This window comes from Tasmannia lanceolata, unplaced genomic scaffold, assembly GCF_043159265.1.
Source record: "Tasmannia lanceolata isolate RefF3 unplaced genomic scaffold, GAP_Taslan_0.1 ptg000024l, whole genome shotgun sequence".
Lineage (NCBI taxonomy): Eukaryota > Viridiplantae > Streptophyta > Magnoliopsida > Canellales > Winteraceae > Tasmannia > Tasmannia lanceolata.
The window spans coordinates 11,566,171-11,638,259 of NW_027518701.1; the positions used below are offsets into that span (position 1 = coordinate 11,566,171).

The 72,089-nt window shown below is 39.5% G+C and overlaps 1 protein-coding gene and 1 long non-coding RNA gene across 9 annotated transcripts; one reads left to right on the forward strand and one right to left on the reverse strand.

The window, feature by feature from the left end:
- Window positions 1–781: 781 nt before the first annotated feature.
- LOC143857322 (SKP1-like protein 21) lies at window positions 782–39,400 on the reverse strand. 8 transcript variants are annotated; one of them, XR_013238618.1, is made up of 11 exons: window positions 39,071–39,400; window positions 22,568–22,939; window positions 21,616–21,840; window positions 20,717–20,908; window positions 20,380–20,490; window positions 20,135–20,210; window positions 15,758–15,861; window positions 15,518–15,672; window positions 4,096–4,229; window positions 1,475–1,591; window positions 782–1,257 (listed from the first exon to the last, which is right to left on the reverse strand). XR_013238618.1 is itself a non-coding variant. In XM_077367742.1 (11 exons), the coding sequence occupies exons 3-11, from the start codon at window positions 22,601–22,603 to the stop codon at window positions 1,575–1,577; spliced, it is 1,050 nt and encodes a 349-aa protein (XP_077223857.1). In that variant the 5' UTR covers window positions 22,604–22,939; window positions 26,677–26,903; window positions 39,071–39,400; the 3' UTR covers window positions 782–1,574. The 8 variants fall into 8 exon arrangements, 5 of the variants coding, with proteins under 5 accessions (XP_077223857.1, XP_077223859.1, XP_077223858.1 ...); XR_013238615.1 differs by having other exon boundaries at window positions 1,393–1,591; XR_013238616.1 differs by having other exon boundaries at window positions 1,344–1,591.
- Window positions 39,401–49,843: 10,443 nt separating this feature from the next.
- Window positions 49,844–55,177, forward strand: LOC143857460 (uncharacterized). The gene is made up of 4 exons (XR_013238659.1): window positions 49,844–50,189; window positions 53,961–54,009; window positions 54,486–54,646; window positions 54,727–55,177. It is a non-coding gene; the product is annotated as an uncharacterized LOC143857460 (long non-coding RNA).
- Window positions 55,178–72,089: the final 16,912 nt, after the last annotated feature.

Consider the following 72,089-nt stretch of genomic DNA (forward strand, 5'->3'; position numbering starts at 1 on the left):
ATCGAATCCCAAGGAATCATTCAAGTCACCAAACGACTCGGATAAGTCTTCAACAGAGGCAAGTCACCCATGCGACTCACCTAAAAAACCCAGTGACTCGACTCGACTCGGGAGTTGACTTGTATGACTTGTAAGAGTTTGACAGTTTGCGAGTCACCCATGCGACTTGCCTCGAAAGTCTAGCGCTTGCCTTGACTCAAGAATTGACTCGTACGACTCGTAAGAATTTGACAGTCTACAAGTCACCCATGCGACTAGCCTCAAAAGCCCAACGCCCCAACTCGACTTGGGAGTTTACTCGTAAGAGCTTCACAACTAATTAGACAAAATCATCGAGTTAGTAACATGTACTTCGGCAATGGCTTATTTGCATACATTTGTGGCAGAATTCAGGCAGATTACCATCCTTCTCCTGGGTTTGTTTGGTTGCACAGTTTATGGGATTTACTAGTGTTTTGGTTGGCCTTCACAGCTCATGTCATCTACCGGTATCTACTAGTGATGTTTGCTCGCATGTTTTGATTCAAACTACAACGAGACTACTTGCCTGGTCTCTCCCTTGTCTGCCCGTGTGGCATGACTTTAAGAACTAACAATTTGTCTATCCTCTCTCTCTATTGGTAAGGACACCCCTGCCGTCCCTTTATTTTGGTAATGAAACTTCACAACACGAAACTCCTTCCGTTGACAACCAAACACTACCACCTCCAAGGTTTTAAATTTCTAAATTTCAGTCGAAATTCGGTAAAAAGTCTTGAAATGTAAGTTTTCTGGGCCAAAATTCTGTAAATCAATAAAAATATATTATTTTATTGAAATTTTAGACGAAATTTCACCAAAATTTTGTACATTTCAGAAGTTTCGGTTTCTGTACTTTTCGGTCTCAACCGATCAGCCGAAATTTAAAACCATGCCTACAACTGCTCTACCATAAGGCTACTTTACTACCATTACACTTACTGACGACTTCAATTATAATTCACCATTACTCTACAAGGCAACTACGTAGTGCCACCAGGTGTTTGATCAAGGAGCAAGTTCAGCTATCCTTGGGACTTGGGAAAGCCCATCTGAAATTATGGTCTTGCTGCCCATTGGTGTAACTGATGGGGACCTACAACAAGAAAATCATATGATACCATGTTGCTGGATCCCATTCCTTGAACCAATGGGAACAGGCGGAAGCAGATCTAGGCCCACACTCAAGCTCGAACCAGTGTCCTTTTTCTGATAAGTAACTCTTATTCATTGAGAGACCTGCAACATAGTAAAATAACTCTGGTTTCACAAAGGAAAACGATGGAGATTGCCCCTTTCAAATGGAGGTTGGAAGGAGGCAATACCCATATGATTGAAAGGCGCATTTGGCTTAAAAAGGCTTTGGATAAACACCTGAATTTCCCTTTCTCTTGATTTACAGGATTCCCCATGAATCAAAATTGCATTTTCCATTTCAGCAAGCACAAAAACTTACAAAGGATCCACGCCAATGGTGGTGGTATCTCTTCGTCTTGGTGCGGCAACAGCTGCCAAAACTAGTCATACTGCTTGTCATTCCTTCCGACTATGGGGATTCATCTCCGGTCTATCCCTGCGTGAAAAAAATCAATTTCATTAGTATAAATCATACTCAGACATCTGTGCTTAGTTTTATATATTCTCTCTAATATTCATATCTTCAGTTGAGGTAATAGAGAAGCAAAGAAACAATCGCATCAGAGCAGGCATACTCCACCCTTCCCCTCGGAAAGTTTTTGAAGCAACAATTGCTTTTCTCCGACTTAAGGAGATTTTGGAAAGAGAGAACAGTCCAAGTTTGTTGTGATCATGGTTTCAAATTTCATTTTAGGAATGCGTTCACCGAAATTTCGGCCGAAATCCGACGAAATCATATTAAAGGCTATTTTATCTTGTACAGAATTTCGACCGAAATTTCGGGATAATATTAAGTCATTATCAAAAATAGAGTTTTTTGGGTGAAATCCCTTAAATTTCGGGATAAACCAAATTTCCGAAATTTCAGCCGAAATAATCGACCATTTCGGATATTACCGATTTCGGTTTCGGTACCCAAAATTTAGGACCGAAATTTAGGATTTCGCTCGAAATTTAAAACCATGGTTGTGATCATGTCATATAGCGAAAATCATAGTTTTTTCTGTTCTTGGCCGAGTAAACATGAATTTATTCCAAGCAATAAAATACGCAACAAATGCAAGCCAACGACACATGCCCAAAGCCTTGACCATCAAATCAATGGGAAGGGCGGGTAGATTCAGTCATTGCAAAAGTAGGCCCACCAAGGCAATAAGAGTATGGAGGAGCTTAGAATTAATTCGTTGCAGTTTCAAGACGGGAGATTTTATCATTCACAATCAAACATGTGATGGATTGGGATTTACATAATCTTAACTCCAACACAACTGGGATTTGAAATGCAGAGAAACAAAATCACTGCCATAGGTAAACATTAGGTTATATGTAGGCGAATAAATGCCTGGATGGTTGTATTTACACTCTTTGACACAAATCACTAGTTCCATGCTTACTTAGCCAAAGGAATCTAAATTGAAAACATGCATATCTGGTTTTTAGAGAATACAAGTTGTGCAACTATTGAGCTTTCTTCGTCGGTGCTTGCTTCAAACTGTATAAAGCTTTCTTTAATCGACACTAATTTTGTGCCTTAATCCATTAATCCCTTCACTGTATCCCCACAACCATTTTCCCAGCAAGGCTTTGTTTCTCATTCCAATTTTTCCAGTTCTTAGTCAACCATACTTCAATTTACAAACATTTTTCCATCTCATTAGGTGTCAGTCCTTTTATTGGACTTGCCTCCTTCCCAGAGGAAATCCCTTTGCAATTTCTATACCAGATTTGCCACATTTGCCGGCACTTTATAAAGCAACATAAAGTAACCGGAAGGTTTGCGAGGGACGCCTGATCATGCCACCAAAGAAGAGGTATTTCTTCATCCAAGAAGCAAGTTTTTTCTTGATTCTCTCCACTACGCGGTCCCACAACAAAGCTTTAGGCACTCCATATCACAATGGTAGTCAGAAGCATGGTTCCAAATTTCGGTTTCGGAATGCGTTTCGGTCCTTACCGAAAATGAAATTTCAGCTGAAACCCGATGAACTCAAATAAAAGAATATTTGATCTAGTACAGAATTTCGGCCAAAATTTCAGGAAAATATTAAATAATTAACAAAAATCAAGATTTTTGGGTGAAATGTTCGAAATTTCATAAACGAACAAAATTTCAAAATGTCAGTCGAAATATTGTACCGTCTCGGGTATACCCGATTTCAGTTTCGGTCTCGACTGAAACCCGAAATTTTGGATTTCGGATTTCGGTCTAAATTTAAAACCATGGTCGGAAGTAGGTTATGGGGATGTCTCATCTTTCCATACAACACATCTTTCCACCCCATTACATAATAAATCTTTTCATACTACACATCAATGGGTTGACCTAATTTATTTGACTACATAAATTAAGCCCCTCCAACAACAAATCAATAAGCTCATTCAGTAAGTTTGCTTCTCCCATACTTTTCATAGGTGAAAATAATTGTACTGAAGTCTCCCCCCACACAATAACCAACTGTTGTTGACTAACAGCATTTCAAACTGCCCACAATCTACTCCAATATCTAGAATTGGTGGGCCAATAATTTCTACCATGACAGTAATTAGCAGCAAAAGAACCCACAACTCTAGCGCATGCTTATTGAGAGAAGGCCAATTTCAATGCCCCCAAAAAAGAAATGGAGTAAAAAAATACACATGCAAAATTATATAAATCAAAAATTTGAGTACCAGTCCCTAAAAAAAGTCGTAACAACAAGAGTAAAGAAATTGTCAAGTTAATATGCCAAAACACCCAGAAAATAAATGGTATAATAGACAGGTACGGATGAATGATCGATACATGCGCATGCATACGTGAATCTTTAGTATATGCCAGAGATATAGCAGTAAGTTTACACAGGAACATGAATTGCATTCTCTAGGGCACAAACTAAAATGTAAATCACAAAGCAAATCACAAGAGAAAAATGAACTTAATAGAAGGAAAGGAAAACATACTTGGGTATCTCTGTAAGGAACCATTGCCGTTTATAGATATTGGAACACGCCTTTTATCTTGACCTAATGAAAGAATTTCTTGCATCCTTTCAGGCCAATCTGAGTTCAATCTCCTGGCAAAATCCTCCACCTCTCTGCATTCACCCAATATCACACTAAGCATGAGTCAGGTTACTGCATTCCATTTTGCATAAAAAAAATCATTTGAGAGAGAAAAAAATTCAAAAAATGACAAACAAAATCATGACAGTCAATTAGTACTTTTATTTTCTATTTTTACTATTTAATGATTTACTAATAAAATGAGAAAAAAAAAGTAAAGCTTATACTAAGAGCAGTGATTGTCAAATACATAATCAATACCTGAATACACGTAGCTATATGCTAAACAATTCAAGTTGACAAAGTGGTTTGTCAGAACAACTGATTTGTCTTGAGTGCTTCTATGCTCTTGCAGAGATTTAAATTGCAAAATTGCCTTTTGAATGTTTGGAGGGAGACAAGACTAGATAATAAGAACACAAAGAAACCATACAGCAACTGCACCAAATATTCTAGAAAGGAGTTCAAATAAACCTTACAACTTGTTAGTACCCTTTTTCTTTTATAGAAGTTGCTTCCGGTGATAGATGGATTTAAGTCATGGTATGGTAGATGAGACGCAAGGTTATAAATTTCGGCTTCAATTTCGGTCGGAATGAAAACGTAAACGTTTCGATTTCGGTTGGAAATTTGGGTGGAAATCTTGTAAAATTACATAAAAGTATGGAAATATATGCAAATGGTGAAATTTTAAGATGGAACTTTAGGAAATGCTAGAAGAAGCACAGGTACATCCTTAGAAACCATTACAAAAGCAAAAAAGCCCACCATAATGGCTTAATGAGATTGAACCCGTAGTCACATGTGTTGTCACGCATGTTTGGAACAATAAAATGCATTTTAAACTAGAAGTCGGTGCTCAAAATCCAAAACGAAAACAGGGTGTAAGGCTTCACGGTTTCATAATCCAACTCCAGTCCAGTATTTCAAATTCTAATTTATATGTTTTTTTAATGGTAAATGGATCAAATTTCATTAAAGAAGACCGAGATAGTCCAATACAAGGAAAAAGAGCATGAATATACAACAAGACAACTAAAAGAAACAGCAAGACAACATTATGGGGGAAGAAAGTCAAAAATCTCAGGATCCTCATTCTGAGCCCTAGCCCTAGCCATCCTATCCGCATCCCCATAAGCCGATCTCCTGACATGGCGAAAAGAGATACTCGAAAAGCCAACAATATTATTTACCTCATTGAAAAAGGCTGCAAATCTCCATGGGGGAAGATGAGCTCCAGATAACCACCGAATGACGTTTAAGGAGTCCCCTTTGACCACTACTTTATTAAGATCCTCACCCACAAGGAGCTTAATCCCTTTATATACAGCGCGCACCTCCGCCTCATTAGAATCGGCGATACCAATAGGGCCTGAAAAGCCCATCTCACCACTCCTGCAGCATCCCTAAGAAACCCCCAATACCTGCCGGACTCGGATGTCAGAGGCTAGATCCGTCGAAATTGAGCTTTAAGGCGCCACCATAGTTTTAAATTTCGGCCTAAACGAAATGAAATGGCAGAAACATTTTGGTTTCGGCCACGGCCGAAATGAAATTTACATGAAGTTATTTCTTTACAAGATTTCAGCGAAATTTTCGGTTGAAATTTCGTGTTTTTAGCCTTTTTTACAAAATTTCCTATGAAATTTTAAAAAAGTCGGCAAAAATTTATGAAATTTCCACCGAAATAACCAATATTTCTACCGAAATCGTCAGAATTTACACCGAAATTTTAGACATTTTAGTTGAAATTAAAAAAACAAAATCATTATATATTTTTTACATGATTTCGGTTGAAATTTAGGCCAAAACCAAAATATTTCGGTTTCGGTGGTGGCTGAAACCGACACCGAAACCGAAATTTAAAACGGATATATCGGACGATACACTATGCTAAAATAGAGACAATCGGAGTGCTCCTTTCTATGCTAAACCAAACCTCTCGCCATCCCTGCCAAAGATGGTAGGCAGAAACAAACTAAAAGCTAGGAAGAGACAGCCCAAAAGATAGTCAGAGCTAACACCTTAGAACATAAGTAAGAAGCACTCTTAGTTCTTCCCCTAAAGATCCTGCCATTTCTCTCTTTCCACACCACCCATATAACCGCGAGGAAGGAAATATTCCACAAGATCTTGCCTTTTCTACGCCAAGGAACCAATTGCCAGCTTTCCAAAACTGTGGAGATCCTTAGGGAAAACCCAAGAAATACCGAATCTTTTCAAGAGACTGCTCCAAATCTCCCGAACCATCTTGCAATGGATGAATATATGATTCACAGATTCCCCATCTTGGATACACAAAGCACAATGATCAACAAACCCCATCTTTCGCTTCCCTAGAAAGTCTACTGTTTGGATGTGATCTCGAATGGCCACCCACCCAAACAATGTACCACGAGGAGGAGCATGCATCGACCACACCCTAGCAATATTAGGAACCACAGAAGCTACAAGATGGGAATATAAAGATTTAGCGGAGAACACCCTCAACGAATTCTAGATCCATACCCTTATATCAGAGCCATCACGCTCTAGATCAAACCTCTCCAATAATTCAAAAAGCCTGGCTACCGCTTGAAGTTCTCTATCGAAGAAATTACATCCGAAGGTCGGGATCCACACCACCCTATCCTCTCTCCTCTCAAAGCAATCTTTGACCATTGCCAACTTAGAAGAGGAAACCACATACAAATCCAGGAAGAGATCTTTCAAAGGAATGTCCGAACACCACTTATCATGCCAAAACCTCACACGGTCACCCACATGGGCGCCAAATCTAGTACCCTCACGAAACAAAGGCGAAAACACTAAGATATCTCTAAACACAGACCGGCCAGGCTTACGGAAGCGATCATCTGACTCCCAGTGACCAGCTAGAGACCCATATTTGCTATCAATAATTTTGGCCCAAAGCAACGACATTTCTTCTCCAAACCTCCACAGCCATTTACCCAAAAGCGACTGGTTGACCATTTTAATCTTTCTGATCCCTAGCCCCCCAGCCATGCACGGTTTGCAAACTTCTTCCCATCTCACTAACGGAGCCTCTCTTATTTTCAGGGCCTCCCCATAAGAATCTTCTTTGGATATGTTCGATTCTCAAAGCTACACTAGTAGGGCATTTAAATAGAGACAACCGATATATTGGTATATTCGCCAAAACCGCTTTTATTAGAGTTAATCACCCCCCCCCCCCCCCCCCCCCCCCCCCCCGTCGAAACCAAGTTTCTCTTCCACATATCTAGCCTTCTTTCGACTCTCGACTATAGGATCCCAACTTATCTTTTTTGGGCACCTGACCCAAAGGCAAACCAAGATAGGAAGAGGGAAGAGAGTCCACCTTGCACCCCATAATGCCAGCAACCCCTTGAACCAAAACATTCTCTAAGTGAATGCAAAAAAGATTGGATTTGTGGAAGTTAGACCTTTGCCCGATTACGATCATAACATCTGATAATATATTTTAGGTTCATAACCGTCATCACATCCGACGAACTGAACAAAAGAGTATCATTTGCGAATCGTGAGTGATCTCAGATTGATTTACCCAATTTTGAATCCCACAATCAAGCCACAATCTCTACTTGTATCCATCAACCTACTTAGGGTTTCAGCGACTATAACAAACAAAAAAGGAGAAAGAGGGCCCCCTTGTCTAAGATCGCGAGAGGATTAGAAGAAACCTTTGCGGGAGCCATTGTTAAGAATCGAAAACCAAGCCTACGATACACACCTCATCACTCAACCTCGCCACTTAGCCCCAAAGCCCATTCTAATCATCAAGTACTCCAAGCAGTCCCATTCTACCCTGTCATAGGCTTTCTCCATGTCAAGCTTACACACAATACCCTTTTCACCGACCTTAGAATAGTAATCCACCGCCTCATTAGCAATGAGGGAGTAATCCAGCATTTGATAGCACCTTTGCTAAAATTTTATACCAACAACCAACCAAGCTTATAAGACGAAAATCGCCAATGGAAGAAGCCCCCTTGAACTTAGGAATGACAGCAATAAAAGTAGCTCCCGTGCCCCTAATTAGCTCCAAACCATCATGAAATGCTGAAAAGATAGTTAAGATATTATCTTTCACAAACTCCCAACACTCCTAGAAGAAAGCTAAACAAAAACTGTCAGGACCCGGGGATTTATCTCACCCAAGAGAAACAGCCCCCTTTCTATTTCTTCTTCAGAAAACTGTTTTTCCAAGAAATTAACATCTCCCTCTTCCAATGCACTAAAGTCTACCCCCTGGGAACCGAACGAGGATGGATATAAGAAGAATACAACCTCTTATAGAAAGTTTGTATCTCGTTCTTAATGGTCTCCTTCACGCTGTTTCTCACCCCATTGACACCAAAGATTCTATCCAATTTCCTCTCCCTCTAGCACTGGCTATGCCATGAAAATAAGCCGTGTTTTTATCACCCTCCTTCAACCATTTTACCCTCGACTTCTGTCTCCAAGAGATCTCTTCATGTAATAACAAACTATTGTCAGAGTTAGTGCCCTAAAAGCCAGTACATTTCATATATCTTGTCACACTAATATTAATAAAGGTTATATTCCATGACATCTATTAGGTATTATCAGATACAATATATGTGATGAGCTCGTTATCTAACGCATATTCGTCCTTAGGTAGCAAAGTAGGAATACCATGCTTAAGGATTCATAGAGCCTAGGGAGCAGAAAAATATAGTATTCTGGTTCTTTGCAGACCTAAAAGGTTCCTAGTTTGGGTCGAGATTGGACATCTCCTCCTGTACACAACCAGCACCAGTCTTGCCTACATGAACGTGCCGTGGAGTGGCTTATCTCAGTCACTTGGGTAGTGGACCCTAGGCAAGAAGAGTAGGTGTGATGATGGGATCGCGCACTAAATAGGATCACACTACAATAGCCTGTGGACAGGAGTTAGGCTATTTTACCAGACAAGACCCTTTACATGTCCTTAGACCTGAGGGGTCATATTGGTCTGTGGGCCCGGCCTACATTCTTGGTCTATCTAACAGTGGTCCTTCAATGGGTCACCAGAGGGTAGTACTGGAGTCTTGGACAAACCCTTAAGGTAATAGGGATACCCAACATGGAATTCTCCACCCTAATTTTGAGAATATCATCTATAGTTTCGGTCAGAGCAGTAGGCGCCTATAAAGTAGCTTGGCCAAGCAGATTTGATAAATGGTTTAACAAATATTTTATTAAAATACTTGTATGTTTTTTAAATGATTTTGCAAATGCATTTGCGGGCCATAATTGCTTGACTGGAAGGTATACCACGGGTGGGACCAGGGGGTAGTAGCTGTCCACCCCCTGTAGGACCCCACTCAGTAGATGTGGAATGAAGAAAGGACTTGCATATATTAGATGTAATTAGGGGTATGATGATTTGACGATCATCTTCAGGATTATGTCTCAATGGAGGCTACTGATTCAGTGCGATTGTAGTTGTTAACTACAAAGCAAGATCGCAGTGGGGCCCATCATTGGGTTCTGCAGGATCGACCGTCTAATCCCACTCACAACTCGAATGACCCATTTATATCCTTTGGATAAGGGTCCGCATTTACTAGATTGCACGAACAGACTAGTTCGTTACATTTGATGCAGGGGAAAGATTTGCATAGCTCTTTTGGTGTATACACACCATAGGAAGCATTTGGAATCCCTAATTAGTTAATTGATAAGCAAGGGGTATTTTGGGAATTAGGAAAAATATGGATGGAGTTTTTATCCCATTGGATGGGAGGAGTTTAATTTATTTAATTGGAGAATTAAATGTCAAGCTTTTATTTTAACTACAAAATTAAAGAAAACATTTTGGATTTCAATTGGGGAGGGCCCCACATGCAAAAAGCATTCCCCTTAAAAGGGATGGAAGTTTTCTACTTTGCTATATATATTTAAATATAATTCAAATCTTATTTCCTACCTTAAGGGGGGAGAAAATAGGAAAAGTAAAGATTGAGAGATTGTTGGAGAGAAAGGAGGAGATTTTGTAGGAGAATTTTTAGCAAATCAAATAAACTAATATATTTCAAAATAGAAAAACGTCCACTCCATTGTTAGTTGCACGCCCAACTTGATTTTTATATAAAGTTGTTCCTTATTTTCAAAAGTAAAATAAGACTAGCTTCCTAGTTTTAAGGAAAACTTTAGGAACTTAAAAAATAGAAACACAACTGTATATATAACCAAGGGTGAACGTTTTTGGAGCAGCAAGTGGGCTGGAAAACATGCCCAATTATTCTTTGAAAAATCACCGAAAATTCTCCTTTTTCTCCTCTCTTGTTTTCTCTCTTCTACTACTTCTAGTTTCTTAAAAAACCATTAAAGCTCCATCGTGGAAATTCAAATTTCCCATCCAAGAATACTGATATGATCATTACAAATATTAGAATAAAAGTTATTCTAATTGCCTTCGCGCAATTTGAAGGAATCCATCGGTTCAACTTGCGGGTTCACGGCGATCGGATCGTTCGTAGCCATTTGCAGAGTAGATCAAGCATAGGCTGTTATTATGGACAGCCACAAAGGTATTTTAATTACTCTATGTAAGTCACAATCAGACCATCTAGACCTTGAGATCCTGGGTTAACGGGCAAAATTGACGAAATTTTTTTGTTCTATGTGATTTCTAGTTCCGCTGCGCATAGCGATTTTGCCTTGGGGTTACAATCCTTCCAACAACTATTACATTCTTCCTTTAGCATAGTGATTTCTAGTTCCGCTGCGCATAGCGATTTTACCTAGCTCCACATCCTCCGACCTCTCATTACTATCTTCCTCCCTTTCTTTTAGATCCTTAATTCTATTGATTAACTAGAACTTCCTTTTAGAAGCCTTCTTAGACTGCTCTACATCCCATTCTTTAAGTTTCTTTTTTACATATCGCAGTTTCGTTCCAATCACCAAATCTGGCGGCCCATCTGCTATACATTCTGACCACCAACCCCCCAACTTCTCTACCATTTTTGGCTCTTCAAGCCAAGCAATATTAAACCTAAATGGCGAAGGTCTTCAAGACTCTATCATGGGATCAAGAAGAAGCGGAAAATGGTCAGAAACCGTGTGATCAATCGCAAGCTGACGATCTGGGAATTTTTCCAACCAACGGGGGCAAAAAAGAAATCTATCAATCCGACTCCTACTGATACCTCTTTCCCAAGTATATTGAGCCCCCACCAAAGGAAGATCAATCAACTCCCTTTCAGCAATGAACTCAGTAAAGGCCACCATATTCTGGTTAGATCTACTACACCCAAGCCTTTCCTCAATCCAACGGATTTCATTAAAGTCCCCTCCTAGGCACCACGGGTTGCTCCATCTATTACCCACCTCTCCCAATTCCTCCCATAACTTCTCCTTTTTCTCCCTTATTACTGGACCATAAATCCCAGAAAAAGTCCATAGAGAATTATCATTCGATTCTTCAGCACCACTAATAATGAAAATTCGCCTCCCCACGATTCTACTCCCTCGTATTTATTACCATCCCAAGAAACCAAAATGCCACCTGATGTTCCCACTGCATCCAAGGTTGAAAAATCCCAGTGTGACTGAAGCCCAGCTGCTTTTAAGACTGATCTATTCATCGAAGAAAGCTTTGTTTCTTAAATACAAACAACCTCAGGTTTTAGTTTTCTTACGACCTCCTTAACGTGGGCTTTCTTTCCCAGCGAGCCCAACCCATTCACATTCCACGGGTATCGAAGTTTTCTCCTCCCCTTCCCTTTGGAAATGCTTGGAGTCCCAGGCGCTTGATCTGTCTGACCATACTTAATTCTATGAACCGCACCATCATAATTACCTCCAGACTTTAACCATGCTAATTCTATGAGCGTTTTCCTTGTTACTTCCAGACTTGAAGGATCCACTTGACCTCTCAACTGAAAATCCCTAACCTCTGCTTTCCTGAAGGCTTCTCTCAAGCTTTCTTCAGAACCTCTGAATGCCAACCCCATGACTCTTCTAGCAGAAACCTCATGGTTCACAAAAATATCGATAATATCCTCATCCGGAGGCTGCCAATCCAAGGGAACCCCTTCCGTCTCTCCCTGACCCTCCAAAGATAAGAACTGTGGATCCGAACTGATACCCAAGCTACAAGGGCTCATCGTTATAAGGGTACGGACCGAACAAATAGCAAAGGGTGCCGGAAAAAGAGGTGGAAATCTCGGAACTTGTCCTGGGACCTGCAAAAAGCTAGAGCATAGTTGACAGATATCTGAGAATCCAATAATTGAAAGCTGCGTACCTTCAAAACACGGCGACTATCCATAGATTAAGGAAGAAGAAATCCCAACTGAGAATCCAGGAGCGATTGGGCTTCCAAAGAGGATCAAGCGATTCTTACTTCATCCCTGATATGGGCAATGGCTTCAACAGGAGCTTTCTCCGAAACTTCATATTCTTTCCATGTTCCTGAATTTAATTCGAAAAGCACATGAGCAATGCGGGCCATCTTCAAAGTATGAGGCACATAACGTGAGTACAAGGCCCAACTATGGATCGAGGCCTGCATAGCCAGACTCTGCCATCTGGCCACTACCCCATACCATTTTTTCCTTCGAAATTTCTGCCAGCGTCAGATCTGCTAAGGATCGCCACCTTTGTATTTCTGCTGCTGCGAAAGTCAATCCTCGCTTGACAGGAGTAAACATACCAAGCTGAAGTTGACTACAGCTGTCTCCCATAGTCATGAAGCCCAAAATTTGATTTTCAAAATTAGCAGCCACGCGCTCCATCATTTTCTTGAATAAATCACTGCTACCTTTTTCCAAATCAACAGCTGGCACCCCCTGATTGGAACTATCTGTCACATATTCATTTCCAATAGGAGACTCCGAGGCCACGCACGATAGCAAGTCTAACTCCAATTCCTGTGCGCTGATTTGGCTATCGTTCACCGGGGGGTTTGATGTCTTCTCCAGTGAGCTGCCATGGACGAAACCAAATTCTCCATTCCACCAGGCTTTGGTTCCTGGTAAAAAAGCTTCATCTTCACCCCTTAAGAGACCCCTTCCCCTTCCCCTTCACCTTCCCCTATCAATTCGGGGTGTTTCACTTTTTTTTGCCTTAATCCAGAAGCATAACTCTTCTACAAACACCGGAATGTCTAGAAACTCCGGCGCTTCTTCCGATGATTGGATTAAAACCAAAACTCGATCATAGCCCCTTCCTGCTTGGCACGATGCAGCTGTGGTTACTACTCTCCCTAGTCTTCCTCCGATGAGCCAAAAGTTTCTATCGCACCATGCGTGAGGTGGAATTCCACTTAGTTCCCACCACGATGCTGCAGACTGATTTGGGAACTTAGCAAACCAGAATTGTAAATCCTCAAATGGGGAACCTCTTTCTTCCAACCAAATCTTCTTCAATATTTCGGAGTTCTCTTCTTCAGGGGGCACTGTCATTATTTCTTGGTGGTTTAGCTTATAAATAGGGATTCTCCCTGTTGTTTCTCCTTTCTCCTTCAACCAGGCTTCGATTCTCGGTAGATCCATCCAGTTACCCATTGATATCTTTCCCCAAATCCCACTTCTAGTGTCTGGGATTGACCACAGGGCAACTACCTCCACCCACAGAATCTTAGCATGATGCGTATCCGAGTCATTCTCTCTGCCTATCTCCTCTATATTATTAGCGCCCACTATGCCCTTTCCTTCACTTCTGATCCTCCATTGTTTATCCACTGGTTTGTCTTTTTGAGGTTTATTCCGGAAGCTTTTGATTTTTTGGTCCTTGATTGACCAAATTTTCTTTCATCTCAAACACCAAGCTCTCTTCCTGATGTTAATAAACCTGCATTTGCCGCATCTCCAATCCCCTAGGTTTTGTTCCTGCCTTGTGTTCGATGCCTTTTCTATTCTCTTTTCATTTCTGGACTTCACCATTTCCCATTCTTCATCCACACTAACTATATTCCTTTCATTTGGTCGAGATTGGTGTGACTGTGAAACTCCGAACTTTTCCACCCACCTTTGATTTCGACCAAACCTCCCATGCCATTGCAAGTTTCGATCATCCATCTTCCCTCAAGAAAGGGGGATTGATTTATTCCACTAGGTAGAAAATGAAAATGCAAAGTTTGGATAGTAATAAAAAGATCAGGTTTTGTGGAGTAGATGAAATATGAGTAGCGCTCACAGATAAGCACTACTTGGCGGCCAAAGAAAGAGAAACCACAGGCTATCTTGATAGGGAAATATAACTCAAAAACTTACTCATTGAAGATTGTCAAGTGAGCTTTAAAGAAAAGTCCAGACTTGGCCGTAGCCAGCTAGAGACGAGCCCACATGGGCTCTATAATGTTGTATTTCTGGTTGGCCGACGACTATGGCAGGAAGGATACCATCAAAGAAATGTATTTAGTCACCAACAAAAAAACAGAGAACCCCAAATTCTAATTTACAAGTTCTCCTTCGAGGAGTCATAAGTTCTGTGCATAACTTTTTTTTCTTGTTTGAAATCAAAATAAAATTCTTCAAAAGAAAAATTGCATCCCTAAGATCTAGAGAGAAACAAGCATAAAAAAACTTACAAAGAGTATACACTCCAATTATTACACACAATATCCCCAAAATAAATATAAACACATCTAAAGAATATGGAGAACCAAGCACAGTGAGCAATCATGCAAGTGACAGTTTTCAAAAGAAAATTTGCATCCCTAAGATCTAGAGAGAAACAAGCATAAAAAAACTGACAAAGAGTATACACTCCAATTATTACCCACAATATCCCCAAAATAAATATAAACACATCTAAAGAATATGGAGAAACAAGCACAGTGAGCAATCATGCAAGTGATAGTTTCTTTTAATTAAAAATTACCACTCAAAAATTAATTTTCAAAAAAAACAAGGGCAATTTTGTTGCATCCTGTAGTACAGTGTTGCCAGTAAAGTAAGACAGAAGAAACGAGTAACAGGACATGTGACAAGATCTGCATCCCACCACATGTGCAAACACTAAGATCAGCGGCCAATAGGATCACTATAAAAAATAATTCAAGATTTTTCATTAAACGGAGATGAACACATGCCACTAAAAAATCATTGAAACTTGTATTAGCAAAATATGTAACTAACTTGAGGCAAAGCTTTGTTTGAATCATTCTCGCAATATAGACACACTTTTATAACAGAGGAAATTAACACCCTAGAATTTCTCATGCACATCAACTTTAGGCACAAAAAAGTTGTGAATAAAACATCAAAATTATAATAAGTATGAGCTGCATTGGTTAAAAATGGTATAAAAGAGAAAAAAAAAGGACATCGAGATTTACATACACAGACCCAAGCCAACTCACCTGTCGAGTTCCTCCTTCATCGCAGGGTCTAGCTCATCATCAATATCAGCATCCTCAAAATCAACCTTTGGGGCAAAAGTATCTTCGGAAAGATCTAAGAATTTTGAAGTCCTACTAGGACTAGGAACAAAAACAACTTCAACAGAGTCTGACACCTAATCATTGAGTTAAAATTTCAGTAAAACAATCTGGTGAAAGAAACAAAATTTTCTGAGAAACAGAAACCGTGATATCAATAACCTTGTTATGATTTTCATTTACATTGTTTGATAATGCATCCTTTAATTGATCTTTTCTTCTTCGATTCTTCTTTTTATGCTTGGCCGTTCTAATCCCCTTAGAACCTGTGGAAGAACATAACAGAAATATGTAAAATAAAAAAGAAGAGATCCCTCAAGTGGGGTCATGTAAGAAAAGAAATTTCTAATGACAGATTTATGTTTTAGAGAAAAAAATCTCAACTAGTAAAAATATGTCATAGATGGTTGGGAACAGGTATTACAGGATTTATCATAAATAACACCACAGACTTCAGAAAGCCAAATCTGAAATACAAAGCATAGAAAATTCATCTAGGTAACAACAATCAAGCCGGCATAGTGTCAACAATCTATGGCTCAGTATTACAACATGCACAGATACCAATCATTCAACCAGGAAGTGTCCACGATTAGATTTTGTGTATCAAACCACAGGAGCATGATCCAAATGCACCTAATACATTTACATGTTTTATTTTATCCTACAATATGGAGCAAAAACCTTCTATCCAATGTCAACTACGAAACCCAAGACTTCCAGAATCTTACATATTTAAGAACAATAATAGATATAAGCTAGGGAAGAATGGTATGATATTTCCACCAAATCACAAAGAACAAATTTGTACCTACCATCAGAACAAAAACCTGGACAAGAAAATACTGACATGAAGTGATAACTCCATTATTGATAAAAGAACTAAAGAAAGATAAAGAGTCTTAAGCGTAGAAACAAATATGATATGAAGTCTCACACTTTTTTTAAAAAAAATTGACAAATATATTCATACCAGCAAAATTACAAGGGGACCAATAGTCTCACTAGATTTACATAGTATGAATTGCCCAGGAGCATTCTCCTTGGCCCAAAAGAAAAACCCATTACCCCTTACATTACCCAATAGCCACAATTGAATCGAATCCAGCAAAAAGTGCCATATTTGTGGGACCCCCCAAGTCAAGATCGTGACCTGCCACGTCACACCGATTTCTCCACTACAATATGCTGGCAAATTCGATTTTCAAAAATCCCGATAGAAAGCCAAGAGCTATTGTGCGCCCCTAACTGTGCACAATAGCCAACAACCCAACATCATCATCCAATCTCTGGCGGCCTCCACCTCAAACCACCACCAAACACTGACGGCTCCCCATTAAAAATATATCAAATCCTTCCACCATCCACTCCAAAACCTACTTCCACTAACCCAAAAATCATCCCATCCAAAAGTATACTCAAAGCCCTAACCCTAAACCGTAACCCTAAAGACTATAATACTCCTCACCTCCTTCCCCATTCAACCCTGACCCTAACAACCCTAAAACTCCCCTCCTCCTCCTCCTCCTCCTTCAAACCTTAACCCTACAAGGTTCATTGCCGCTATCCACAACCTCTCTCACCTCCTTATCCAACCTCCTCCTTTTCCCCTGAATCTGAACACCTTTTTCCTTACATCGGCCCCTTCCACAGCCTCCAACAACTCCCCCACCTACTTTCTCCATCAACCCTAACTAGATTCGGCCCTTTCACCATTAAATCCGGCCTTCTCGAGCCCAGCTCTGGCCATTCCGTCCCTCTAGCCATCCACGGCTCCAGGTTTGGCACCCCACGGTCTTTAACGGCCACCGGCAGCCTTCACGGTTTTCCCCGGCTCCAGATCCTGCATCCACAGCCCTAGATCTAGCCACCACGGAAAAGCCATGTTCCAGATCTGGCCTCCACGGATCCCGATTCAGCCTCCGCGGCTCATCTTTTGCCAACAATGGGAGAGACGGTAAAAAGAGGGTCAGCAATGGGGAAAGAGAGGGAAACGAGCGAGAGAGAGAGGGAGAACGAGCGAGAGAGAGAGAGAGAGAGAGAGGGAGAGAGGGAGATGAGAGAGAGGAAGATGTTGGAGAAAGAGGAAGACGAGAGGAGAAACCGCCTCTTCCCTAGGTCGACGCCCTAGGGAGGGAGCTTTTTTTTTATCTCCCTTCTTGGTCCCTCCTCAATGAATGTTTGGAATGAGATTTTTATGAAGTCTCTCACTTCAAAAAAGACATCACATCCACACAAGGAAAAAAAAAACATTAGATTTTTATTCATTCCATCATTTCAAAGCATAAAAGTGTCATGAGGTTACATATACAAAGAAAAAAGATAACTAGAACGTTCTAAAGCCCTAAACAAAAACCTAACACTTTTGGACTAAATTACCGACTAATGCTTTAGACATCCACCCTAAAAATCTCATAATACATGTTTAGGGCCTTGTTATTCAAAAAAAAAAAAAAACATTCGTAGGGCCTATTTAAAACGCTCATAACTCAAAGAACTTATGGGTCAGTTTGGTTCCACGTAGTTACCTCGTAGAGTAGTGGTGGACTAGAACTTTAGTCAACTGGGAGGAGATCAACCAAGTAATCTCCACGTAGTTACCTCATACAGTAGTGGTAAATAGTGTTTGGTTGTGAAGCTTATAGGGTAGTGGTAGGGGTATCGTTATGTGTGTGTGTGTGTATATATATATATAATTGAGAAAAGGGTTTCTGCGCTCGAGCGCAGATAAGCTTATCTGCACTCGAGCACAGAAACAAGGGTGGGGCGCTCCATTGAATCAGCTTAGGGTGTCCATTTGTGGGGTGGAAAAATAGGCAGATTAGTGGACAAATAGTATCTGTCCATTTTCACCCCCACAAATGGACACCCTATGGTGATCCAATGAAGCTGATTTTTGGTACACACTCCATCCATGATGGGGCCTTCCAAATGAATGCTTAGGATCACACCCCCCCCCCCCCCCCCAAATGTGGCCCCACCCCTATTTTTGGTACACACCCCATCCATGATGGGGCCTTCCAAATGAATGATTAGGATCACACCCCCCCCCCCTTGCAATGTGGCCCCACCCCTATTTCATGCACTCGAGCACAGATAAGCTATCTACACTTGAGCGCAGATAGCTTATCTACGCTCGAGTGTAGAAACCCTTCTCTCTCTCTCTCTCTCTCTCACTATATATATAGTGAGAGAGAGAGAGAGAGAGAGACGAGAAAGACACAGCAGAGAGAACGAGAGAAAGAGCATTAAATGCATAAATTCCAAGACTTTAATAGTTACTTTGTTGGTATGCCATGTGGTCAGACAAAGAGGAGACAACCCAAGTAGTCTCCTGGTAGTTTGAAACTCTACATTCAATTAAACAGAGTATTTTGTGGATGTGGCAGCCAAAAACCACACAAAACCCCTACAAAACCCGGGATATTGTGCAACCAGGTCCTTATGGGCCTGTTTGGTTGTATAACATGGAGGACTTTACTAGGAGTTTACAACTAAGTCGGATGTCTTCGGGCAATGGGTTACAAAAAAGGAGCCAAAACCCTAGAAGATTACTTCCCCACCAGTCTACCTGATGGCATTCTTTAAGTCTACTCCTATATTTTTTAATAGTACACTAGTGGGATTTATGTCTCTCTTTCTCTCTTCTCTGACTCTGCAAGGAGACTACTAACCCCGCCCATGAAAACAAAACACACCATGAGGTTCAGCACTACTCTACCACAAGACTAAAGCCCCACTACTCTATCACTTGACTACTTACCTACTACTTTACCACGCGACTACTATCCTACTACTCTACCAGTTGACTACTCAGCCACTACTTTACTATGACACCTTGGAGCATCCAAACAGACCCAAGTGATTTTGATGGGAAAAGAATCCACTACCCATCCCTCCCTCCGATGACTTAAAAAAACTTAAATAACACTACAAAAATTAAACAAAGCTCTTTTAGCATAAATGATAGGCTCCATCTTCTTGAAAAGTGACTTGAAGTAACTTGAACCAGAGTAGTTCAAGTTTAATTTTGAGGCAACATCAATCTATAATGATATCCATCTAAATAAGCCATAACTATATCATTTCCCTCTAAATCGTGGAGATGCCCGAACAGGGCTGGATAGATAGAAGGAAATAAAGTCATGGATGATTTCTTGCCGCATCAGCGAATATGATGGACTGCAAAACCTCCTTGAGAATTCAACGAGCGAAGAAGTTCAAAATAAGCCTACCATGATTCTCCATGGCATCTTGGATGGTCTCCCATCAGATTTGTAAGGACTTGTATAGCTAACAAATATAGAACTTGTTAATTTTGTTATTGATATAAATAATGTGATCATACACATAAATGTAAATCAGTAGACAGGTTGAAATGAAGGGTAAAAAATGACTTCAACTAATTAGGGAGCTCAACAAAATTGCTTGTTCTTGATCAGCTGGCACAAATTATAATTATGATACTCCAGCAAGGAGCATAAAAGAAGAGAAATTCAGGTATTATTACCATGAGAGTAAAAAGTGAATAATAGGTACCTCCATCTCCATTAATAAATGACAAGAGATCATCAACTGAGCGCTCGTCCACTCGATCCTCTTCAACTTCAACATCCTGGAACAGATGAAATGCTCATTGTATTCAGTCTCAATCACCAGCCATTGATAAACAAGTGTATGCCTAATAATAAGGAAAACAAATCTGCACGACAAGTCTAATACTGAAAAAAATAAGTATTAACAAGGTTTTTAAACTGAAACAAAATTCTAGACAATGCAGTCACCTTCAGTTTGTCTTTCTGCTTTAGTTCCTTCCTCTTCCTTGCATATAGTCGATTCAACAACCGGATCCGCATATCATCCGTTGTGTTTCTCAAAGGCTCCAACTTCTCCTCCTGAAATCAACAATAGCGGCATAATTAATAATAGAGAACATACTACTATAAGGCCCTGTTTGTTTAAGATTATGGCAACTGATTGTGAGTGCCAAACCAATTATTGGACTCATATTTAAATGTAATTTTGAGTCCAATAATAGGTTTGGCACTTACAATAGGTTGTAATAATCTTAAACGAACAGGGCCTAATAAAGTGGAAAACAGAAACTTCCAAGCAAAACACCTCCGTGAGATCATCGGGTAAATGGAATGTCTCACGTATCTCCTCAGGACTTTTCCCTTCAATCATTCGAGCAAGTGCACGGCTGGTGAGATCAACCAAGGGCTTCACTTGGAGACTATCAGCTGCAGATGTCAACTCACATAACTGTTTTGTATCTATCCGGATGAATTTCTCATCGAAAGATTTCCGCTCCTGGCACAAATGGAAAAATCTTCAAACACATAAAATCATGGTACAAAGGTTGAAAAGAAAGGAAATATGCATCTACATAAACTTCACACTTGTGTACAGAGATTAGAACACTATAGTTATGAATATATGATTGGCATATGTTGGAACTATGCTGTTCACAGCAATTATTTACCACCGAGGGGTCAAAGGTAACTAATTACATTTTTACCAGGTTCAGAAAAAATTTGTGTACGCCAAAAGAAACACTTTTCCCTATATATATATATATATATATATATATATATATATATATATATATATAGAGAGAGAGAGAGAGAGAGAGAGAGAGAGAGTGTGTGTGCCCAAAAAACCATCTCCATATGATCATCCTAACCCCTCGATTTGTGGAGGTTAAAATGGACGGGTATAAACCTCCATAAATCTGTCCATTTTAAACCTCCATAAATCAAAGGGTTAGGATGATCCTAATGAGATGATTTTTTGGGCACACCCGATCTATGTCGGGGCTCATCAGATGAATGGTTTGGCTCACCCAAACAATGTGGACCCCGACCCTATTTCGGGTTGACGGAGCAGACAACTTATCTGGTCCAACGGACCTGAAAATGTGAGCCCATATGTGTGTGTGTGTGTGTGTGTGTGTGTGTGTGAACATCAAATTATAATAGCAACCAATATGTAAAGGGAGAGTTGGGAACATGTCAAACCTTATTGGAGCGACCGGGTACTTGATGGAACCGGCAATAATCAAGTATCAAGCTCAAGTTGGCTGGATTAACTCGTTGTGGAAGTGAAATCGCAAAGTTTTTAGAAGATCCCATGCCTGTTTGAATTACTTCTTGGCATATCATGGGACAAAACATAGCAACCTCTTCTTCAACTTGTTGTATCGACCCATCAGCTGTTTGCAGCCAGATATAGGACTTCATAACCTGTCGCAAAACATTAAGACCCTGTTTGGAATGCTAGAATTTTATGGAAAAGTTCGGAAAGGAAAAACATTTCTAAAAGTTCCTAATTTTTTACACATGAACAAAGATAACTTGAACCAACCTGATTAAATTTTTACTCAAGGACCTTCAACTTATGATAATATTCCTCTAAAGTACCCATAATCATACCAGTTCCCTCTATATTGTGGAAAGAAAAAAAATTCCCAAGAAAATTTTTCCATCAGAAATATTTTTCTTTTAATCAAAACAGGGCCTGAGAGAAGTACATTTTCAGCAACATTCCTAAACAATCTTTAGGGAACAAGAAAGTGGTTTCCCAACATCACAAATGCAAAATAAATTTCACTGTATAGGAAAAATCAATTAAGAGGGTGAATGCAGTTAGACACACAACTGCGCCCAAGAAGAGAGAACAAACAGAAAGGATTCATTATTTTTTTAATAATAAATTTCACCGAATCAATCAAAATATAATAAATTTCATTTTAGTAAAAAAAAATCCAGTAAAACAAAAATCACAATCAAAGATGACAAATTCAGACAAAGAAGTCCCTTAAAAATAAATTTAAAAAACAACAAAATCAGAAAAAAGAAGTCCATCTCAAATAAATAAAAATAAAAGACCATGAATTTAAATGTGTTTCCTAAGCAAGATTAATTCAACAACAAAGAAAGATCAGATCTCTTGCAAAAATGCATCCCATACCTCTGGTTTGATGATCTCCATATCACTTTCTGACATTTAAGAATACCCTCCAAATGCATAACCATACAACATGCGTGCAACACCGAAAATCCAAGCTTGCTCTTCCAAAATCAAAGATTCAAAAGTTGCAAAGAAGCAAAAAACTCTCCCTCATAAAAAGAGTAATGACTACAAAATCGGTACAGACCATCCACCAATGTCATACAAAAGGACAGTTTCCTAAGTCGCTTGCTTCTTTGGTAAGCGTGTTTTAAGTCCTGTCCGCTCACTCATACGTATGTGGAAAGAGGACACTTGTGATGTGAAATGGCACTGGCTTCAAGTCACACAATAGAAAGCAGATATGTTTCAGAATCGTCAACCACAGATTGCCTACAAAAGTTGTACCAAAAACATAAATGCAAGGCAAAGAAGCATATGTGTGTTTCATATTCTTAATATGAAGGCCAACAAAAAGGCTCCAAAAAGCAGATCAGAATATATCCACAATTAAAAAGATATATAACAAAAATCAAAGAAATTATGCCCTTTTTTAATAAAAGAAATTATGACAACACCTTAGATCCTAGAACACGAAATCAACAAAATAAGTAAAAGAATGATAGTCTGCAGCATAAGACATAACTTCAAAATGGGAAAAAAAACACAATTGCCATAAACAAAGAAATTAAAACGCACACAGAAAGCAAACACAATAAAGCACCATGAACAAAGCATAGAGTAATTAAGCTCTAACTATGCAATTTGTAACACTCAAACACAAGCTGACCTAAAAAATAAAGCAAAAGTTAAACCCCTTCCTTCTCTCAACTTTGTATATGATATTCTTTTTGCTACGGAGTGTCGGTCGCTAATATCTAGCACTCTTGTGGTTCCTCGGGGTCGTCTCTAATATCTAGCACTCCTGTGGTTCCTCAGGGTCTGCTGCCTTTACATCAGATTCTCAACCCCATCCAATCGGCCGCGGTAAAGGGCCTCGCAATGACCGTCAAGGTCGTGGACGTGGCTGGTCTTCTGTCATGCATTCTTACTGTGAAATATTGGTTATGAATGCAGCCACTATTACAAGCTCCATAGATATCCTGCTAGAACTCTGGCTCACTCTTCAACTCCCACTTGCCCATTTGCTCCACGGATTCATCCTCCACCGTGCCACGTCCATTGCATTGTTTGACTCGCTTAGCTCCTTGAGGGTCGAGATGAAGGCAAATACATGCTAGGTTGCACTCAAACACATACTATCAATCCATCAGAACCTTCATCTTCTCCTACTACTGAGCTTCCATGTACTTCACAATCTAGTGTCTTGCATGTTCCTCATCCCTCATCCAATCTTATTTCTGTCAATAGTCTTTCAAAAGAATTGAATATTTGTGTGATATTTTATCCATATCATTGTGTTTTTCAGGAGCTTACAAGGGCAATTGTTGATAGAGGAATCAGTGTTTTAAAATACGGATGCCAAATCCTAGTCAACTCGGCTACACGCAGTCGAGTACTCGGTTGATGCGGCTGAGTACTCGGTTAATGGGGTCTCAAATCGGAAGAGTCAAAGAAGTTTTGATTTACTCAGTCCGGACAAGAACACGGACAAGGCAAAAGGGAGTCGACTCGGAGGAGTCAAAGCTGATGTGGAGGAGTTTTGAAACTATGAGAGGAATTGAGAGAGTATTGTACAATTTTTATGCTGAGTTGAAATACACGACTGCAGATGTTGCTCACTCTACTGCAGATCTTCCAAGTTTTTGTTTCTTATTATGTTATTCCTATTGTAGCTAGTCGTGAGACTTTATTTTGTCGCATGGCAGGTTGGGGCACGTGTGATTTTAGTCCCTATGCAATAATATCAGCGTGACATTTGCGAACATTCAAAACACATTAGGACTATTATCCCTCTCGGGTTTCTCTTGTGTACGGTCTTGGATGAGAGGACAAGGAAAGGATTACGGGTTTTGTGTTAATCCATTGTAATCCTTGCATATTGTTTTTTCTCATAGAGGAAGATCGTGTTCTCACCAGTGGATGTAGGCATCTTGGTTGAACCATGTATAATACCAATGTTCATCTTGCGGCTTGTGTTCATTTTATCTTTCCGTTTATTTGTGCACGATCGGATCATATTTGCTGGGCGTATTTTCTCAAGGAGTATTAGACGGAAAGATTCGTTTCACCCTTGGCAGATGAGGGTGAAGGACATCCTTGTTCAACGGGGCCTAGTTAAGGCATTGATGGGAAAGGATGGGAAGCCGAAGAAGATGACGGATACTAAGTGTAGCGAATTACATCGTTTGACCGAGGACACAATGACTAGTGTTTCTAAGATCTCGAAGGCTAGTTGGAAAAGGAGTGGAAGTGTGCGCACGCGTAGGGTCTCTATCTCAGTTAGTGCAAAGACGGGTTTGCAGGTTGCAAACGATGGCGAGGTGATAGTTCATGTGTTGGGAAGGATGGATTCAGATCCCTCTCCATGGTTGACTGAGTGAGTCAACGGGTTGGCAGCTACACATGTGCATTGGCCGTGTTAATCTAGTCGGGTCGAGTCAGAACCAGGATGATTCGAGGGTGTGTAATTGGTACATCAAAAGGCCAATGGTGGTCTGCAGTGACAGCGGACAAGTGATGATATCAACGAAAAATCTTCATGTGGCCGCGAAACAAGCCAAGGTAGAGATTGCTGGGAAAGTTGCCTTGTTTTCTAAATTGACTAGGTAACCTAATTTTGGTGGGGAACAAAAGAAAGCTTTTCTACGTTTTCTAAAAACCTAGGTTTATACAAGAGAAAACATGTTTCTCTTGTTGGGCGAAGAGGCTTTTTGTGTGGCTGCTACAAAGAGGAGGCAAGAAAGAGAAAGAGGGGAGAGCAAAAGGGACAAGAAGACAGTTTCTTCTAGGGGTTTTCTCGGGTTTCTCTTGTGTATGGTCTTGGTTAAGAGGACAAGGAAAGGGTTGCAGCTTTATGGGTTTTGCGTTAATTCGTTGTTATCCATGCATATTGTTTTTCTCATAGTGGAAGATCGTGTTCTAGCCCGTGGATGTAGGCATCTTGGGCGAACCACACAAAATCTCAATGTTAACCTTGTAGCATCCGTTCATTTTATATTTCCATTTATTTGTGCACGATCGGATCAGATTTGCCTGGTGAATTTTCTCAACAAGCTTGTTGAGAAAAAAAACCCAAGAAGAAGCACTCTTAGCTCCCTCTCTGTCCCTTCTCTTCTTTCTCTCTCTTGCCTCTGCTTTGCAACCACAACACAAAGACCCTCTCCGCCCAACAAGAGAAACACTTTTTCCCTCTTTTAAAAGCAAATCAATTGTTAGTTTGAGGTATTTTGTTACCCTCATATATTACTACTGCGTGCCACTTGAATTTATCTTATGATGTGTAAGGACGAAGTTTTCTCTATGTTTCAAGAGTATTATTCTATAATTCAAACTCAACATGGAGACTTTATAAAGGCACTTTGATCCAACAATGGAGGTAAGTATACCTCTCACTCATTTGTTCAGTTCTTTTAAGAGCATGGGATAGATCATCAAGTTTTTTGCACATATATCCCACGGTAGGATGGGGTTGTTAGACACCTTATTAGAGCAACTCAGTATTAGTTATGCGGTACGCATGTTCCTTTGTAACGTTCAGTGCTTATACTTCATGTGTTTAGCCGGATTAATTGTACTCTCTCCCGTAATTTATATGGTCATATTCCTTTTCAAATTCTACGACTCAAGGATCCTTGCTCTCTCATAGAGCCTCATACTTTTTTGTTGTATGTGTTACGTTCAAGACCTTCATCCTAGTTGATAGGAGACCATCCAAGATGTCACAGAGAATCAAGGAGTTATGAAGATGGGGCTCATCAAAATCTTAGAAGCACAAAGCGGGTGCGGAGACAGGGGCGGGGGCGGGGAAGCGTGTAATTCAAGAAGAGTCTAAAGATGGGAGTGTCGTGGGAGCGTTTATATAATTTATTTTTTTTTGAATGGCCGTTTATGTAATATTTTCTTTATATGTTTTTCAAAATTCAAGTACATTAACAAATAGTAATTTCTAACCATCTTCATATATATCTTTCAAATTTTAAGTACATCAACAAGTAGTAATTTCTAACCATCTTCATTCCGTGTCCGCTTTCCTCGTGCCTTTTGAAGACGTCATTGTGCTTGCTCCAATGAAGTACTTTAAAGAGTTGGAGAAGTTTGATGCAAGGAAGTTGGTGATGCTGGGACTGATGGAGTAATACGAGCAGGTTAGGAGCGCCACGGGAGCGGTTCCCGTCCTAAGGAGCGCCGAATCGCTGTTCTTACACAGGAGCGGCACCCATGAGGACAATTCTTGCTGCTAAGATCAAAATCACTGAAGTTATTTGAGTTATGAGTGTTCTAAATAGGCCTCACACATTTATTATGAAAATTTTAAGTGGGGAGAAAGTACTTAAATCATTTGAGGGTATTTTAGTCCAAAAGTGTTTGGGGTTTTTTGTTTAGGATTTTAGAACTTTATTTTTTTTTTAATGGTATGATTTTAGAACTTTCTAGTACTCCTTTTCTTTTATATATATATATATATGTGTGTGTGTGTGTGTGTGTGTGTGTGTGTGTGTGTGTGTGTAATATATACTAAGCATGTTTTTCCATTTGTCATTCGACTTTTCCAAGAAAAGTTTTTTCTTTTTTTTTGAAAAGTTTTTCCTTTGCCAAATCATTTTTAACACTAATAATTCAGGTTTGCGCCCACTAATAATTTGATTTTTCGATTTGGTTTTGCCGCCTACAAAATCAAATTTACCACCTACGAATTCAATTTTCCGGTTTGACGGCTACGAAGTTGAATTTGTCGCTACTAATTCAAATTGCCACTTTCCTAGCATACTAAATTGGTTTTGACGATAGATTTGACAGTAAATACCCTAGTAATTCAGTTTTGATGTATCACTAACAAAGAGAAACACCTATTAATTTGATTTTGACAATACTAATTTGATATCAAGAACCCTCTCTCTTATCGCCCAACACTTTCCAAAGAAACCAGAGAAAACGAAGGCTCTGTTTCTTTTGCTCTCTCTATACCTGTTGATTTCTACCTCAGCCAGCTCTCTTAATCTCTATAGGGTTTAGAGAAATCCTTAAACCATCTCTCTCTTTCGCTATTAGTTTGCCTTATTTTTGGTTCTTTACATGGAAAAATACCAAGCTGCAAATCAAAGAGGTAAAAAACCAAGCAGAGCAACAAGTGGTCGATAGATTTTTCTTCTTTATTTCTTTTTCCGTTCTTCGTGTTATTAGACTCTTTCCTAGCTGTAGAGATACAACTATCAGTGTTCGGCATAAAGATATTTTGATCTTTTTGTGTTTTTTTTAGATTTGATTTTTTTGTGTGTTTGACAGATTCTATTTTTCCCTTTGGATGCATCGATTCCTCAAGATCTCCTCCCCTGCCTTTGATACATAAATGAGATCCCAGGTTTGTTCCGTACTCAAAATTAGTCTCTTTTCATTTTGTGATAATATTAATCTTTTATCTTTATGGAATTTTCCATTTGAGAACGTGGATTTATATTTACAAATGAAGAATTGTTGATTATTTGATTCAGTTTCGATAAGATGACATGGTTTGTGGGTATTCTTGTATTCATGGAAACATGGTGTTCATTGGAATTTATATGATTCATATTACTTGAATTGGTTTTGGTCCATTGGATCATGTCCACATGAGTAGCTTTGATCCTTTTTTAAATGGTGGGATATGGCATGAGAACTAGAAGGAAATGAGAGGAATGTGAGGGTCTTCAAAGGTTACTCAAAGAGGCTCTGCTTTCTTTATAACAAAGTGATAGCTATAATAATATTCTGGGTGAAGATCCTTCCTTGTTTTAGGATTGTGTCGGCTTACGACTGATGGCTTGGTTGGAAGGAAATCTGTCTAGATTCAGCATCTCTTCCAAATGTGGTACAGGATTGGGAATTGAATCCCCTGCTCTTGGTTTCTTGAAGCTAAATTTTGATGGGTTAAGTATGGGGAATCCAAGACCATATGGAATTGGGGGAGTATTAAGGGATGAGCATGGAGTAGTGAGATGGGCTTTCACGGGACCCATAGGGTCTGCAGACTCGAATGAAGCGTTGGTACGTGCAATCCATCAAGGTATATAGCTCCTTGAGAATGAAGACTTAAATAATGTGATGGTTGAGGCGGAGTTTCAACGTGATTAGATGGTTGTTAGGATCTCACCCTTTCCTTTGGAGATTTGCCTCTTTCTTTGATGAAATTCAAGATACGGTGGGTATATCAAACATCTCATTCCATCATGTCAGGCGACCGGCCAATCAGAATACATTGATGAAGGACCAGAGAGTTCCATTTTAGAAGAGGGTAGCATAGTGAAGGAACCTTCATTGAAGCTTTTGGTAGAAGAACTGAGGTGCGCGGTTCTCACGAAGCATTTAGTCGAAACTGTCAAGTGGCCTGGAATTTGTGAAATATTACCAAACCAACCTCCCAATCAAGCAAGAGATTTTGGGAAAATAGATTGGAAAAAATGAGAGAAAGTAATGTGCATCTCTTTCTTTTTTTTGAATGGTAACCAATATTATTAAAATCAAAGGAGACCGGGGAGGTCAATACAAAGAAGGAAGAAAACAGATACAATAGAGAACCCCCAAAAGGGACGAAAGAAAACAATCTAACTAAAGAAGGAGAAAATCGAAAAGCTCTAGACCCTCTCTAGAGATACCCTCCCTTGCTAGCTTATCTTCCTCACCATAGTGAATGCTTGCTTAGGTTTCACATAGTTACTGAAAATCTGAAATAGATTTGTAACAATGATGGATGTAAGAAATTTCTGTACTCCCTATCAATGGTAGTGGGAAAAACAATCTCTTTAGCAAGTGATAATGCATACTGAATCGTGGCATTTTTGCTGAAGCAATGATTTTTTTTTTTGAATGTTCATGATCCATGTATTGGCAAGAGATTGCTACATTGTACTTTTTTATGGTCAGCTAAAGATGTTTAAGGTGTGATCAAAAGAAGAGAAGGTAATCATATGTTGCAATAGCCCCATTGCCTCCTTGGTTAAATTGTTATGTGCATAACCAGAACTCATGGCAGACCAAGCAGCCACATTTCTCTTATCTAATGCATCAAAGGCCTGTCTCACTGAGTCCAATTTCCCACATCTAGTGTACACATCTACAGAGCAGCCCCAATAACAACTCAGATTTTCATAACGGATTTCTCAATGCGAAAATGCAGCTTCTTACCGCAACCCGAATTTCTTAATTCTGCATAAGCAGAGAGGACACTCACCAATGTCACTTTATCAGGTTCATGGCCTTCTTTTTCCATCTTAGTAAACAAAAACAATGCTTCTTTGGGATGATGATCCCTATCATGCCCACCAATCAGTGAAGTCCAAACAATTTGGTTTTTCTGAACCATCTTTTCAAATTTTAGACTTGCAGAGTTACAATCCCCACACGCTGCATAAATTTCGATCGGTGTAGTTCCTGTGTAAAGAGCACAATCAAGGACATATTTGCAATGACAACGACTAAAACATTTAATTCTGAACAATGAACGGACATGTATTGCCAACGGACATGTATTGCCATCTTCACTATGTTGTTGTATAGTTTGCTGATTTTTCATGGTTCTGTAAATGCTTCTTGCATTCACCGTACAACATAAACGTCTTGTGGTTCCCATTCTCAGTGATTTGAGCCTTTCTATGATATTGCATGTATAAATGAATCCTACCAATAGAATATTAATTGTAGGGTTTCCCAGGTGATTTTGGTGTTTTACAGTTGTTTTTCTCTGCTTCAGTTTACTTATTTAAATACTACTCACCCAGTGGGGAGGTTGAGAAGAACAGACCAAATCACAGTAACCATGATTTTATTTTAATTAGCTCTAAAATTATTTTGGTTGATTCTAAAGAACTACATTATTTTTTTAGAGTTTTTCTTTGATTTTTTTTCCAGGAAACCATAGGTAGGTAGACAACTGTATCTCTTTCTATTTACCTATGCAACATGTCTGTAACTTCCCAAATATCAATCCCAGTTTCGCATTTCCTCTTTGATGATTTAATGTTACACTTTCCTTTTTTTTTATAATTCTTATTACCTCTGATTACTTCTAAATTCTAATTACTTCATTCATTTTTCTTTTCTCTTCTTCTTTGGTACTCTACTTGGTTAGGATCGGATAGAAGAGATGGGCTTTCTGATGCCTTAAAGTAATAAGATCATGGAGAAAACAGAACAAGATTAAGTATTGAAATGCCCATTCTGTGGCAAGCAATCAGAGTTTTTAGATATTTTTAGGGCATGTTTGGATCTAGTCATTTTGTTTTCTTAGAAAAAACTTTCCGCATAAAACTAGTTTTCCATGGTTTGGTGAACTCAATTAATGTGGATTCTTCTTTTCTTGAAAAAAAAAAACCTTTCTTTAAAAGTTAAGGATTTGAGAAAACCAGGTAAGACCTATTATTTCACTTTCCTTGGAAAGTAGACTTCTAGTTTATCGGGATATGACTTTTTTTTCCTTTTATGCGGCTTCCTTCTCGCCCTTTCCATCTCTCTCACTAGGTCAAAAAACGAAAAGGGTTGAGAGGCTTTTATAAGAGCTCATCCCAAAAAACAAAAATGGAAGGGTTTAGAGGGTTTTGAAAGAACCCATCCGCATGACTTCTCCCCGCCGGAATGGTCCGTAGTCCGGCTGATTCTCTCTCTCTGACATCCATGGCTTTCCAAAGAGGTGGCTGCGATATCTGAAAACGCAACTCATGTACACGATCAGAATCAAATCGGTGTAATTTACAGAAGGAGAAGACATAAAAATGTCGATAGATGTATAAAGATAAGCCGACCCAACGGATCCATTAGAGCCCATTCGATCCATTTACACCTATGTTTCTGACTCTTCAACTGAGAAAACACAAGAAAGATCTTCCACATTGAAGACTACTTCAAGCTGTCATCTTGGCCAGAAAAGCATTTGCTCAATTTCCATGGAAAATGACCTGGTTGACAGAGATATGCATCCACAAAAGAGTAGCATCTTTCTCCTTGTTTCTTTGGGTGACCTCCTTGGTCCTCCCTTTTAATTTATTCGATTGCCTTTCAAAAAACAAAAAAACAAAAGAGTAGCATCTTGAATGATGTGGTTTTAAATTTCGGCCGAAACGTTTCGGTGGAAAACGAAACGAAATTCACAGTGAGTCGGAAATTTTGGTGAAACGTTTCGGAAATTTCTGAAATTTCACCGAAATTTCGGTGAAATTTTTACAAGATTTCGTCCGAAATTTCGTACCGAAACCGAAACCGAGATTTAAAACCTTGCATGTAAACGATGAGGGTATATCAAGAAATACTCGTGAAGGTATAGAAGTCCTGGAAGAAGGTGATACCAGGGCTGAAGATCCGTGGGAAGTCTGTTCCATCACGAGTAGTGGAAGTCTTCTCTCAGTATTGTGATCCAAGTAGTATAGTTAAGATTGGTGAAGGCACATATGGAGACGCCTGCAAGGCTATGCAAAATAGTACCCATTGACGGAGATTTACGAGTGAATGGGGAAATCCAAAAGAGATCTGAAGAGGTTCTTGATGAGGTTTTGCTTTGCTGGACTTTAAATAGTTTAAGGGGACAAAATAGTACCCAAAGAAAACTCCTATCTTGATTAAAGAATTTGAAATTCCATAAAGGACATGAACCAAACAATAGAATTTAAAATTCAAGTAAACTGAAGTATGTGAACCAAACCACATAATTGAAAATTCCAGACAAGAAATCTAGAAAAGAACTTTCATGGAAAGAAAACTTTCCAGGAAAGAACATTACCTAGATCCAAACATGACCTTATAAAAACTTTTTTTTTTGCCTTATATTGTTGGGGCCCACCATTTTACACCAGATTGAGCCTCTAGCTCAGCTCAATAGTGAAGTTTTTGTTCTTCAAACTGGAGGAGGTTCAATCCCAGCTTTTGTTTTTTTGAATGGTAAAAGATTTCATTCAAAGAAGGCAGAGACCGAGGAGGTCCATACAAGAATGAAAGAATGAAAAGAAAAAACAGAAAACTACAGAAATAAGATCCCCATGGGGCAAGAAGAAAAAACAGTCTGAGGGGAGGAAATCAAAGAGCTCCACCTCCGCCCTTGGCACGCCCTCGCTGGCTAATCTATCAGCCACCTCATTGGCCGACCTCCTGACATGAATGAAAGACATGTTAGCTTCGCCCACCCTATCCTGAATCTCATCAAAAAAGTGGAGCGAATCTCCAACGATACGGGTGTGAGCCTCTAAGCCATCTTATCATGTTAAGCGAGTCTAAACCTGGCAAAAAGTGACCCGGACCCACCCCATAATTTGCGGGTACGGGTCACAGATTAATGACCGGTCGTTTTTTTTCAACCCGGCCCGCACGGGTAAGAGAAAAACTGACCCGTCCAGGTCGACCCACGGGTGCCTGTAATAACAGGGAAATGATATCCCCTTCCCCCCCTCTCTAACGGTTAAAATCCCCACCCCCCCCACCCCCCCCCCCTTCACTGAATATTCTTAAGTTTTTCAACGTTCAAGGGGGTGAGTTTATGCTCAAGCAGTTGAAATATCTAATGAAAAGTGTGAAATATCACTCTCCGAACATATAATGGTTGAAAATGAACAATGAAAAAGGCAAAAAAAATAATTAAAAAAGCTTTTTTTTTTAAATAAATTAAATATAATTTTGCCAGGTTACCTGCGGGTTTACCCAACCCGCCCGGGTGGGGTCCGGGTACACACTAAAAGGCTACCCGTAGAATCACGGGTATTTTTTACCCGTACCCGCCGGGTACGTACCCGCGCGGGTTACCCGTTTGCCAGGTCTAAGCGAGTCCCTTCTACCACCACTTTATTTAGGTCTACAGTTTCAAGGAATTTAATTACTTGATGAATAATATGCACTTTGCCTTACATGGCGAGGCCACCATTTTACACCGGATTGAGCCTCTAGCTCGGCTCAATAGCTTTGTTCTTCAAACTGGAGAATGTTCAATCCCAGCTTACCTACCAAAAAAAGGAGATGGTAACCACCATCTCCACCCAAACCATGCATAGGGTAACCATCTCCATCCAAACCATGCATAGGTAGTGCCCATCATGTACACATCATTTTTATGGGACGGGGCCCTCCATTTTGTACCTCATATTCTGATGGCTGGGTCCCACCATTTCCAACCACACCCGTGCATTAAGGGGAGGAGGGCACCATCTACATCCAAATCATGCATAGAGTAGGACCCACCATTTCACACCTCATCCTTTTATGAGGTGGGTCCCCCCATCTCCAGCCAAACCCATGCATAGCATGGGGCCCTCCAATTTGCATCTCATCTTTTGATGGGTAGGGCCCATCATTTGACCCCATGCATAGCATGGGTCAGGAAAACAAGTATACATGTGCGTGTACGTGTAACCTCAGGGCACTTTTTCTTTGATGCTACTCAATAATGGAATGAATAAGGATATATGTGTGTGTGCGTGTATGTAACCTAGGGGCACTTTTTCTTTGATGCTACTCAATAATGGAATGAATAAAGGTATGGAGTTTTTTCTCTCTTGTGTGGATGTGATGTCTTTTCTGAAGGGTGATGCATCATATCAGGTCAGTTTCTAACCCTAGACTCTTATCTTTCTTTTATCTTCTCCTTCCACTCCCCCCCACCTATCCTTCACGCTTCGTACATCATTTCTCCATCTTCCATCTTCTCATATCTCTTTTTTTCTAGTCACATTTCTGTTTTCCCTTTTTTTCCCATTTCCTTTTTCACCCTTCCTGATAAATCGCTCCCCTTTTCTACTCTCTTTCTTGATATTAACCTTTCATAATCTTTCTCGTTCATAATCATGATTATCTATTCTTTTTCACTTTCTCTAGGTTGTCATGGATTCACATCATAGTCGAGAGTGGATGATACTGTTATTGGGTGTGTATTCATCGCCTATTCTAATTAATTCTGAGAGCTAGAGGTGGTGTACTCATTGATCTCGCCGCTTATTTACCTCTATGGATGTTAACTTTCATGAAGATAAATATGCCCCTACTTAACACTGATCATGTCATATTCAACACCTCGACCATGGGAATAGATTACTTATATTTTCCAGGCACAACATAGTCATCCCACTCGTGCCTTAACCTCAATCTCCCATACAAGAAGCAATTATAGGTATATCTATTCCTTTGCATTCGCCTACTGCTTTAGCTGATCCCGTTTACTAACCTACTGCTAATATAGATGTGCTTTCTGAATTTGACATGTTATTTCTTTGCAACGAGGTGCACAATAATGTTACTACCCATCCCCTTGCTAAGTATGTGTCGTATCAATCTGTGTCTCGATTCCCTGTACTATTCATGCCGCCCCGAGTCATCCTACTTGAAGGCGGCCATCACTGAGGAGATGGAAGTTCTTCAGCACAATCACACTCAAGATCTGAATTCTCTCCCTCCTGAAAAGAAATCCGGTAAGATGTAGACAAGGTCTTTACTATCAAGCATCGCCCTAGCGGGAGTCTAGAGAGATATAAGGTGTGCTTTGTTGCTTGAGATTTCACTCGGACTAACGGTGGCCCATCTAATATAGCTGACTACTATGTCATCAGATATCACCTTTGTTGTTTGCACACTTAGCCGGTTCATGCATGCCCCTCATTCTCCTCATCCAATTGTTGTTCATCGCATTCTTCACTACTTCAATTCAGGCCCTGTCTATAGACTTGTGTATCGACAACATGGTCATTTGGATATTATTGGTTACAATGATGCAAAATACCAGTTAGGATCCACTATTGATCGTTGCTCCATCTCTGGATATTGTGCTTTACTAGGTGGAGGGGTCTAGTTACACGGGAGAGTAAGAAATATTCTATTGTTTCTAGCTTCATTGTTGAAGCTTGAGTACAGGGTTGTTTTTATGGCTTATGTGAGTTTTCGTAGCTTTTTCATCTTATCTCTAAGTTGGGATTTTCTATTGGTGGCATACACATTGATTGTGATAGTAAATTAGCAATCCAAATTGCCTCTGGATGCCGTGCCGATCAAATAGTTGAGTTATTGGTTGGCTTAAATGCAAAATTTGAAGGGTTGCTATCTCATTTGGATGGCGTGGATCATACTCACCAAGATTTCCATGCACTTCTTCTAGGCTTGGAGTCACGAGTTTATGTCGGAAAAATCATTGCTGATACCTTGTATGGAGTGCATGGAATTAGAGCAACGGACCGAAGCCACTATCGTGATACAAAGTTGGTTTCGACGATATTTAGCTCATAAGTGTTACAGAAGGATTCCGAACGCAACTACCATCTTTCAAAGCTGGTTTGACAGAAGTGAGTTCGTGAACATTATATGAGGATCAAGAGAGAAACAAATGTCATAAAACAAGCTAGGAAGAGAAAAGTCGTTCGACAGAGTCAGCAGAAGCTTCAGATAACGCCAACAAAGTCATTGATTGTAATGTGTGGACCCTTGCTGAATTTTTACTACTTGAGGATATGCGAGCAGAAATCTACAAGCTTAAGGAAGTGGACCCAAGTTTCTTTCTGCCTAAGCTATCTCAGTACAAAAAGTACATCGAAGGTGCACCTTATGATTATATTACTACGAATCAACAAAATGATTGCCCACAGCTACTTGTGCATTGGAAGTACCTAGTTTGTTGGAAATGACAACCGAATGCGACACGTGCGAAGATTTCAGTTGAAGAACTCTCACTTGTCATGCCAATCATTACATTCGACAGGGTCGAATCGTTTCAAGTGGGGGAGTATGATGGGGACTATCCTACGGACCAAATTTTAATTTTTAGGTGTCTTTTAAGTCCTTCAATTTATAAAAAGGAAACCAGGGTCTTTTTCCATCAAAATCACTTAAGTTTCTTGAGTTATGAGTGTTTTAAATAGGCCCCACACATGTATTACAGAAATTTTAAGTGGGTAAGTTTTAAGTCATTAAGGGTATTTTGGAATAAAGTATTAGGTTTTTTAGGGCTTTAGAACTTTCTAGTTCTCTTCTTTTTTCTTATGGCACTTTTCTATTATGCTATGTTACGCTATGGATGAATGAATGAAAAACAGTATTATCTTGCCTTCTTGCAAATGATGGGTGTGAAGTCTACTTTCCCTATGGTGTGATGCCTAGGAACCACTTGGTGTGTGCCTTGGGTTTTGGTTAGTGAGACTTCAACCTTCCTATCTCTCTTTCAATTTTTTGGTTTTTTCCCTTAAACCACTATCCCAGGAACCCCAAACCTCTCTTGCATTATTGTTTCACTTATCTTCCTACACAAAACCCCTAGAATACCATGAAAAATTGTCCAACCTTAGAAACACCATTCAAACCCATCCATGCCTTGTGCCCCTCTCATTTTGCTCATAAACTATTTCTCTGGCATCCTTTAACAAACTCCTGGCATACGTCTGCACCCCCTCCAAACCTATCATAAACCTCGTAGGAATATTTCCCCAACCTAATCACCTATTTGAGGAACCAAAACCCTGATTTTCACTCCCAACACCCCTTTCAAAAAATCACCTTACATCAAATTTGGTATCAGAGCAAATTCAACATTGGATTGTCCTACATCATACCTTTGCTCCACCTCTGGATATTCTGCCTTACTTGGGTGTAGGGGTCTAGTTATAGGGGAGAGTAAGAAATAATCCATTGTTTCTAGCTTCATTGTTGAAGCTAGAGTATGGGGTTGTTTTTTATGGCGCACGTGAGTTTCTGTAGCTTTCTCATCTGATCTCAAAGTTGTGATTTTCTATTGATGGTATATGCCTTGATTGCGATAGTAAATTAGCAATCCAAATTGCATCTAACTCTGTCCTTCACGAGTGAAGCAAACACATTGAAGTTGATGTGCATTTGTTAGGGAGAAGTTCCATGATAGCTCTTTGGTTATTTCGTGTGTTCCTTCGTCACATCAGCTTGCTGATATTTTTACAAGGTTGTTGGACCTACTAATCTTCATCATACTGGTATCAAGCTGGGCATGTGGGATCTATATGCTCCAATTTTAGGGAAGAGGGTGTTGTTAGGTTAGGTATATATGCAGATAGAGAGATTAAAATATGTGTGTTAGTTATATTCTTTGGCCTTCATTAAGAGCAATTTAGTCATTGGAATAGTAATATATTTGATTGTTAGTATAAGGCAAGGGAGCTCTTCTTTTACTCCTTATGCTATTTCACACTTATCTTTCTCTCTTCTCCTTCTCTTCTCATCTACTTCATCCCGTTTTCATCATTGATAATTGGTTCCATCAAGCATCAGAACCAACAGCAAATAAAACCACACATGCATATCAGTTACCAAACAGCAACCACCACGGCGGAAACATAAACAAAACATTTAGAGATCATCAGACATAAAACCCAGATAAGTTTTAGCATAAACTACCCAAGCAATCTCACGATTCTCACTAGCCATGAAAAATATCCAAGAACACAAAAAGGAAAAACAAATTTTCCAAATATAGTCACATACAAAATAGGAAACCAATGCAACAAGAAATTTCCAACCAGACCAAAGAAAACACCAATCGCAAACCCTACAGAACAAAATCTACAATAAGCATACAAACGGTACTACTTCCCCAAAAGCAAAAAAAGGCATAATAGGAACTCTCAAACAGAAAAAAAAATGCAGAATATGAGAAAAACAGAAACCCCCACCCCCGATCCTTCGCTGCTCAGCATATTAAGACTCGCGAGAAATAAAATACCAGAATTTGTTTCCGTTTACCATTAAAAAAATCAGAATTTTGTCACTTCAAATTCAACAGCTCAATCAAAGAAAAGTGGAGATTATAAGCCATTTGGATTAAAACCCATGTCTGAAAATAATTAAAAAGGCATTGAAATTTCACATTTCGTCCCATCAAACGTTGCAGAATAGTCTCATAAACACAAAGATATAAAAATGCAACAACTCAATCCAATTAATAAAAAACTATTCGAATCATTCGTATGAAAACGTCATACAACTTCCATATTTCTTTGCAATAACGTCAAAGTGCTTCTGAAACAGAGATATAGAGACAAATGCAACAGCTCAAACAAATAAACAATAAACCAAAAAGCCATTAAGAACAACACCAATGTCCAGAAACAACAAATTTTGTCTAGATTTCACTTTCCTTTTCTTTGCTTAACATGAAACGTATCAAAACATTAAGACCCCGTTCCAATACATAGATTTTATAATCCTGGATTTTACAAGCAAAAACCTAGATTTTTTAAGCTAAAACCTGTATTTCAAATCCTTAAAACTGGATTTTAAATGCGTAACTAAGATGTGTCACCACTAAATCTTTTAAAACCCAGATTTTAGCTTTAAAAACTAGGATTTAGCTTGTAAAATTCAGGATTTTACAATCTAGGACTATAAAATCCATATATCCAAACGGCCCCTAAAAGAGATGATGAGACAGATGAGATGATTTATACATACCTTGAGAGAAAGCCCAAAATGTGATTGGAAGATTGAAATGGAGAAATGGTTTGGAGATTGAAGATTGGAGAGGGAGAGCTTTGAATTTTGAGGGTTTTGGCGGTTGTCGATAGGGTACAAAAGAGAAACGAAAAGGCGGATAACGAGGGATGATTTTGGACAATGGGGTTTTTAGGGTTTTCAAAGACTTCCCCAACTCGATCTGGGGATTTTGTCGTGTGTGGTTATGCTTGAATCGCTCTCTTGCGCACGTGCGCCAACCCCTTCCAAGTACGACCCCTGGTGCACAACAGAGGGCTCCACCTTTGGTCCTAACAAAGATATGGCTAGGGGTTAGGGGTAGGGGAAGGGTTAGTAACAACTTTTTATAGTTGCTACAAAAGTACCTTTTGAGACTACGCAGGCTTGCACGATTTAAAATCTCATATTTCCATATCATAGAAAAGGAAGGGAAGTGATTCATATCCCCCGGGATAAATCCCTTCCTTTAACCGGCTGTGAAGCCACAACGGTACAATGGCGAGAAGTGACCCGGACCCACGGGTCGACCCGGCCCGCTCGTATTTTCCTGGATCCGGGTCACTCATTCGTGAGCCGTTTGAAAACGACCCGCAGGTCCACCCAGTCCGTGAAAACTAGGCCGGTCCGGGTGGACCTGTGGGTGCCAGTAGAGAAATGAAACGAGGTTTTATTTTGGACTTTTTTCTGTAATTGTCATGTTTTCATGCATTTTCTTTGTAGTTTTTTCTGTAGTTGTCATATACAGGCACCTTCTTTCGGTACTTTTTTCTGTAGTTTTTCTACTTTCTAGCCTTTTTTTCTTAATTTTTCTCCAAAACTTAGGACTTACGGCATGATTATTATTCACCGTGATTATTATGATTATTATTATGCTAGCCACCTTTGCAGAAGTGGTACTTCGATGCAGTTTTCACCACATCAAGAATAAAACAAATCTCTCAAAAAGTCACATAAATGGCTAACATCAAAGGATAGGCGAGAAGTAGCCTTTGATGAAGGTGGCTAGCAAATACCTCTAAAAACAACAAAAATCTTTAAAAATAGAAAAAAAACAAAAATTTACCAAAAAAAGGGTGACTCGCGGGTCCACCTGGCCCGTATGGGTGGGGTCCGGGTCAACCATTTGTGACCCGTAAATTTTCGGGTCATTTTTTGACCCAGCCCATTTGACCCGGACCCATATGGGCCGGTAGAAACCCGGCCCGGCCCACCCGTTTGCCAGGTCTCGGTACAACATCTCTCTCGGCGGGGCCCAAAAATTCTATTGTTTAGATCTTCGAACAGGCCCCACTCATTCTCTCACAACCAGCACTCTCCCTTCTCTATCTAAACATGAATCTTTAGTTTAGTGGGGCCCAACTATCAACGCACACCATAAAAGAGTGTATTTTTTTAAAAAAAATGGAAAAATACAATTACACCCCCTCAACTTTTTAACACATTCAACTATAACCCTGACTTTGAAAAGTCACCAACTACACCTCCTGAGGTTTAAATTTGTATCAGGTAGACCCCCTCTTTTGAAACACTATCAATGCTAATGAAGACCTCATACCACTCTCCAAACCCCTACGCAAATCCAAACACTACCAAAAACACAGTAGGCTCACATAGTTTGGATGATCCAAAGCATTCATTTGATGGGCCCTAACATACATAGGGTGTGCCCAAAAATCAGCTCCATAGGATCATCCTGGCCCTTCAATTTGTGGTAGGACCGTCAACCTCAGGGTCTACCTTTTACAAATTAAAACCTCAGAGGGTGTAGTCGGTGGCTTTTAAAAGTTAGGGTTATAGTTGAATGTGTCAGAAAGATGAGGGGGTGTATCTGTATTTTTCCCAAAATAAAAAATCAATTGAGGGATCACTTTATTTGAAGCTCCAAACCGTTCATTTGTTGCGACCCAACGTACATAGGCCTTGCACAAGAGTGATTTGAATATCCTAACTCTTCAAGCTATAGAAATTTTTATATGAGGCCCCACGAAGGGTTTGTGCTCAAAGTGATTTTTTGAAATAAATTATACTTTTTTATTCTATCCCACCTTCAAAGATCTACAAAATTCATTGTTGGCCCGAACAAGGGTTTGTGCTCAAAGTGATTTTTAAAAATAAATTATACTTTTTATTGTATCCACCTTCAAAGATCTACACAAGACCTGGGGCTCGCCCTCATTACTTCAAGACTCACTTCTAGAGATTGCCAGCCCATCATTGACAAAGTGAAGGACAAAATCTCATCCTGGACCAGTCATCACCTCTCTAGAGGTGGGAGAGTTGAGATGGTAAGATCTGTTCTTAGTTCATACCACATCTACTGGTCTGTAGCATTCCATATCCCTATTGATACTTTCAACAGAATTGAAAAAACTCTCAGGGATTTTATTTGGGACGAGTCTAAGCTTGGGAAATCCTTCCACACAATCTCATGGGATTCAATATGCAAACCCAAAAAAGAAGGGGGTTTAGGCATCAGAAAGATGCTGGACCTGAATCAGGCTGCCAAACTCAAGCACCTTTGGCAAATAATTTCCAAGAAGGACTCCCCCTGGGTGGTCTAGTTCAATTGTAAATATATCAGAGGCAGGAGCCTCTGGAATCTCCCCATGCCATCGTCTCCTTCCTAGGCAACCAGGAGCATTATAAAGTCTCGAGAAATTGCTTCCAAGCATGTCTGCTACCTAGTTGGTCCCCAAGCCACTCTGCAGTTTTGGTCTGATCCTTGGCATCTGAGAGTGTTAATCATATCTTCTTCAACTGTTCTTACACAGCTTGGATTTGGAGATCGATCCTCTGGCACATTTCTGACAGAAAAAAACAGATGAAAACTCTGGCCGAAGAAGAGCAGTTGATCATAAATAAATTCAAGAAGAAAGGCCAATCTTCCACATTGGTGAGGACTCTCTTAACTGCGTAAATATACTTAATTTGGTTGGAAAGAAACTCAAGGCTGTTTGAAAACAAAAAAACGCACAAGAGAGTCATTCTTAACAGGATCATTAGCGTATCAAGGAATCGAGTTTTCTTTCCCAACCTGGTGGATGAAGAGATGGTAGAAAATCGAAAAATCTCAGACAAATTCAAGCTCCCGTTGTTCAGTACTGCCTAGGAGACCAAAAGTTGTATCTGGACTCCCCCTGCTGATTCAGTAGTGAAACTGAATACTGATGCGTCCCTTACAAGTGATTCTGCCTCCGTTGGGGGCCTCCTTCGAGATCACAAGGGGACCATCTCAGCCCTATTCTCAGTTAATTGTGACCCCCTCCCGATTCAGAAAATTAAGATTGAAGCGATCCTCAGAGGAGTTTATCTTGTAGCCCATATTCAGATGAAAAATCTTTGGATAGAGTCTGATTCTCTCTGCTGTGAAAGTCATTCTAAACTTATGGCCTTGCCCTTGGAGAAAGATCCCAACCGTTGAAAGAATTAGTTCCATCCTTAGAGCTTTTGATAGATATGAGATTACTCACATATGGCGTGAAGGCAACAAAGCTGCAGACTTCCTATACTGTATATGTAAAGGGGATCCCATTCCTCTTGAATCGATCCCTGAGGATCTCCTAAAAATTGTATCGATGATATCTCTGGTACGGTTTATCCGAGATTGTAATTTTGTTCCCTTTCTTTAATGCTGGTGGGGGTCTGCCTAACCCCAAATTACAGATAAAAAAAAGAAGAAGATCTACACAATTCATTGTTGGCCCCACCAAGGGTTTGTGGTTTGTGCTCAAAGAAACAAGAGAGAGAGAGAGAGAGCACTGGTTGTGTGAATAAGTATAGGTGGGGCCTACCCTTGTTTGAAGATCCAAACCGTTCATTTGTTAAGCCTCAAAGTAAATAGGTTGTGCCCCAAAAGTCATCTCCATCAGATGATCCTAACTCTCCAATCTAATACGATGAGGGCTCATGTAAAAGTATGTCCTGTTTGGAGAGTTAGGATCACTTAAGGAGATGATTTTTTGGGCAAGGGTTATGGCCCCACCAAGGATTGAGTAGACCTGGCAAAGGCGTGGGTCGGGCCGGGTTTCACCCGACCAGTACGGGTCCGGGTCAAACGGGCCGGGTCAGAAAATGACCTGGAAATTTACGGGTCACAAATGGTTGACCCTGACCCCACCCATACAAGCCGGGTGGACCCATGGGTCACCCATTTTTTTGGTAAATTTTTGTTTTTTTTCTATTTTTTTAAGATTTTTGTTGTTTTTATAGGTATTTGCTAGCTACCTTCACCAAAGGGTACTTCTCGCCCATCCTTTGATGTTTGCCATTTATGTGACTTTTTGAGAGATTTGTCTTATTCTTGACGTGGTGAAAACTGCACCGAAGTACCACTTCTGCAAAGGTGGCTAGCATAATAATAATCATGCGGCAAAGGTGACTAGCATAATAATAATCATGGTAAATAATAATCATGGTGTAAGTCTTAAGTTTTGGAGAAAAATGTGGAAAAAGAGTTAGAATGTAGAAAAACTACGGAAAAAAGTACCGAAAAGGTAGCTTTATATGACAACTACGGAAAAACTACAAAGAAAATGCATGAAAATATGACAATTACGGAAAAAGGCCCAAAATAAAACCTTGTTTCATTTCTCTACAGGCACCCACGGGCACCCTCGGGTCCACCCTGACCGCCCCAGTTTTCACAGGCTGGGTGGACCCGCAGGTCGTTTTCAAACGGGTCACGAATGAGTGACCCGTACCCCGGAAAATACGAGCGAGCCGGGTCGACCCGCGGGTCCGTGTCACTTCTTGCCAGGTTTAGGAGATAGAGAGAGAGAGAGAGAGAGAGAGAGAGAGAGAGAGAGAGAGAGAGAGAGAGAGAGAGAGAGACGCTCGTAGGGTGAGCGTCACTACGTGTTGCCTGCCCAACCGGTCAAAGAGTTGGGGATTTAATATCACACTGCCCAAAGGAAAGGTTTACAATCTCTCTAACAATAGCTCAAGAAAAAACACTATAAGAGGGGGACAAGGTAAGAGAGATTTTATTAGGTGTCAATGGACCTAGACGGTCCTATTGATCGTCCGAATCCAAACCTTAATAGACAGGATCTAAGCACATTAGAAGGATCCATGGACATATTTTGGATCCTCTTCGTAAGATCCGAAAATTTTTGGATAGTGATCAAGACATAGCAAAAACATCCGATGGATAATCACGATTCGAAGTCCTTTTACTAAAATACCCTCAAAATATTTTTTATATTAAGTCTTACAGGAGAGGTATTTTCATAAAAATGAAGTAAATATTGCTTAGCTTACGACTTTCTACTTTCCAACTTTTGCAAACATCTTTTTAACTTCCTTTCCTGAATCGGTTTTTCTTCCCGTAAACTAGCAACTCACCCTCAGCAGTGATTAGTTACTAGAAAGCTTTATTGTCATGCACCCTCGAACATTGGAGTTCTTTTCAACAATAAAATTCTATTCTTCATAAAAATCATGGGTAGTTATTAGATATAATGACTAATTCTTTTTTGAATTGAGGAAGTTTTGGAGTTCATTTCAAATGAAGAAAGCTGAGATTTTTTGTTGTTTTGTAAGTAGGACCTACTAGGACACTCCGATGGACGGTCCGATTTGAAATGGACCGTGACCAGGACACAAAAAGTAGGTTCTGAAGAACACTCCGAATCCGATCCGACCGATAAGGGATTTGAATGGATCGTGACTAAGACATAAGTGGATCCGTTGACACCCCTATGGTGGAAGCCCGTATAGTCCAATATTTTTCAAAAAGTATTGTACAGCACACATCATAGGATGATCCAAACCGTCCATTTGATGGGCAACAACATAAATAGGTTGTTCTCCAAAAATCATTTCCATTTTTCCATATTATGATTCCAACTCTTTAATCTATAGAGGTTTCCATAATATGCAATTCCTCTATAGACTGTGAGGGCTAGGATCACCTATGGAAATGCTTTTTTGGACAAAACATTTTTAATTTGTTGCCCATCAAACAGACAGTTTGGATCATCCTATGGTGTGGGTCGTACAATACTTTTCAAATAGTACTAGACTATACGGGCAAACACCATATAAAAACTCATGGAAATATATTTTAGGGAAAATTACATTTACACCCCCTCTAGTTTCTGACACATCCACTTCCACCCCTATAGTTTAAAACGTGACAAATACACCCCTGTAGTTTCAATTTGTATAAGGTAGGCCCCCTCAGTTGAAGGTTCGTCCATAGATTGAAGTGTTAGGATGATCTGATGGAGCTGACTTTTTGGGCACACTCTATCTATGTCAGGACCCATCAAATGAACGCTTTGGATCATCCAAATAATGTGGGCCCATACCCGAATCCAAACACTACAAAAAAATCATCCAAATAATGTGGGCCCACATTGTTTGGATCATCCTAACCCTTCAATCTATGGACGAACCTTCAACTGAGGGGGCCTACCTTATACAAATTGAAACTACAGGGTATATTTGTCACGTTTTAAACTATAGGGGTGGAAGTGTAGAGGGGGTGTAAATGTAATTTTCCCTATATTTTAAGACAAAATGAATATGCATGGCATGGACCCCACTACCTTATGTACAACTATCGGGTCCCTGAATCTTATTAGCCATCACAAGTTCGGCCTATTTCCCTTGATCCCACTCTCACTGGATGGTTCTAGACCTTTGATTAAACATGGTGAAAAAGACATCCTAAATATGTATCTAAGTCTTGTTTTTTTCACATCTCAAACATCTTAATGAGATCTTCGTTCAGCATCAATCCCGGACCCATTGGGTCCTCCTATGATGGCCCAGCAGATCAACAGTCTTGATCACCAAACAAATATATCATGTACGCATTGGATCGTGGTAATTTTCATTCATCAAGACGAGAATGACCAATTAGGAAATGTGAAAGCTTTGGTCCATCTAATCTTTATTGGCGAAAACAATGTCATTCCATGTTGGTCCCATAAATTCAAGTTGATGAAAGTAGACTAACTACAATTCCTAAGGTCTTGAGAGGATAGGGTCATTTTTGTACCATATAGCGGAATCAGGAATGCTTCTCATATTATTTATATTTTATCTGTCTTAAGAAAAATGTTCACATGTATGAAGAAGACTCCACCTCGAAAAATTAGCTCAACCAACAAAATATGACCTTAGATTTTATGGACTCCTAACAATCAAGATAATAGCCGTTAGAGCTTTAGCCTCTATCTTGGTTGGAGGGAGCTTCTTGTCATTATCACAAGAGTTTTTGTTCAAGCAAACTTACCTACTGAGATAAACAGCCACAACAACAATCTAAAGTACTTGTCTCACCCACCATCTTAACTACAATAGCATGGGAGAGCTTAAACATCTGCACTCTCATAACAAGTGCAATTGAAACTTGTGAGAGGCTACACATGTTGTGACAGGACGAATGGAAAATTTATCTTTGAAAAATAATCTCATCGAAAATGAGGTTTCCAACATTTGGCGAACTCTATTTCTATGGTGATCATTTTCCAAGGGAAAAAAATCATATTTTCTAGAAAAATTATAATCATGCTAGACCCTGGAATTCCTTTTTTCAATGATTTTCCTCCACACCCAAAGGGCCAAAAGCAACACCACTTGACCGTTAAATAGGTTTCTCCTCGAGTACATTATAATTATTGTTTATGTAGCTTTGTAAGATGCCCAAGCAAATATCACGTGCGTCGAAATATAATCATCTACAAATGCCTATTGTGACGATTTTCATTGGTCCAAAATCGAAGGTACGTTTCTGTGTTTTACAATGACAAAGCCATGTGTGGCAGCTAGGATTTTTTTTTTTCATGATAAATTAGTGTCCCGGGCACGATTGGCTACCATAATTTATTTATTTTTCATGATAAATCTGTGTCTCCATGTGGAGATGACGGTGAAGTGGCTAAAAACAAGGAATTATAAAACAGGAAACTAGTGTCTAAGTGATGAAAAGTGGCAAAAAATCAGGATACAAAAAACTCAATTAAAAAACGGATCAACTTTTTCCTGATTTTTAGTACATCTCAGGCACATCTCAATGGTGCCCTCTCAAATCTCTCTCCTTCTCCCACTGCCCTACCAATCTCTCATTACTTGGAGACACCGATTTATCATGAAAAAAATTCGTGGCAGTTACTAGACATGGTCCAAGTGGTACGAGAGGGGTAGGGCGCGTGGGAGAAGGAGAGACATGAGAGGGCACAAATGAAATGAGGGTGTGAAGTGGCTAAAAAATCAGGAAAAAGTCGGTCAGATTTTGAGCGGAGTTTTCTTTTGTTTCCCAGTTTTCAAGCTTTCTTGCCCTCTCCTCAATCAGTACATCTCGTATCTATCACTCCCTCACCATTAGATGAGCTAATATTCAAGGAAAAAAAAATCATGATAGCAAAACGTGCCCTAAAGGAAAAGGGGAAATGATGAATTGAATAAGACAAAAAAGGAAGTTTGAATAAAACAAAATCACAAGGAGGGAAAGCAAACTGGGAAAAAGCGCAGTGATTTTTAGTCCCACATTGCTTAAGGAGAAAAACTTGGAGAAGGGGAAGCGACTATAGATATGGCATCTCCCCTGTTACCCTTCACACAAAACTTCATACATGTGAAGCCCCTTGACTTTGGCCACTAAGGCTAGTCTAGAGGATAAAATATAACATTTATAATATATCTATATATTATATACATTAAGGGTAGTCTAGAGAATAAAATATAACATTTATAATATATATATATATATATATATATATATATATATATATATATATAGCGGGAGGAAAAAGAAATTTCTTTTCTTTTTATCTGAGATTTACACGTCAGTTAACCCCTTTGCTGCTGTTTAACATCTATCTCTATGAGAAATTATTTGAGGGTAAAATCGTCAATATATTCCTGATATTTTACGTCTCTATTATATGTCTATGCTTTTCTCACAATTTCTTTGTCTTAGTCATACAAAAAGTACCGACACAGGGTACCTGTCTATGACAATTACAGAAAAAACTACTAAGAAGAGGTATAGACATATGACAATGACAACAAAACTACTTGCATTTTGGACAACTTGCAAAATATTGACAGATTCCGGGCACTTGAAGAGGAACAACAATTATGGAAACCTCTATCGATTGGAGGGCTAAGATCAGCCTATGGAAATGATTTTATGGGCACAACCGATTAATGTTGTGTTCCATCACATGGACTGTTTGGATCAACCTATAACCCTGTATAGATCGGAGGGTTAGGATCAACCTATGAAAATTCTTTTTGGGCCACAACCTATTTAGGCAGTGGCCCATCTAATAGACGGTTTGGATCATCCTATGGTATGGGCCATACTGTATATTTTAATAAAGTGATGAGTGCGATCATAAAAATACGATGATTAGTGTCATTATAAAATATGGTACTGAGGACATTAGCACTATATAATTTGAAACCATCGCTGTTACTTAGATGTTCCCACGCTATTCAAGAAATACAAAATGATTTATGCCTTTGTTTGGATTGTCACAGTCAGGCAATGAAACCAGTATGTGATTCCGTGCCATTATCAAAATATGGTAGTGAGCATGGTTTAAAATTTCGGTTTTGGTATTGGTTTCGGACCACACTATATATAATTTGAAACCATCGCTGTTACTTGGGTGTTCCCACGCTATTCAAGAAATACAAAATGATTTATGCCTTTGTTTGGATTGCCGTAGTCAGGCAATGGAACCAGTATGTGATTCCGTGCCATTATCAAAATATGGTAGTGAGCATGGTTTAAAATTTTGGTTTCGGTACCGGTTTCAAACCACCGAAAATTTGAAATTTCTACCGAAATTTCAGTCAAAATCCGGTATCACAAAGAAAAGAATATTTCATTGGATATAAAATTTCGGCGGAAACTTTTTTTGACCTTTTTTAACAAAGGCACCCATTCAACCCACATATTTTCAATCCTACCCCTTCATGCTTTTTAGCAAAGGCACCCATTAAAGCCACATAATTTAATTCCTACCCCACCTCCTTTATGTTTTTTTAATTATGAAAACCTCTATAGATTGGAGGGCTAAGATCAGCCTATGAAAATGATTTTACGGGCATAACCTATTGATGTTGTGTTCCATCACATGGATGGTTTTGGATCAACTTATGATGTGGTCCGTACAGTTCTTTGTCGGCCCGTGCATCGTACGGGTTTTTTTTACTAGTTATCTATATATTATATACAGGAATGGATACTAAGGACTTTCTTGTCCTTGTTTTGTAAATTCTGCGAAGGTACCGGTGTACTTTCACGCATGGTTTAAAATTTCGGTTTCGGTAACCGTTTCAGACCCCACTGAAAACCGAAATTTCGGCGAAATCCAAAATTTGGTAATTTGGTTCCAAATTTCGGCCGAAATTTTGTAACACTTTTTTTTTTAATAAATAATGCCATTAAATCAAAATTTTGGACCGAAATTTCTGAAATTACCGAAATTTCGAAACCGAAATCTGAAATTTCAGTCCGAAATCTGAAATTTCGGTCCGAAATTTGGTATATGGCGAAAAAACGAATTTCAAAAAATTTCGGTTTCGGTCCCATTCGGATTTCGGTCGAAATTTAAAACCATGCTTTCACGTCAAAGCAAACCAAAACAGTCCCTTTAAAACTTTAAAAAAACATCCTAATCCCTAAATTCTCCCTCCCACGTGCCTCTCTCTCTATAGTCTATACCACTCGAACACCCCTCTCTCCCATGTGTCCAAAATTTATCTCTCCACCCTGCCAAATTCCAAAAGAGTCGATGGAGCTATTCCAATGCCACCGTCATGCCGGCCCATCTCTCTCTCTCTCTCTCTCTCTCTGGGTCAGGTGATTTCGTGGCGGGTTGCATAACTTGCATGTAGAATATTCGAGCCCATCTTCACGTTCTTCTTTTCTGCCCTTCACTCCAATCCCCCTTCAAAATCGTGAGAAAGAAGACGTGAGGGAGAGCAGATCCTTTTTTCCGGACATCACACATCTTTTTTTTGATAACTACACCCAGACCCATATGCACCAACTTGAAGAAACGTGTTGCACACGACAGTTGAAAATGACAGACAACTTCAAATTCAGATAAGATGAAAAGCAAATAATCCTCTGGTTTGATATTTCCACTCTTTTAAAGTAATTCTTGTTTTTCTTGTTACTTTTAAAGTAAGAGGAAGTCTAAAATGAAGGGAGCCCTTGCAAAAATGAGGTGAAAGGGCTTCCTCATTGGCTGCACATCACCATAATGTTTGACTTTTTACCCGTTATTAATGCATGTTGGTGATTTGTAGCCAATAGGAGAGCCCTTTCACCTCTTTTTTGCAAGGGCTCCCTTCAGTCTAGAATTCCTCTTAAAGTAATTCTTTCTTTTTTGTTATGCTAAACCAATTTCGTTTTGTTCTTGCAATTAAATCCCAGTAGACGATTTTTTTCATGCACTTTTCTGTTAGTGGCTCTGCATACAGTTTGCACTAAAAAGGATAGTCTTAGTATTTGTGGTATCCAATCAATGGTACGAGTGATCATGATCAACTCAGCTGTATCATAAACCGATATTTAAAGGGCAGTGATAAATTCACCCCTTTCTATTTATGAATTCACGCCCTATTTTTCAAAATGGACGGTACCGCCCACACCATAGGATGATCCAAACCGTCCATTTGACAGGCCACAATGTAAATAGGTTGCGCCCAAAATACTATTTCCATAGGATGAATCTAACCCTCCGACCAAAAATCATTATGGAAACTTCTATATATCGGATGGTTAGAATCATCCTATGGAAATGATTTTTTGGGCACAACCTATTTACATTGTGGCCCATCAAATGGACGGTTTGGATCATCCTATGGTGTAGGATGTATTGTCCATGTTGAAAAATAGGGGGTGAATGCATACATAGAAAGGGGCGAATTTATCACTGCCCTATTTAAAACCCATGAATCAAAGGCTAAAGTAAAATTTAGAAAAGCAACTAAGTTATACTAAATTACTAATAATACGGATCCACCTATCAACGGCTTCTGATTGTCTAACAATACTATGGCCCACTAGATGCATCAACAATCAAGTGGGCTGTAGGATCATCCTAACTCTTTCATTTTCTCCCCCATTTTCCGAGTGCAAGAAGGGACAAAAAAAACGAATGGTTTAGATCATCTATTCATGTGGAGCCGCTTTACTTTCTTGCTTTCACATGCGTCAAGAGTATAAAAATTCAGAAATTTAAGGCTTAAAATAAGCGTAGAAGGGTTGATTTTACTGTATGGTCCATACATAATTAGGCCTACCAGAAATTATTATTTGAAATTTTCGATTGAAACAAGTTTCGAAACAACTCTTTACCACGCAAAAAAAATAATAATTGAAATTTCCTAATTGCATTTCTTTTGGCTGGTATGATGTCTGCCTTTTTTTTTAGGGCATCTTCTAATTTCTCGGTCGCACCCCAAGGTGGAATATCTTTTGACTTGATAGGTTGTTCTGCCATGGAATATTTCTGACTCATTCCACCATTGCCTGTTCTAAATTCTTTTTTATGCTACATTTAGGAATTCTTAGTGACTAAATTAAATAAAAAAAAAGTATGCCCTTCTATAAAAAAACCCCAAGTTTAACATCATTTCAGTTCATTTGAGGCAGTTCGGCACTAGCTGCATTGCTAATATGATTTTTTTAGGAATGCATTCCTTTGTTTTTAAAAAACAATTTCAATCCATTCTTTTGTAAATCATTTCTGTTTTTCGCCTACTGTGCATTGCACAAGATGTCCCACTAGTATATATCTATATACTATATAACAGAAGAGAAAATGAAACATTTATTTGAATTTCTTTCAAAATTCTAATAGAATTACACATCACTTTTTTTGCTTTTGTTAACAAAGGCCCCATTAAAGCCCCATATTTTCAATCCTACCCCCTTCACAATACCTATTTTACCCTTCTTTATGATTGTTATACATTTTTTCCACATAGTCAACATGGTAGTGTTTTTTCTTTGCAAAATTACGGATTGGGTGCATATGTTATATAATATTCTGGATTTTTGTGAACATATTACATCATACTACTGATTTAGGGCACCTTTAAAAATATTGACGAATTCCGGTCACCTTAAGAGAAACAACAATTATTGAAACCTCTATAGATGGAGGGCTATGATCAACTTATGGAAATGATTTTACGGGCACAACCTATTTATGTTGTGTTCCATCACATGGCGGGTTTGGATCAACCTATGATGTGGTCCGTATAGTTCTTTGTCGGCCCGTGCATCGCACGAGGTTTTTTACTAGTGTGTGTGTGTGTGTATATATATATATATATATATATATATATATATATATATATATATATATATATAGAGAGAGAGAGAGAGAGAGAGAGAGAGAGAGAGAGAGAAAACGGTTCCTACACACGTGTAGATAAGTTATCTACACACTAGCTTAAAATACAGTGGGGGCCACATTATTTGGGTGATCCAAACCATTCATTTTTAAGGCCCTCACATAGATAGGGTGTCCACAAAAAATCAGATCCATAGGAACATCCTAACCATTCGAACTGTGGAGGCAAAAAATGGACTAATTTGTGAAGGTTTAAAGACATCCATTTAACCTCCACAAATCGTAGGGTTGGGATGATCCTATGGATCTGATTTTTTGTAGACACCCTATCTATGTGAGGGCCTTTAAAATGGATGGCTTGGATCACCCAAACAATGTGGGCCCCCACTGTATTTTAAGCTAGTGTGTAGAGAACTCTCTACACATATGTGTAGGAACCGTTTTCTCATATATATATATATATATATATATATATATATATATATATAGAGGAAAAGGATTAGACGGCCGAGCGTATAAACATTTGATGCGGTAGAGTTTAAATTTTGGAACCCAACCCTTCGTCGAAACAGAAGGTGTTTTGAAAAAAAAACCCAAAACCCAAAACCCACGAAGGGTTTTTTCTTGACGGCTTCTTCTCCGGGCCGTCGCCGCCTCCTTCTCCGGGCGCCACCTCTTTCTACGAAGGGCGCCACCTTCGTACACCTCATAGGTATGGGTTTTTGATTTTTTTTTTTTTTTTTGAAGAAAAACCCAAAACCCTTCTTTATACCCACGCAATAGTCGCACAGAAGCTGTTTTTGAAAGAAAAAAACCCAAAAAACAGAAGGTGTTTTGAAAAAAAAAACCCAAAACCCAAAACCCACGAAGGGTTTTTTCTTGCCGGCTTCTTCTCCGGGCCGCCGCCGCCTCCTTCTCCGGGCGCCACCTCCTTCTACGAAGGGCACCACCTTCGTACACCTCACAGGTATGGGTTTTTGATTTTTTTTTTTTTTGAAGAAAAACCCAAAACCCTTCTTTATACCCACGCAATAGTCGCACAGAAGCTGTTTTTGAAAGAAAAAAACCCAAAACCCTTCGTCGAAACAGAAGGTGTTTTGAAAAAAAAACCCAAAACCCAAGAAGAAGAAAAACCCAAAACCCGTACGAAGCTCTCTCTCCCTCTCTCGACAGAAGCTCCGGCGGGCTCTTTCCCTCTCTCCGACGATCGCCGAAGCTCTCTCTCCCATAGGTATGTGTTTCATTTTGGGTTTTTTTTGGGTTTAGTTCTATTCTAGGGAGAAAAAACCCAAAAAGCTCTGCACTGTGGAGGAGGAGAAAAAACCCAAAAAGCTCTGAACTGTGGAAGAGAAAAAACCCAAAAAACCCAAAAAGCTCTTTAGTTCTATTCTAGGGTTTTTTTTAATATTTTTTTCTACGGTTTTTTTTTTTCTGTTTCTTTGTGGATGTAGGTCTGTAATTTTTTTAGGGTATTGAAAACCTGTTTCATTTGTTTCTTTTGTGATCTAAGGTTTCGTTTTTGTGTTTTTTTTTAGGTTTTTTTTGCGAAGCTCACGCCTTCGACTCGTGGTCTTCTCCACAGAGGTACGTTTGTTCTTCTTTTTACTCATTTTCTTTCTCTTTTCCTTCAATTAGTTCTTCTTAATTTTTAATCTGATTTTTCGTTAACCCTTAAAGACTTTGAAAGGTTTTTTTTTTTTTTTTAATTTCTGTTGTGCATGCTTGAAAGGAAAATGTCTCCTTTAATCTGATTTTTCGTTTTTTCTTCTTCTTACTAATTTCCTTCGGTAATTTCTTTACGCAAGAGACCCTAAAAATCTAACTTTTCTTACTCTTTTTGTTCAATGATTTAGGCTTGTTGGTACTGATTTTGCGTGGATTAAAGACTTGGATTTATGATTTTTCTTTTTACAAGAGACCATCAAAATGAAGGTTTTACTCCGTTTTTAGTTCACTGATTTAGGGTTTTCTGCGACTGATTTTGTGTGGGCTTATTACCTAAGCCTGCTGTTAGGTTTTATATTGCTTATGAATGCATTGCGTGTTTTTTTCTTTTGCAGCTCAGAGAAACTAAATAATGGCTTCTTCAAATAATTCACCTGGTAGCGTTGGATCAAACTTCCATAACTGTTCCTGTCAGGTGCCCGTAGTTCGTAAAATTACCCAAACTAACAAAAACGGTAACCAAGGACGCCCTTACTACACTTGTGTAGGACTGAAAGTGAGTAAACAATAAATAATTGTTGTGTACTCCTATTCTTTATAAGTTGCCTAATTTCTAACATTTTAAATAAAATTCAGGGAGACAAGTGCGGGTATTTCCTTTGGGGTGATTTAGACAGGACCATAATGGGGAGGGAGGAGAATATGATGTTTGTAGACCGCATCATAGCGTTGGAGAAGGATAATAGGATGTTTCAAGACCGCATCATAGCATTGGAGAAGGAGAATATGATGTTTGAAGTCCGCATGAGGGATTTGGAGAAGGATAATAGGATGTTTCAAGATCGCATCATAGCATTGGAGAAGGAAAACACCATGCTAAAGAATGAGATTAGCATTCTTAAAAAGTTTTAGGAGTCATAGGTGTTTTGTTCTTAGTTTTCTTCTTGAGTAAATGATGTGGTTGTTGGAAATGAAAGAAATTTGAAGAGACTTGTATATTGTGAGTATTGTAGACATATTGAACCCTATTATGTAGATGATTTTATAAGAGGTTTTATAAGATGATTTTATAAGATTTTTTTTATCATATGGTCATGTTCTCATATCCTAACTAGTGCATTTGCAATGATTATTGAAGCAGCATCCTAGTTTTTGGTTTACTGTAATTGGTTTGGTTACTTGAATTTTCCAATTGAAAACAACTTTAACATATTTGCATTCTAACAAGTTCTGGTGTTTTGGACCGCAAATTCATAAATCTAACATGTGGGGCATTGTGAGGGAAAAATGATGTAAATAGGGTAAGTTTTTTTTTCTTTAACAGGTGATATTTTGGGAATAAGTGAGAGAAGATGTAAATAGGGTAGGTTTTTTATAGTCTAGCTATCCGGCACCTACATGCAAGTAGAAAATCATACATATAAGGAGATTACAAATTTGCCTTCTCTTTGTTTACCACCTTCTCCCCACCCTCTGAGGCCCTGTTTATTCGAAATCGCGACAAACGATGGTGAAGGCCCCAACCGATTATTGGCCCAAAATTAAACATAATTTTGGGCCAATAATCGGTGGGCGTTCTCACAATCTGAAATGAACAAGGCCTAAGATGTCACTTCTTCCGATATATCTGAGACATTGGTCTTTATTTACCACCTCCCCACCCACTATGATGTCCTCCCCTATAGGACCTATGTTTGTCTCACATGGTGCATACTCAACTTGTATCTTAGAGGGTGGTCACTGAGTCTCAATCTCCATGTCTATGCTACAATCTCATCGTCGTTCTGTTTGAATTGAGCGAGAAAAAGTTTGTCACCAACAAGCTTAATTTTTTATGTAGTTTCTTGAACTAACTCAGGTCGAAGCAGTGTTCTTTCCCTTGCTTCATCTCAGCGCATACAGGCTCACTATGATGTCCTAGACCAGCCTGAGAGTCTTGTATAAATGACCGAGTCTTGGATAAGTGACAGTAAAGGCAACGATAATCTTCTACTTATGTTCTAGTTCTATATTTTCTCCCATAATCTTGGGAATGATTCAAAACGCTCAGTTAAAGAACAGTGCCATTTTGACACTACCAAAAGCTGCATTAATGTCTCTTTTTTTAAAGAGATATGAGAAACTGCATCAGTGTATGTTCCATATGTTTCATGGGAGCCATATTCTGGAATTCTGCTAGAGTTCAACTACAAATTTGCTTGTAGCTAATGGCACATTTTATAATGAAGCCTGATTTTCAACCTAAATATACTATTAAGTCGGGAGCATTGCATGGATGTCAAAGTACAGAAACAAGAAACGACCATCTAAGAAAAATCATCCTATCAAGTGGTCCTTGTGGCTTTACTAATTCACCCCATGGAAAGAGATCCTAGTGAGTAGTGACTACATTGTAAAAATTCCAGCGGAGTAGACAAAAAGGCAATAAGCTATTCCAAGAATTGCTTCTTCAAGATCATCAGACTTCATTCGTCCAAGTAGAGATGTAATTCAACTTTTTTCGCAAACTGATTGGTCACAGGAACTTTGAGAACAACCCTATGTATGAGGGTGCAATTATGTGTTACACTAATTTTCTTACCATGGAGTTAGACGATTCCATGAAAGCAGAACCCACATTACATGTAATTAAGTGTTCTTTCCTGAAAATAACTAAGTTTAATACAGTCCCTCACCTGTGACCTCCAGCCCACATTTCGCACATTCCTTCCAAAGCCTCCTTCTATAGGGTAGCAACAAAGGAAGGGCAGTCCAAAACCAGTTTTGTTTTCTAATATTCCTTACTGGAATGGAAGTTTTCAAGCAAATGCTCGTCAGCCGACACCTGTGTTAGTCACCGCCACAAGAGATGCCATGGCTACATGTAAAACATCCAATTTGTCAGCTAAAACAGATTGAAGAACACCACCAGCCCCACTGGTAGTAGCTACCTGTTTAATATAAATTATCACTATACCAACCAATTAAAAAGACAATCAAGTACTCAAACTGATGTCACATTTACAATTTGTTAGCCATGTATATGCTGTAGGAATCTTCCAACCCGGCCAAAAGATGCCCGATCTAACATCTACCAAAACTACTACTTTCATTTATCACATTCATTCCCTGCTTTAGAAAAATGAAAAACACAAGATGCAATAGAAACTATTACCAAAGTTGTTGCCCAGATAAATGAGGACTATCTCATTTTCTAATCATACATAACTAAGTGTCTTAGTTACATTGAAATTAAACCTGTAGATTAAAAATGATGAATTTCCATATGAGAATCGCAGACAAGAATTTAACAGAACCCTCCATTTAACAGAACCTGAAAACAAACATTCATTTAACAGGGGGTATTCTCAGACAGAACCTGCTTCTTCAAGAATACAAACTTCTAAACTTCAAAATACAATGGACTGTAACATGAACTATAGAACTTATACAAAACACAATCCCCAGATAAACATAATTACACTGAAGGAGTGGATGAAATAAACATAATTAAACAAAGAAGAATGGAGTAATCTTCTTTCTGAACTTCATCATGTATTTCTTGTTCAGATTCTTGATGTACCTCTTTGTTAAGTAATTCAGGTACCTGGTGCATAAAAAATATATTTGTAAGAAGTCTTTCAAATTTCATCCGTTGTTAGCAAATTGATATATTGCATTACACTGAAGTGTAAACTAAACTAAAATTCTATAAAATCTTCTTCGGCAGCTCTCACATGCAATAGCCCATTCATGAAATGGCTTGAGCGAAGGGATGGTAAAAGAAAAATTAAGCAATGATCCAAATTCAAAGTTCCACAATGGAATGGTTAAAGGCTAACATAGAGCAGGGTTCACAATCGGTGGCCCTGGGATGAAGGTTTAGGATAATGATAGCATGATGGTGGGAGACCCTGATCATGCTTCACATGGGATTCTCATCAAAAGAGCTTGTCACTGTATCATTCCCCTTAAAATACGTGTTAAACTAATCACATGATTTTCTATACAGAGGAAAATAATATCCGTACTTGTTTTGACAATGGCACTCACTTAATGAAACACTCACCTGGTTGGATTGTGACAGGTCTTGAGGAATTGTAACACCCTTTAAAAGATGAATAAAGATTTGCAACATAAAGAGAAGAGTGTCAGTATTGGAAGAAGGGAGAAAAGATATCCATGTCCCTATATCTTATAAAATAGCTAAGATTTATTTATTTTTAATGGCAAGGATAACAGACTAAGATTGTTAACAAATAAGTTAAATTGACATTACATTTAATCCCAAGAGATGAAATCCACACCTTTGTCTACGTGTATATGTAAGAGAGAGAGGAGGGAGAGAGGCAGTGAACCTTATTCTCTTATGTCGCCACTCTGACTTTTCCTGCAAATAAGGGCAAACAGGAGAGTCAGCAACACTGTTAACAAAATGATATATTGCATTACACTGAACGAATATACCTATTGGTTCAATCTTATAGCTCAGTTTGCCAAAAAGTGATCCTGCAAAAAACGGTTGATCCTGCAAAAAATTGACAAAAATAATGTGAGGGGAAAAAAACACATAAGAACTCGAAATAAAAGAAACACATTCTGACCTACTCGGTGTCTACTCCACCCCCTCCTCCTCCTCTTCCTCCTCCTCCTCCTTCTCTCCCTCTTCTTTCCCTGGCCGTTTTCTTTTATGTTTCTATTACCAAACACGAGAACAAATTATTATTAAGGACTAGTTCAAGAAACTTATAACTTAAAAAAGCACCATGTACAGACCTTGGAGTTCTTTTTACAAGTCAACGCATAATGTCCTTGTTCCCCACAAGATTTGCACGTCCTCTTCTTTGGTTGGGTTATAGAGGTCTCTATATTAGATTTCAAACGTGTAGCATTCTTCGGTCGGCCGTTCGTCTTCGCAACTGGGGGGTCTTGAATAGTAATTTCAGCCATTTGACTGACACAAATGTTAGACTGGACTTGGCTACCAATGACTGGTAACTCACTTTCCACCAACTCATCTTTCTTCCTTACTTCTTCTTCGGCCCAAAGTGCACTGCAAAAATCTTCCATTCTTTTCATTACATCCTCCCTCTTACCGGGTCCATCTAGAAGTCGTTGCCATGTTGAGATTAGGCACCACCTCTTAAAGGGATTCATGCCATTACTCTCTTGTGTGCTTGTAGGTAATACACCCCCCTCTCGATATCTAGCTTCAATAGACCACCTCCTTAACATGTAATGCTCAGGGACCATTCTCAATTGCTTAAGGTAAAAAATACGAAGGATATGTTGACATAATATCCCTTCCATCTCAAACATAGCACACTCACATCTCGCGGTCACTCCGTTAGAATCGTCATATTGTACCCTGCACCATCTACTCTTCTGATCACTTCTAAGACCTACAAAATACTCTTCCACTGTACCTTCACTACTCAACTGATCATACCAACAATTGTTACTACCCTTCAACTCATCCTGAAATTTGTTAAAGATAATACTCGTATAGAATTTACTGGCCTCTTCTTCCAATGGGCTATTCGTTTGCATCTTAGGAATCAAATATTTTGACTTGAAATCTTCTTCGGCTTCGGTTTTACGGCGTTGAACAAGTGCCCTTTCATAAGCATTCAAGAACTCATGTAACCCGGTGTTGTTGTTCACATATCCGTCGAAGAAGGAATTCATGCTTTCGCTGCGCTGACTTGATTTCATGCCTGCAGTGAAAGTGGTTCTCCAATATGCCCGCATCCAATGCTCTCATTGCTTCCACATCCTAGACAACGATTCATTCCCACAAATTTCATATTTGACGAACAAATCTTGCCATTTGTCCTCACACTCCTCTATTTTTTTCGAATGAAAACACCGATTATAATCACGGTAAAAATCACTATCGGTATCCCGTATTTGTACAACTTTCTCAACTAGATGCTTCCATATGTGCCACTCGCAAAACCTATGGCGTGTATCTGGAAAAACTCTTTTAATTGCATTTTTCATAGCCAAGTCCATATCAGTAATTATTACACCCGGAGCTCTACTATGCATGCACGTCAACCACTGCTCAAATACCCAACAAAATGTCTCATCCGTCTCGTCGGCTAGCAGTGCAGATCTGAAAAGGGTTGACTATTTGTGGTGGTTCAATCCTGTAAACGGTGCAAATGGCAGAGAGAGTCTATTTGTTTTATAGGTAACATAAAAAATAATGACATCGTTGAATGTCGTGTACGCATCCCTCGCCCTAGCGTCAGCCCAGAACATGGATCGGAAGGTCCCATCCGTGTCTAACTCCATCGAGAAAAAGAAGTTTGGGCCTTCCGATCGTTTCTTTTGCAGATGGTTGGCCACTAAGACTGCTTATTGCCCCAAATTGTTCTTCCTTTTTGCTCTCAAATGGGCAATACCTTGATTTGTTGAGAGCCCACCTGTTACTCCATCGTGGGTCGAATTAATGGCCTTTGCGATCTTAGATTTAGGCATTTGTGTCTCATTGAGACAATCTATCAAAGCCTTAGTACCCTCACTCTTATGAAATCGGTTATGGGAACGAAGCATTTTGATTTTCAGTGGGGAGGTCAGCTCATGAGAATGGATGCCTTCAAAAGTTGTCACTATCCACTTCTCATCTCTATGTTTGATGATCATCCTAGCTTTACAATTTAGTCGCACAATGCGACGCTCCCTCATTTCCTTGCCATTATCTATCTTGCCCTTATCCCTTTCCCTTTTCAGCCCCTCTCTGTCACATACAAACGCCCTTGATATGACCTCATTTGTCTTCATCGAAGAGGCATCCTGGACTTCCGTATCCCAAAGCCTGTGGCCAGTCCATAAGCATTGTAAAAATGATAGGCAGATTCCCATCTATCAAACGCCTGTCCCACAAAAGGCGTATTCACAACACCCTTCTCACCATCAACATTTTTGGGTGTACTAAATGTACCACTGCCAACCTCATCTATGTCATTCACATCTGTCTCTGCCCATTCAAGATGATCTTCATCCAGATTTACACCATCATCAACCATAAGTAAACCATGAGCATCAACTTCTTCAATAGCTAGGCCGCATGCTTGCGACAAATCATCGTCAACCAAACCACAGGGTCTACCATCACCTCGCTCAATAGGTACCCCACTTGGTTGCGAAGAAGTTGGATACATTTTAGCTATCTAAAAACATGGAAATTTGATAAATATATCCGTCAAACAACATGAAAATTAATCAAAGATACATCAAAAAAAGCAACTTGAAACCTTAGATTTAAGAAACCCTCAAAACAGTAACATGATTTAAGAAATCAGTTGGAAGAACCCTAAATCCATAAATCCATACAAGAATCTTTGAAAAACCATTGAAAAACCCAAAACAGTTTCAAAAATTGATAAATATGGTGTCATGAAAACCCTAAATCCAAGTCTTCAATCCACACAAAATGAATAGCAGAAAACCATAAATCAGTGAAGAAAAAGTGGAAGAAAACCAACATTTTTTATGGTCTCTTGTGAAAAGAGAAATCCTACATCCAAGACTTCAATCGACAGAAAATCAGTACCAACAACCCTAAATCAGTGAACAAAAAGAGTAAGAAAACCTAGATTTTGAGGGTTTTTTTTTCAGTTAAAGAAAACCCTAAATCCATGTATTCAATCCACACAAAGAAAACCCTTTTGTTACTATTTAGCATTTTTTTTTCTTCATTCCACAGCAAATCAGTAACAATAACCCATTAATGAAGGAAAAGACAAAGAAAATGACAAAGAAGCACATCAAAAGAAACCCATCTTGTTACTGTTTTAGGGGTTTTTTTTTCCTTCATTCGATAAGAAATTATTAAGAAGAACTAATTGAAGGAAAATGAGTAAGAAGAAGAACAAACGTACCTCTGCGGAGAGGACCACAAGTAGAAGGCGTGAGCTTCGCAAAAGAAACGTAAAAAAAACACAAAAACGAAACCTTAGATCACAAAAGAAACACATGAAACAGGTTTTCAATACCCTAAAAAAATTACAGACCTACATCCACAAAGAAACAGAAAAAAAACCGTAGAAAAAAATATAAAAAAAACCCTAGAATAGAACTAAAGAGCTTTTTGGGTTTTTTGGGTTTTTTCTCCTCCACAGTTCAGAGCTTTTTGGGTTTTTTCTCCTCCTCCACAGTGCAGAGCATTTTGGGTTTTTTCTCCCTAGAATAGAACTAAACCCAAAAAAACCCAAAATGAAACACATACCTATGGGAGAGAGAGCTTCGGCGATCGTCGGAGAGAGGGAGAGAGCCCACCGGAGCTTTTGTCGAGAGAGGGAGAGAGAGCTTCGTACGGGTTTTGGGTTTTTTTTTTCAAAACACCTTCTGTTTTTTGGGTTTTTTTTTTTTTTCCAAAAACAGCTTTTGTGCGACTATTTCGTGGGTATAAAGAAGGGTTTTGAGTTTTTCTTCTTCTTCTTCTTCAAAAAAAATAAAAAACCCATACTTGTGAGGTGTATGAAGGTGGCGCCCGGAGAAGGAGGCGGCGGCGGCCCGGAGAAGAAGCCGGTAAGAAAAAACCCTTCGTGGGTTTTGGGTTTTGGTTTTTTTTTTTTTCAAAACACCTTCTGTTTCGACGAAGGGTTTTGGGTTTTTTTCTTTCAAAATCCTTTTATACCGCACCAAAATTTAAACTCTATCGCACCAAATGTTTATACGCTCGACCGTCTAATCCTTTTCCTCATATATATATATATATATATATATATATATATATTCGTTAGGAAAAACTGCTGGGCAATCCGATCCGATCGTGCACAAATTAACGGAAAAGTAAAAGTAAAACAAGCCAAAAGATGAACACCGAGATTTTTCGTGGTTCGGCCAAGCCGACTCCACAGGCAAGAAACACGATCTTCCACTATGAGAAAAAGAATATACAAGAATTACAATGGATAAAACCCAAACCCAAAACCCGCAACCCTTTCCTTGCTTCTCAACTCAAGACCATAGAATAGAGTAATTGAAATCCCGGTGTAGATGGCAACCCAAGAGAGGGGGGGGGGGGTGAATTGGGTTTTAAAACTTTGCCAAAAATATTGTGGAAATGAAAAACTAAATGGCAAATTAAAACTTTAAACACAAATGAAAATAAACCACAAATGCATAATCACAAAATAAAGAGAGTGAGAGAAATAGAGAGAATGCACCTGAGATTTGTAGTGGTTTGGTCACTCAAGGACCTACTCCACTCCACCAAGACGTCTTGGTGATTTCACTACGGATTCCCTTAATGGCGGGGAATCAACCCAATTACAAAGGTTCGGCCTCGCCCCGCAAGACTCGCCACGAACCGGAGAAAGCTCCGCGTCTCTAACACTCGCTCTTGAGATAGCTATGTGTTTCTTCGCACTCGCCAAAATACAATGTTCTTCAAAGAAAGAAAACTAAAAATTTCTTTATAAGGGTTACAAAGGATGGATAAAGATGAACAAATATAAGCCTATTCCACTTCCTTGCTTGAGATGAGAGAGGCACTAAAACACTTTGGTTTGATCTTTTAGAATGTTCAAAATAATGTTCAAAGATGGTTTAGAAAGGTTTAGATGTATATATAGCTCATTTGAAAATATGACCTTTTGGGGGTAAAATTGTAAAAAACGGAGTTGAAAAAGTTAACAAGAAAATGCCCCAACGGCTCTTTTGCCAGGCCGCGGCGGTCGACCGGGCCACAGCGGTCGCCCGCCTTTATCGGGCGCCTTTTTTATTTTCAATATCTCTACCGTTGCGGTCGACCGACCCAATGGCGGTCATCCGGCGATGACTACCTGTTCGCTCAAAATATTCGGCTCAAAACCTTTACGCGGTCGACCGACCCTTGGCGGTCGTCCGCCCACACCATGCTGGATTTGTTTCTGTCGAAACAGAAACCTATCCGCGGTCGTTCGGGACTACCTCGGTCGATCGACCCGATAAATTTCGAGATGCCTGGAATTCCAGGTTCCATCTCGCGGTCGCTCGGCATAGCCCGGTCGACTGGCCCTGTATGAAATTACTTTTTCACTTAAAAACTTATGGGCTTTTGGGCCATGGTCTTTTGGATTTATTCCTACATTTTCAAATACATTTTAACCTATGTTAAGTGCCTTTTACATCTCTAAACAACAAGGAGAGGAGTACACACCCTATTGACTTGAAAAGCACTAAAATCTTCTCTTGATCTTCAAGGCTTCAAGTCCCCCATGCTTCTTGGATCATCCTAGCTTTGGCACTCCAAATGCATTCCAATTTAGATTCAATGCCTTGATCCAAGCTTCCTTGATTGCACACTAATGAGATCTACAACTTAGACAGTAAAAAACACATTAGTGATATAAAATCACTTGTTTATGGAATCATCAAAACAAGAAGGTAAGCGAAGGTTGGAACCATTGGGTTTACATTCTCCCCCTTTTTAATGATGACATTCACAAGAGATTTGCCAATAAGCACATACATTTCTCTCCCCCTATGGCATCAACAAAAAGATGGGGCAAGAGAGAAGAACAAGGGAAAAGATATTCAATATATAAACTCCCCCTAAATCAAGGAAAAGATGCACACATATAACTCCCCCTATTTCATTGACAAATATAATAGATGAGGGATTATATAAAAAAAGATATACAATATAAGTTAGAGCTCTCCCCTTTTACAAAAATAACTCCCCCTATCAAAGGTAAAAACTCAAAACAAGAGGGATTTTTTTTAAAATTATTTTAAAGACAAAACATGCCAAGGTAAGCAAGAAGCCAAGAATACATTTGAACCTTGGGCTTTAATTCATCAAATGCAATGGATATTCAAGATTTAGCACAAGCCCCTAAACTAAACCAATTTCAAAATGAAATCAAGTTGGGGTTTTGGGAACGCAAGATCTCTTGGTCTCAATGCTATCCCTACTCAATTTTGATGCACATTAGAATTGATAATGCCCATGAAGGCCGCAATAATGGCATCGAATTGAAGGGTTAGCTAGGCTAGTTACATTATGATATGCACTTCTAGATCTTACACTAGCCTTTCTGAGGATTATGTCTACAATTTTGTCTCAATTTATAAAACCATATAAACACATCCTTAGCCTCTCATTTTCATTTTGATCACGATTTAAATGGTTTGAAAACTCAAATCTTTGATCTTTAAAAGACTTGGATGAACTTGCCATGTTTTGAAAGCTCAAAACATGAGTCTCAAGTTCACTCAGGCGACTCTTAAGGGTCTCATTTTCAAGATTTAAGTTTTCTTCCATTTTGGCTTGGGCTTGAAATTTGGAAGAAAAGTTTTGATTAAAAGATTCAAGTTCTTTTTGAATATGAGAAATATTTTTCTTTAAAGCCTTATTTTTTGACATTTGCAAATCCAAGGTTTCATAAAATTATAAGACATTTCATTATCATTAGAACTTGAACTAGAAGATGGATGGGAGCATACCTAATTTTTATCCTCTTCTATGCTGGTCATAAGACATATGGTAGGTTCAACATGGGCCGAGATACATAAGTTTGATTTTTCTTCCTTGGAGCTCTTACTTGATGATGAACTAGTGCTATCACTAAGCCCATCCCAATTTGCACATGTGCTCTAAACTTCTTCCCATATTTCTTCTTCTTATTTTTGAGGAGAGGGCATTCCGGTTTTATGTGTCCGGGTTTGCCACATACATAGCATTTTATTGGGTCCTCCTTCTTTTCTTCCTTTTTCTCTTCTTCCTTTTTCTTCTTCTGTTTTCTTCCTTTCTTCTTCCACATCTTCTTAAATTTCTTGAAAGCTTCCAATTCATCGCTATCAGAACTTGAGGAAGAAGATGATGATTTGGCGGTGAAGGCAATAAATTTTCCTTTGTCTTTCTCCTTGAGTTTTGAAGCCTCGGCTTGTTGGTTTTCCCTTCTCTTCATCTTCATTTCATGTGTAATGAGGGATCCAACTAACTCATCTAACTTCACATTGTCAAGATCTTTAGATTCTTCGATCACCGTGACCTTGGGGTCCCAACTAAATGGAAGACACTGGAGAAGCCTAGTCACCAATTCCAAATTTGCATAGGTTTTACCTAAACCTTCAAGCTCATTAACAATATTAGTAAAACGAGAATACATTTTGGAAATGGATTCATTTTCATTCATTTAAAAAGCTTCTAGATCACTAACAAGAAGACTAAGTTTAGACTTTTTGACTTGTGAAGTCCCCTCATGAGTGGTTTCAAGGATTGTCCATATATCCTTAGCCGTTTTACAAGTAGACACCCGATTGAATTCGTCGGGAGATAGAGCAAAAAAGATTTTGTTCACTCCTTTAGCATTCAATGCAGCTCTCTTCTTTTGAGCGGCCGACCACTCACTTCTATCACTTGTGGGAGGAATATATCCATCTTCAATTAACTCCCACATTTCAAAATCTGAAGATTGTAAAAAGAAATCCATCCGGGTTTTCCAATACCCATAATTTGAACGATTAAAATATGGGGGTCTAGAAACGGATTGTCCTTCAACATATCCGGATGGGGTTGCCATTATTTTTTTCTCTTCTATTTTTGAAATTTTTTCAAAAATCTATATAAGAGCCTTGTGCTTTGATACCAAGTGAAATCCCAGTGTAGATGGCAACCCAAGAGGGGGGGGGGGGTGAATTGGGTTTCAAAAACTTTTCCAAAAATATTGCAGAAACGAAAAACTAAATGGCGAATTAAAACTTTAAGCACAAATGAAAATAAACCACAAATGCATAATTACAAAATAAAGAGAGTGAGAGAAATAGAGAGAATGCACCCGAGATTTATAGTGGTTCGGTCACTCAAGGACCTACTCTACTCCACCAAGACCTCTTGGTGATTTCACTACGGATTCCCTTATTGGCGGGGAATCAACCCAATTACAAAGGTTCGGCTCTGCCTCGCAAGACTAGCCACGAACTGGAGAAAGCTCCGCGTCTCCAACACTCGCTCTTGAGATGGCTACACGTCTCTTCGCACTCGCCAAAATACAATGTTCTTCAAAGAAAGAAAACTAAAAATCCCTTTACAAGGGTTACAAAGGATGGATAAAGATGTACAAATATAAGCCTAATCCACTTCCTTGCTTAGAGATAAAAGAGGCACTAAAACACTTTGGTTTGATCTTTTAGAATGTTCAAAATAATGTTCAAAGATGGTTTAGAAATGTTTAGATTGTGTATATATAGCTCATTTGAAAATATGACCGTTTGGGGGTAAAACAGTAAAAACGGAGTTGAAAAAGTCAACAAGAAAAAGCCCCAATGGCTCTTTTGCCAGGCCGCAGCGGTCGCCTGCCCTTATCAAGCGCCTTTTTTATTTTTAAAATCTCTACCGTCGCGGTTGACCGACCTAATGGCGGTCGTTCGGCGAGGACTACATGTTCGCTCAAACAATTCGGCTCAAAACCTTTACGCGGTCGACTGACCCTTGGTGGTCGTCCGCCCACACCATGCTGGATTTGTTTATGTCGAAACAGAAACCTATCCGCGGTCGTTTGGGACTACCCCGGTCGACTGGCCTGATAAATTTCGAGATGCCTGGAATTCCAGGTTCCATCTCGCGGTCGCCTGGCATAGCCCGGTCGACCGACCCTGTATGAAATTACTTTTCACTTAAAAACTTATGGGCTTTTGGGCCATGGTCTTTGGGATTTATTCCTACATTTTTAAATATATTTTAACCTATGTTAAGTGCCTTTTACATTTCTAAACAACAAGGAGAGGAGTACACACCCTATTGACTTGAAAAGCACTAAAATCTTCTCTTGATCTTCAAGGGTACAAGTCCGCCATGCTTTTTGGATCATCCTAGGTTTGGCACTCCAAATGCATTCCAATTTAGATTCAATGCCTTGATCCAAGCTTCCTTGATTGCACACTAATGAGATCTATAACTTAGACAATAAAAAAACACATTAGTGATATAAAATCACTTGTGTAGGGAATCATCAAAACAAGAAAGTAATGCCAAGGTTGGAACCATTGGGCTTACAGTAATCCAAGAGAAACCCACAAGAGAAACCCCAAGAGAAACCTAAGAAGAAACCCAAAAGAGGAGCCCAAGAAAAACCACTTTATACTTCCCTCTTTTTCTCTCCCTCTTTCTCTTTCTCTCTCTCTCTCTCTCTTCTCTTCTCTCTTTCCTCCTCTTGGCAGCTGACACACCAAGCCTCTTTTCCACTCACCACATAAGGGAACAAACTTTCTCTTCTATACTTAAGTTTCCAAAAAATCGTAAACAGCTACTTTCTTATTTATGCCTCTGCCTTTCCCACGACACCACACAACGGTGGTGGGAAATAAGGCAACTTTCCCAACAATCTCCACCTTGGCTTATTTCCCAGCCACCTGAAGATTTTCAGTTGATGTCGCCACCGGTCCGCTTTCGCCGCAAACCACCAATGGATTTCCATAGTACTAGCTACACACCCTTGAATCACCTTGGTTCTGACTCCTCCCGATTCGATCAACACTGCCAATGCACATGTGTAGTTGCCAACCCATTGACTCGCCCAGTCAACCTTGGAGAGGGATCTCGATCCATCATCCCCAACACAGACCTGGAAACCTGTCTCTGCACCAACTGCGAAAGAGACCCTACGCGTGCATGCGCTACCATTCTGTTTCCAACTACCCATCGAGATCTTAGAAACACCAGTCACTGTGTCCCCAACCAGACGATACAACCCACCACACTTATGTCCTTTCATCTGAACCATACAGCCTCGTGTGATTTTCATGGCTCCACGTGTAGCTGAAATCCTGCAACCTATGGAGTCCAACCGGCCAAGAGACACTAGATTCCTTCTCATCTTTGGGACATAAGCCAAACCACCCAAAGTACGAACCACTCTATCGAACATCTTGACCTTCGCCGTTCCAACTCCCATGACGTCACAAGTAGACCCGTCACCCAAGGACACTACGCCCGCCCTTGTCTCATAGAATGTATCAAAATATTCCCTCATGGAGCATACATGAACAGAGCACCCTGAATCTAAAATCCACTCATCGTGAGAAGAAGTGTGATTACCTGTGGAGACTATGAGAACATCTCCAAACTCTTCGGTCTGGTCATCCGTTAACGCCACCACAGTATTCATAGCACCATTATCCGCCTGGTCAGCTCACTTCGGACAATCACTCCTAATGTGGCCATATTCCTTGCAACTATAACATTGCACGCTCTTTCCGCCGACCATGGATCTTGACCTGCCTTTTCCTGGTCCCCTGTCAAATGACCTTCCTCTTTGATTCTCAGCATGAACAGGCAACCCATGCTCTTCATTTCCACCAAGCATGGGTTTCTTTCGCATCTCATTCGATAAGAGGGACGCTGTGACTTCCTCTAACTTTATTATATCCTTACCATACAATAAAGTCGTCACCAGGTTGTCATACGAATCAGGAAGAGAAGTAAGAAGCAAAAGGGCATTGTCTTTATCCTTCAACTTTTCATCAACCTTCTGGAGTTGATCCACAAGCCCATTGAACACCGTGATGTGTTCCAGAAGATCCCCGCCTTCTTGCATCTTCAGCCCGTACAATTGCCGCTTCAGATACAACCGGTTGGCCAAGTTTTTTGGCATGTAAACCTTTTCCAACTTCTCCCATAATTTTGGCGCATCTTCTTCTTCCATAACGTTAAACATAACGCTATCTGCCAGACATAGTCAAATCGTGCTTACCACCTTCGACTCAATGTCTTCCCAGTCGGCACCCGTCATCTTCTCCGGCTTCCTATCCTTTCCCTTCAACGCCTTAGCCATACCCTGTTGAACTAGGATGTCCTTCACCCTCATCTGCCATAGGGTGAAACTGCCATTTCCGTCAAATTTGTCGATGTTGAACGGGGTAGAACTGGATTTTACCGCCATCTTAGATTACTTCACACTTCTCGGTGTAGCGCTCCACCTCGAACAAGAATCTTCTTAGACAATCTTTCCACTCCCAAAGATCGCTCTAACTGCGATCCAACCACAACATCCACGATCACTCCACCCGGCCTCAACGATCGCTCCAACCACAGCTTTGATACCACTTGTTGAGAAAATCTGACGGGCAATCCGATCCGATCGCACACAAATTAACATAAAAGTAAAAGTAACACAAACAAGCGATAAGATGAACACTCAGATTTTACATGGTTCGGCCAAGCCTACTCTACTGGCAAGAAACAAGATCTTCCACTATGAGAAAAACAATATACAAGGATTACAATGGATTAAACCCAAACCCAAAACCCGCAACTCTTTCCTTGCTTCTCAACCCAAGACCGTAGAAGAAGTAATCCAAGAGAAACCTACAAGAGAAACCCCAAGAGAAACCCAAGAAGAACCCCAAAAGAGGAGCCTAAGAAAAACCCACTTTCTCATTCCCTCTTTCTCTCTCCGTCTTGCACTTTCTTTCTCTCTCTTCTCCTCTCTCTCGTCCCTCCTCCTGGCAGCCGACACACTGTGGATCCCATCCGGAGGTTCGCCCCCTCCGTGACCCACGGGGGCGTATGTTATGATAGCGCCTTTGTCTATTGATTTTAAATATGATTGCTTATCTTGTAAAGTTGAAATGAAAATCCTAATTTTACGAAAGAATCCATGACTAGAGTCGCCACCTAGATTAGGGACCTAGGACCCATGATTAACTCTATATGTTTGGTCTATGATTTCGAGTTGGGTAAGTTACCTGATTATAAGAAGGGAAGGTGTTAGGCACACTGCTTGCCAGACAAATGCCGGTCTTTACCTTTTAAAAGCTTTAATTATCAAAATTCTAACTAAAGGGGGTAAATGTGTATTTGATTTGAATTGGCCTAAGAATTTCTAATCATTTAGCCGTTCATAGTTTAGACTCATGTGGGCCAGGAGTGCATCCTACATATAACTACATGCCTATGTGTGCGATTTGACGATTTATGGAATTGAGTATGATTTGGTTTGAGTTGAATTTGATTAATTGATTTGAGGTGAAGTGACCTATGCTATATGAACCTAGATCTAATGCAATGGACCTACGTTGCATTTTTAGTTTTTTTGAGAGAATTTGGATCTAAAAGTTCTATTGGGGAACTTAGAGTGTCACTTCTAAGTTTTCCAACCGTAGAACCTAGAACTTAAGATTTTGGAGGGTAAGATTTTGAATTGAAGTTTTCCAACTTGAATTGCTTGAGTTCTTTAGATTCTTAGGAATTTTGAATTCCTTTAAGTTCCAAATTTAAACAAATACAACTAAACATGCAACTTTTATTTAAAGCAAGAAAGAGGCAAAGAACGAAAGCAAACAACCTAAACACACAACATAAAATAACTATGCAAAAACAAATAACTAAACTAAATATGGGAGAACATGCAAAGACAAGTAAATAAACATGTTATAACCAAAATGCAAGAGAGGAACTTTAGAAAGGGATTACATGAGCAAGGGGGAGTGAGAAGGGTATATAAGAATGTGGGGGAATGGAAAGAGATAGAAGGAAGGTACGGGAAAGGAAAGAGGTAGAAGGAAGGTGCGGGAAAGGAAAGATGTAGAAGGTACGACTGAACTTGGGGGTGCCAAGTTGCCTACGTACCCCGTGGTGGGGATCAAGCCACATGTAGTTCCGAAAAAGATTAGGATTGGGTTTGTTGGGCATGTAGATGATGGGTTGTGGCTGCTATTTGGATGCAGGGAATATCTGTTTGGTTGCAGGGAATGAGTTTTGGCTGCAACTAAGGTTGGGTTTTGGGTTAAGTTCGGGGTGCAAATCATGTTAGGGTTAGGCTGAGTCGGGGTGCAACTCAAGTGAGGTGGTGCGACTCAAGTCAGGTTGGGTTCGAGCATGAGTCGGGGTGCGACTCAAGTGAGGTTGGTTTGGGCTTGAGTCGGGGTGCAACTCAAATCAGGTTGGTTTGGACTTGAGTCGGGGTGCGACTCATGCTGAGTTTGATCGGTTTAGGGGTGTAACTCAAGTTGAGTTGGGTCGAGTCTAGGTTGGGTCAAGTTACAGGGTTAGGTTGAGGGGGGCAAAATGGGTGCTGGTTAGG

Bases quoted from the DNA above. Each gene is read 5' to 3' on its own strand.
- LOC143857322 (XM_077367744.1), bottom strand. From the start codon at position 22,603: ATGTCAGAAAGTGATATGGAGATCATCAAACCAGAG. The intron at 20,909-21,615 runs GTTTGACATGTT...CATTTGTGCCAG, and splicing joins TACCCGGTCGCTCCAATAAG to GAGCGGAAATCTTTCGATGA. The intron at 15,862-20,134 runs GTACCTATTATT...GTTCTTCCACAG, and splicing joins ATTTATTAATGGAGATGGAG to GTTCTAAGGGGATTAGAACG.